Genomic DNA, 72,089 nt, shown 5'->3' with positions numbered 1-72,089 from the left:
CTTTACTTAAGAATTTTCATTTAGGATACTATTTTTTCCAGTTCACTACATTTCTAGCAAGGACAAAAGTACATTATGAATTAACCACCTATTTATTTCAAATATAGTGAAATTAGCAGATCTACGAGACCTACGTGCCTGATCATGTCTGGTTGCTGCTGTTTTCACTATCATTGATTTATTTTTCTTCTGGAAAATGTCTAAATCTCACTGCATTGATATACAAAAGAAGATACTTTGTAATTTTGAATACTTCAGACGGAGCAACTTTCACTCGCAGTTAAGTAATATTTTGTCCAGAACCGTAGTTTTTAGTACTCAAGTACCGGGAGTCACAGTACACACAGTACTTTGTCCACCATGTTCCTCAGTGATCTCAAGAAATCATTTTGGCAGTGGTGGGAAATGTACTTAAATTAAAAGTATCAATACTACAATGTAGTAATACTCTGTTACAAGTAAAAGTCTAGACAATCAATTCAACATTTGTATAAAAGTAGCCTACTTGGTATCAAAATGTACTTAAAAGTACCAAAAGTAGAAAGTACTCATTATGCAGAATGTCCCGTTTCACAAGTTCTTAAATGTATACAAATTATTTGAAAATAGCAGATCTACAAGCTCACAATTCGTCGCACCACGATGCATTGTGAGCTTGATGATAGGCTATTTTCAAATGGCTGAAATGTATATAGGGCTAAAGTGGGTAATGCATGTTTTGTAATAATAATAAAAATCTACAAAGTAATTAGTAACTAAAGCTGTCAAATAATTGTAGTGGAGTATGAGATGTACTGGAGTAGAAGTAAAAGTACTGAAAATTGGAAATACTTTGGTAAAGTAAAAATACCTCAAAATTGTACTCAAGTACAGTACTTGAGTAAATGTACTTTAGTTACTTAGTTTACACCACTGCCTTTTGGTCTCACACACACAGGTGCTTCTCCTATGGTCCATCACTCCATTCTACACCACCAGACGCCGCCTAGTGGCAGCCAGGCATACGACACCCTCAGCCTGGAGAGCTCAGACAGCATGGAGACCAGCGTCTCCACTGGCAACTCCAACGCCTGTTCGCCAGAAAGGTGAGCGTCTGTGGAGGGAAGGAAGACGAGGCTTCTGGCTCTGTTTCCATGGGAACACTCAAGTCTGCCTTGTCTCCCCGAAGAAGGGTCACCAATGCTTTGTTCCCCCGACAACATGTCTGCTGTCTTGACTAGTTGTTAACGCTGCCTGTTGCCATGCCAACGTTTTCAAGTTTTTCAATGTTTCACAAGAAAATATTTAGCTAACATTCAGTCAAAATGTAAGCCAGTTTGCTGGTGTTCACTGCGGAGCTCTAAAGCGCTAGAAGAGTTACCACTCACTGTTTTTATTTTATTTTAGGTACATCTATATCGTCCCTGTGGGGAGGGAACGTCATATCTTTATAATTCGACTTTTTATGTTTTTTCATCAGTCAATGCTGTACTTTGAAACTACAGTGTCACTCAAAAGTAGTGAATACACAAAACTAAGTCAAAGTGAAATGGTTAATTGTATCTGTGGGTTTTCGTAAAATGTATGAAAAGTTGAAAACCCACAGATACAATTAACCATTTCAATTAGCTCAATATTTAATATTGAACCAAGTTTTTAACAAGAGCTTGTGACTACATTCATTTTTCCATCTCCTGAAAAGTAACCGTTTTCCCTTGACAGCTGCATAGTGTTTATTTCCTTGTCTAGCCTTGTAGTGCAGGTGTTGCAGAGCACCCACTTTGAATGCTATCATCAACCCATAATCATCAGTAGGCCATGTAATGGAGCAAGTAGGCTCTACTGGAGTACTGGAGCCTACTGGCTTCGATTAGGAATCGTGGAAGTGAAATTACTTCTACAGAAGCAAAAGCATCGTGAAACTGACCAGTTAAGACTAAGGTTAGCGAGACTGAGGTTATGGTTAGGGTTGGTAATAATGCAGGTGGCCCTCAAGCCCTGCCTGAAGGCCAGAAGTCTAGCTGCCTTGACCGGGCAGACTCAGATTTTAATGTCTCCATGAGAGGTCAGAAGGCGGGTGAATGTTGCAGAGTAGCCTAGCCTGTAGCCCAGAAGTCTAATTGATTGATTGATTGATGTATTTATTAACAGATTGGAGAATTACAGTACATTTCAAGCACAACTCAATATCTCTATCAATATCTCTCATGGTCAGGGGGGATTCCCCTTATTAGATGAGCAATTGGGTTTCCAAAAGAGGAAACCCATGTTACACATGGTTGCACATGCCTCACACTGTCTGTCTGTCTGTCTGTCTGTCTGTCTGTCTGTCTGTCTGTCTGTCTGTCTGTCTGTGTTGTAGTGGCTGTGGGCTGGAAGCCCAGAGGATAGAAGACATGGAGAAGCTGTTAAAGGAGGCTCAGCACGAGAAAGCCCGGCTGATCGAAACTCGGGTGAGTTATCAACAGCATTTCACCCCAAAAGCCCATAAATGGTTTCTATTTGTATTAAACTAAGTAAAGACCTGTGTTTAAGGGTCTGGAAATCACAGAGGATTATTATAACAACAAAAAACTACTCTTTAAGAAGCTGTTTGTATATACACATCAGGGACATATTTTACAAACACCCCTGATCGGGATGTGTGGACTGCTGACGCTGAGGCACTTTGTTTTGCAATATTTGTCTGCCATTAACACCCCTTTTATCCCTCTTTACTCTCCCATTTCTTCTCCTCATATCCCCATCTGTTGTCCCCTCTCCTCTCCTCTCCCGCTGCTCCCAGGAGAGGGAGGTGCAGGCTCGGCGGCAGATGTTGGAGGAGGAGCGGAGGAGGCGCGAGGAGGCCGAGAGGAGACTTGAGGACGAGACGACACACAGACACAGGCTCGTGGAGGAGGAGGTGAAGATGAGAGAGAAGCACTTCTCCCAGGTCAGTGGAGCAGCAGGACAGAGGGATGAAACGAAGGAAGAGGGTAAGGGCCTGGGGGGAGGGGGGAGGGGGGCGTTGGAGGCAGGGATGAGAGACTCAAAGGGGGGGATGAGTATGAGAAGATCAGACGAGTGTGTTAGAGAGGAGAGAAGAGACACACAGAGGAGGTATGGGGTTAAAGCAGGTGGAGATGGAAGGAGGGGAAGGGAAAATGAAGAAAAAGAGCAAGATTATGATTGTCCGTAGCAGGGAAGACAGACATTTAACCTTTCCTGACTTTTATCTCTCTGGCTCTATCCTTAGTGTCTGCAGTGAGATTAAATATTTGGGCCACATCATCTCGAATGACCTCTCTGATGACAAGGATATATTTAGACAGCGTCGGATGTTGTATGCGCAAGGAAACATGCTGTGTAGAAAATTTAGCATGTGCTCAGTACCGGTGAAGATCTCACTTTTTAAATCCTTTTGTACACCCCTGTACACCGACCACCTGTGGTGCCGCTAGGAGGCCAGTTTCAGACGATTGACAGTGGCCTACAATGACTGTATGAGGCTGCTTCTGAGAGCTCCAAGAAGCTCCAGTGCAAGTCAAATGTTTGTCGGTGTTGGGGTTCCCACCTGCTCTGCTGTGCTACGCAATCTTATGTATAAATTCATGTGTAGGGTATCTGAGTCAGTAAATGACATCATTAATGTCATCACTAACACGATACGTAGTTCTGTCAGGTTCTCCTCCAGACTGTGGAACCATTGGCGAACTTGTCTGTATGTTCGAAACTGAATATGGTGGAACTCTTTTTATTGTATATTTCTTTCTATATTATTATTCTTTTTATCTATTGTGTTGCTGTTCTGTACTGTGATATGGATTCCCCTGAGTCTGCAATAAAGAATCAATCAATCAATCAATCAAGAAAGAATGGAAAGGGGGAGTAGAAGTAGAGCAGAAGAAAATGGCTCAATGTAAAATAATAATACAAATCATCTTGCCTGATCACGACTTTTCTTCTGTGGTGTGACTAATCGAAGTAAATAATTATCCAGTTACGCGCAGCAGATCCAATTCACCACAATCACTTGTATATTAAGCTTTTGTCTTTTTCTCCCCCGCCTGCAGGCCCGTCCGATGACGCGCTACCTGCCTAACAGGAAGGAGGAGTTTGACCTGCGTGCTCACGTGGAGTCATCGGGTCACAACATAGACACCTGTCCCTATGTCATCCTCACCGAGAAGATGTGCAAGGGCCATTTGGTCAAGATGGGGGGCAAGATCAAATCGTGGAAGAAACGCTGGTTTGTCTTTGACCGCTTCAAAAGGAACTTCAACTACTACGTGGGTGAGGCCCCCTGCATTTAAGCGGATTAAAAGTGCTGCGATACCTCAACAGCTTGAATTTTAAAAACAAAAGAGCTTTGGTAGGATTGGTAGTATTCTTACTTATTTTTATGTCAAAAGAGAAAACATATTAACCAAACGTGCACCCCCAGTGCATGCAGTCTTGGCTAGCACTTGTTATCAAAGCCGTATCAAAGATACAATACAAAACCTGGCCTTTTTTCTGTTTGCTCCTCCTACATGCCATAGTATGAGTTAATTAACACTCAGACCCTCAGTGCTCTAAACACTAGGCAGGTTTAGTAACATCAAAGCTTGATTATGATTCTCCTTCAATCACAAACATTCTGCTTGGCTTGGTTTACACAGTAGTGTCATTATTTCTTTATGATTAAATTGATCACTATTGTGTACAGAACATAGACATTCCAAAGTACTTGTTTTATACATGTTGACCTTCCATGTGAAAAGGTTGCCAGCAAGTCAGACCTGTTGTTCTAGGTTATTTCTTACATGCAAGAGTTACCTACATGTTTATTTGGTCAAGACTTCTCTCTCATATGACGTAGTAAGATCATGTGTATCCTAATTGAAATTGATTTGAAATTCATCACACTGATAGTACATCAGACTGATAGGAGCAACCGACTTTCGAGAAATTAACTTGTATGTCCAAAACTTTAACACCTACTACTTTTCAGGAAAAGGAAAAAACTGTGTTCCAATGCCCAATGCAGTTATTATGTAGTGACAGACAGCTATGTAATACTTTTTGTTTAAAGGAGGGAAAGAAATACTATACTAGCTATCGACATTCTACAGTACAAGAGCGCATCGCAATGCAACAAGTTGAGAGCTTGTAGATCCTCTATTTTTCCTACTTTTGCACAACACTTCAACACATATACTGAAGTATAGAAAATGCCATTAAATTGTGAAGATATGAAGATACAAGGTTTCTGCCCGACAGCGGCGATATCCTTATCACTGAGTCCCTCGTTCTCTCTGCTTCTCTTTCTACTCAATTGCCTAGCCTTTTCACCCCCTCACTCCTGATGAAGATCATGGTGATGATGATGATGATGAAATAAGATGCAATACCCTCTCAAGATGTGTTTTTCTTGGGGAGGAGGGCTAGCTCCTGGCTTCTTCGGGACTAACGAAACAAACGCAAATTTCAAAAAACATTTATCTCATTACTAAGCAGATTTGGGCGTGCGGAAACGGGAAGCAGACGACAAAATGTGGGACGGATTTCAAAAGAATGCCTTTAATTGTCTCTGGATGTTTGTTTTATTGCCGTTCTGGAAAAGATGAAAACAAGAAACTGTTTATTTGAACAAGAGCAAAATTCAAAAACATCTTTTTTTAGACGTGTTTTCCAGTGCAAGAGATGTTGGACAGGAGGGGACGATGCTCTATATCTCAGGGAGGCCTCTGGCACAACCCCCATTTAATATCACCCAAAGAATGATGTAGCCTAATTATCTGACATTGGGTTCATCCTTAAAGCATCCTCAGAGTTCTCTGGAACACAATCACTTAAATGCCTCAATCTGGTGCAACAGATAGAATTTGGAGTTGGCTCCCATAGAAGTGGTCTTACACACACACACACACACACACACACACACACACACACACACACACACACACACACACACACACACACACACACACACACACACACACACACACACACACACAAGTCGTCAATTAGTCAATTAGCCACAATTATTATTATTATTATTATAGTCAATTTAAGTCCCCGCACTTCTGTATGCAAATTACATCACGCACATTCAGAACGGGTAAGGACTAGTCATTCTGAACTCTGACACACTTTAAGATGTGTATGAAGTTTCCACCTGACAGCGACAATGTCTTATCTTCCTGTTTTTTGTCCTCTTCTTGCAGATAAGCATGAGACCAAGCTGAAAGGACTCATTTACTTTCAGGCTATTGAGGAAGTTTATTACGATCACCTACGCAGCGCCACTAAGGTAGAGAACGCTCATATCTTACTATACAAATTTTACCTTCATATTTATTTTATTACATGAATAAGCAGAATAAATATTGTTTTGTATCCTACAAAATATTTTCTATGGCAGAGTTAAAGAAAAGTGTAGATGTACTGATAAATTACATTTCTACTAAGAAACGTTATTTTTATCTCAATCAAAAGATTAGGATGTAATAGTCCTCAACAAGAGCAGCATGTAATGAACTAAACAATAGTTTAATAGAGGTTATGCACTATTGAGTAATGGGAGTCCAGTTATTATTGTATTATTGCAAATTGCTGTTCATGCCACTTGTATACTACTGACTTTCAAACGTCAGAATCAGCAAATCAACAAAAGTCAGAATCTCAAGGCACACCTGGTATTTATGATAATAAATAATAACTAGAAAGGTGCAATTCTGGGAAATTGCAAGTGTGGTTGCACTGATGCGAGTCGCGAGGAATCCACTGGGAAGTGAATTCCGTCTTACCATTTATATTATATATTGTGATATCATGTGAAGCATGACAACAGTGACAACAGTGTGTGAAGCATGACCAAAAGCTTAACTTTTCTGTGAAAAGTTAACAAAAAGCAGGTTCACTTTGCTGGCAAATAATTCTCGGATAGAGAACAATAGTGTTATATAGCAACCACACTAATAATAATAATAATAATAATAATACATTTAAATGTTCCCGAAATAGGACGTTTTAAAGTGGTAAAAAAGGTAGTGTATAATTTGGCTCTTAATTGGGAAATGAGTGCCCATAAAGTAACGTAAAAGCAAATCATAGCTTGTTTTATAGCTGTATAGATTGGAATAATAATTGACTGCCACAAATTCCCACGGCACACGTGGACAGTCCTCGGCACACTATTTTGGAACTGCGGTTACACTGTATTGTTGCAACACAGAACTGTGAGGAAAGGTGATGTGTAACAGGTGCAGTTTGTTGTTCTTGATGTACCACGTCTCCCCTCCTACCCGTGTGTCCTGTTAATCCTCCAGAGCCCTAACCCATCTCTGACATTCTGTGTGAAAACCCATGACCGCCTTTACTACATGGTGGCCCCATCTCCTGAGGCCATGAGGATCTGGATGGATGTCATAGTGACTGGTGCCGAAGGCTACACGCAGTTCATGAGCTGAGGGGACGCTCAAGAGACACACCTGGGTCGTAAGAGAGACATGTCTGAGCAGCCAGACACCTGAGCTGTGTGCTGCTGTACCACTCCCAGTCACTGCCCGATGGGGGAGATTCACCTTGAGGGGATGTGATGATCATGTGACAGATGGACATCTGAAGGAGAGATGAATAATCTGGAGCTCCCACGAAAAGCCTGATGCCTTGAAGCAAATGAAGGTTTTACCATAAAAGGCCTGTATTTGTAAGTGATAATTGTATTTATATTGTCTTAAATCCAGAATGAGGTAGGGGGGGGGGGATATATGCTGCCTGGAAATGGGTCTATCAAAGGAACTGTGTATAAAAAGGATATGACATAAATCACATTCTGTTTGTATTACCAAAGATAATATTACAATTACTACAGTGCTTGTTTCAACACAGATCTTACTGTTATATTGGTTTTATATATAAAAAATAAAAATAAATAAAAAAACAGCTCACATTGTTTACACTCCTAACATAAACATTGGATTACATAGAATTGATTCTGCTTGTGATTGCATTTTATTTCTTTATTTTGCAATCTGTTCATTGAATTACACAGAATTGATTCTGCTTGTGATTGCATTTTATTTCTTTATTTTGCAAACTGTTCATTGACCATTGTTATGATTAACAAGGAACTTAATTTGGTAAATATTTTAACAATAAATTAATAGCTATGTTTAAATTTATTTGCAGAAACAATATAAGTGTCAGATATATTCTTGATGTAAAGTTCGGTCAGACTATTGTAAGAATATTTGTTTTTATACTGTTCAATGGGCTTTCATACACTAACACACAATGAACATACTTGTATTTTGTAAACACGTTTATGTCAGAGGAAACATTCTGGCAGCATTCTAACCACAGGAACCATAAAATGGAGAGAAGAAAAAAAAGAATATTGTAACATTATCACATATATACTAAATAAAAATGTCTACACATCTGTTTTGTCTGATAAGTGTGTGTGTGTGTGTGTGTGTGTGTGTGTGTGTGTGTGTGTGTGTGTGTGTGTGTGTGTGTGTGTGTGTGTGTGTGTGTGTGTGTGTGTGTGTGTGTGTGTGTGTGTGTGCGTGCGTGCGTGCGTGCGTGCGTGTGTGTGTGTAACTGCGTATATAGTTTTTAAACGTATGAACTGGAGGTGAAAATTTGAATATTTCCACAATTTTTATGTCAAAACCCACGTCCAAACTGTTCCAGTGTGTGTGGGGAGGAAGGGGAGAATGTTTAGGCCTGTCACAAACATGCAAAACGATATTATACTATATATCTGATTGACTTTTATACCACTTAAATGGTATAAAAGATGGGTTTCTCTAGATCGGCTAATTGCCGATCACCAATCGAGTAATTTGGAGTGAAAATCGGCCGATCACTGATCGGTGGCCGATCGATCGAAGCACCTCTAGTACGAACACATACTTAATTAGCCCTCATTAACCATAATGAACTGCAGTTTCTGAATCAAGATCATGCTTGGTGTCCCCTTCAGTAAAGATTTAACAAATTGTATGCTGTGTATCTTTGCATTATGAGAGTATAGTGGCTTAATTAGTAGTGTTGCTGTCAACACTGACTATCTACATGATCTGTTATTAAACTGCCCCATATACAGGATTCATTCTTTGGTTGCTTCAGAAAATACATATTCTGCTTGGCCCTAAAGTATGTAAACAAACAACAGAAACACAGCCTCCAAACATCATGTACTGAAATTACATGCAATTTATCTACACATGATTCAACACAGAGAAATTCTTAACAGTTTTGAGAAGACAGCTAAAAGAAATCTCATAGAAAAAAGAATCAACATAGATTCTCTGCTAAAGTGACACTATAGGGAACATTTTATATGACTATTTTGTCAAAATAATCCTTCTCCCTTGTGAAATAATGCCAGTGCACAAGTGCATGCGTTGACAGACAGTAACTTCTGGCTGGGCTGTAGGCCTATTATATTTGATTACCGGTAACCTAACCCTTCAACACCTGAGGCCGATTCTACAAATGCCTTCTAAATCAGATTTTTTCAAGATTTTTCAAAAATGTAAAAACAAATAGCAAATGTAGGAGATTGTATATCTGCTATTTTCGAATTGCCAACGCAAAAATCTAAAATGACACAGATGCTTTCCCGGTTTTAACAGGTTAATAATCGCGGAAATCATTGCAAGATGAAAGATACTGTCTGTAATCACAGAAGCACACTCTGACAGGTAGCTCCAATTAGCCCAAAGTTAACATTGAGCTGGAGAGTCAATTTTCCATCCTCTGGCTCAAAGTGGTCAACATGCTATTGGCTTTGAACATATCAGAGTTTGCACATAGCCTCACACATTCGTCTTTGGCTGGCACTGAAATAGATTTCCACATCCTGCCTTTCATTACCATGGAACATCTGCCATGGAACAAGTGCCTTGCTGAATAAATAAACTGATATTTAAGAGGGTTGTGAGATCATTACTGTGCTGATGAGCTTGACTGACACACTTCTTCAGTTAAGTAAAACTGAAATATTCATGAACAGTGTATAACAAAATAAACTGTTTCAAATGTAACAGCAGATAACAAGTGATAATAATCAGGAAACAGTCCTCAGTGAAAAGCCAGTACTGACCTCATGAGGGCAACAAAAACATTAATTTCTATACTAGGCAAGTATAAAACTTAAATTGACTCACTGTTGTGAGAAACTTGGTGATGACTGTATGGATATCTAAAATCAGTAGCCTGGCTTGGCCATACTAATATTACAATCTGCCCAGGGCATTTTCTTTGCACCGGCAGCTTCGTGTCTGGCCCCTGCGAGGCTATAAAATCAGTACTTGTTTTACAAATTATAGCTTTGGGAGATGACAAAGACACTAAATAAAGTGTATTTGTAAAATAAAGTAAATATAAGAAATGTAAAAATAGATAGATAAATCATACACAGACAGACACACACACACACACACACACACACACACACACACACACACACACACACACACACACACACACACACACACACACACACACACACACACACAGAGTAAGCCACGTACATCTCTTAACAGAGCGGTAGGATAGAGCGGTATAAATTATGTTGTGAATAGTTACCCTAATGAATCTGCCTTTAAGAAAAAGATCTTATATCTTGAAAGCTCACGGTTGATGGACAAGGAGCCCCAAGGGTTCTAACGGCTCAGACTGGGAGGATCAGACTGACACATCACAAGCCTAGAGAAACTCATTGAGGAACCACTTGGGACACACCTGCACTCAACGATGTAACCTTGCACAGTTTTAAAGCTAATGGATGTAAAAGGAATGGGTACAGTAGGTAAAGAGAGTGAGTTCAAATCTGTGGCCTGTGAATATTATATATGATTTTAGATGGTCTTGGGTCTTATTCTGAATCGTCACTGTCCAGCAGAAACCAACTCCATTTTTCAGGTTTTTCAATATTATTATTATTTTCTTCCATAAATTATTATTAGCTATTGAACACCCTTTATGTCTGAGTGTTCAATTGTTCAAGTGTATTTGGAACCAATGGGAAGTATTCAAAAGTGCATCTGACCAAATCACCTAACTCCATTAGGAGTAGGACCCTCAAACTGTCTGCTAAAGCAGCTAACTGGCAACATGCAAGTAATTGGCAATATATAAAGTCACAACACCAACTTTCATGAGGCAGTATTACTTTGGTTTTCTTCATTTCTTGAAAAAAATGATATTTTTCATTTCCTGACAAATGAATGTTTTGGAGTTAGGTGGTTTCTGCCCAACAGCAGAGATATAATGTATAGTGTGTAGGTTTCCTAATTCTGTGACATCCCAGAGGAGAACAAAAATAAGCTGTAGTCCTCCAAATCAAACACCACTAATTCACAGCAGTGTCCTTAAGGAATAGTAAATAAACTGAATGGCATGACATGCTGGATTACATCTGACATGACTGATGTTGAATACAAATTATGTTAGTCAACTTGATTAACACATTTTAGCCAAATACCCAACCAAAATGAAACAATTTGTAAACTAAAAACATACAAAAGCATGCAAATAAATGTTAGTTCTGAACTTCATGTTTTTAAATCATGTTCAAAGAGGGCCAAAACTTGAGGACAATAAATTCTGAAAGCAATGATGATGAAACGATGATGTAACCCTTACTAATGTGCTATACATGTACTTTGCATGCAGCGTCTTCTTTTCTAACTTCTATGGCGATACACAAATTATTGAGACAATGAAATTGGCTATGAATTAATGGGCAGCCTCGCTTGTACACATGTACTTCATTTAAATGAGATTTTGAAGTAATCTGTTGGTCTTACTTCTAGATTTCACCTGTTGATCTATACTTTATCAGCTATACTAGCCAAATACAGATATGCCCTGATTGAAATCAATTTAAAAGACATATGTGTTTTTAAATCAAGTCATTACAGTATGTACGTTGTGATCATTGACAAATTAAAAGTGTATATTATGGAGACAACATCGAAACTCATAGCAGCATTCACTGTAGGCAACAGTGGATTTGTCTCATGGTGAGAAAACAGGGAGTCCTCCGTGGACCAATTAAACCAGCTGAGAGAGCAGTCAGCGATATCCTGGGAGACCTGCTGCTAACTTCACCAACCACTATTATCTCAATCTGGTCACTGTTACGACTGCATTTATCTAGATTGCATCAGGTTAACCTTCTACAACTCAAGCTTCTCTAATAGCAAATTATGTGTTGGCTACTTTACGTGACAAGAAACAATGTCTTGTTAAATAGCTCTTCAGTAACTGAAAGACTCAATGATGTATTTCCCAAGATAATCTGATGAACACAAGTGACTTTTAAATGTATTGAAAGACCCCCTTTCACATCCAAGCATTGATTAATAATCAGAAATCTCAACAAACTGATACTTTACTGTACATTTTAAATTGTCTGTTTAGTTAGGTTGAAACACTTACTTACACTTACTGATAACCATTTTATTTGAAAACCAACCACCACAGTGGTGGAAGAAATACTCTGATTATTTTACTTAAGTACTGTAAAAGTAGCAATACCACAAAGTAGAAATATTCAAGTAACAGTCCTGTATTCAAAATAGTAAGTAAAAGTACTCAGGGGGGAACCAGAAACAAGGCCACATATACTGCAAAGCAGTTGATATTCAGAGAGAGGGGGGGGGAGAAAACAGACCTACATAGAAACAAGGCCTACAGAGACATTCTTTACCACCATGCCAGTCATGAACCAATATCCCTGTCAGTGTCACAACTCACAACGAACCTCAGCAACATACACACATAACCTACTGTTTTTCAGTCTTCAATTGAAAATTAACATTTGGAATTGATGGCTGTTATGAAGCCCAAAACCTCTAGTTTGAACCAAAAGGAAATAGCAAAGTGATCAAGAACCACGTATACACATATACTGTTCCCTGTTACAACTCACACCTTCAACGGCAGATATAACACACAACATACAAACTGTAGATTTACATCAGCATTCAATTCCAGAGCCAGAAACAGTTACTGAACATGTTTCATTGCCACCCAGTCATTGGGTCCCAAAATGACAACAGCTTGAATCACACATAAGCAGCAGCAGCAGCAGCAGCAAAGAAGCACACAAACGTAGCTGTTCATGGAGCTACGTTGGTTCCTACCTTGAGCCATCTTCTACTTCACTTCATTGGTTGTGTAAGTGATGCCTCCGGCTCTCTCTCTAGTTCATGATGAACCCTCCATGCGGCATCTCCAGTCATCTCCAATCTCCATCCTCCATAGATCTGGCTATCTGGCCAGTACTTTCCTCCCAGTATCAATGGCACCGACCAGCCTCATTCTCCTGGCTGCCATATTCTCACTCAGCCTTGGATGTTTAGTACTGCAAATAGCATTCTGGTGTAGTGCAGTGGCCAGGGATTTAGGGCAGGCTTTAGGGTCCAGCATTCACAGCATGTCACAGGAGAATGGACTCAGGGCTGAGAAGCTGAGCTTGGGGGTCTGGGGTCATCACCCTGGCTAGTGTACCTGTGGGGCAGTTTGAGAGAGACACCATAAGCTTTGAGTATACGGTAAGTAAGTAAGGTAGGTAGAAAGAAAGTGAGCCACATACTGTACAGTGTGTACACTGTATAACTGTTACAACTCACTAGCAACAGCAGACAGTTATTTGCAGGGTTATATCGTCCGATACCGATTCTGATACCAATATATTACATTATTGACAATGAATGGAGAATTTACGTCATATGTGTATGAGCAAAACAGCTGTCAGTATGTCTGTCGGTGGAAACCCTTGGCCAATAAGGGACCACCATTCTTGGTGATGTAACTAAGGTATGTTTCAAGGTTGGTAATTGGTATAAGGTCAATAATTGATTAGAGCGCCCCTCACTTCAGACGGGTGTGATGATTGTTATATTATATTTATATTGAACTTGATTTTGTTTTGCTGGTGAAAGGAGATGGTAAGCCCCCCTCCCCACTAACAGCTGACGCTCTTAAAGAGACAGGCAGACTCTCTGTGAGACATTATTATTGCATCATCAATATCTGTGAAAATATAGATATAGATATGCTACCGATTATATTGTGCATCACTATTACGGTAGTTTTATATCGGATAAATAATACATTTTAGGAAGACAGCTTTGGGGGACTTTGGACATGTCTGGACCAGGGTATCCTTGAAATAAATTGAGAGATAGAAATCTAAATGTGCCTAAATGCCTAAATGCCTAAATTGTAAATTGTAAATGTGCAATTCAGGTTGTAAAACTTTCAATTAAACCATCATTGGTAAACACAGTTAAGTATGAAGTTTCATACAAGGATTTGGTGCTGTGACACCCCAAACAAAACATTGATCACATTTGTTTGTTCATTTCAGCGACCTCCATATCACTCACACACGCACACCAGAGGTTAAAGAGCACACTTGAAGCCTGCTCAGGGAGTGCCTACAAATTCACTGTGTCTACTTTCTAGGGCAGTGGTTTTCAGCCATTTTCATGTCAAGGTCCATTATTTATTCTCTCAGACCCAAAACTTGCCTTACAATATTACTTGCGCAAGCAGAGCGCGCAAGTAATAGTTTCGCCCGGTCCGTATGCACCGTCCCAGCCAACCCGCCACTTTTGATGCGTATGCAAATAAAACAGCAAATTGTGCCTGATTTGCTGGGACCAGATTACATACATGACCATATTTCTTACGTCATCATTGAGAGCTAGTCATACATTATTCTATATATATGTAATTTGTAAAATAAAATAGCAAATTGTGCCTGATTTGCTGGGACCAGAGTACATGGTGTGTATATGTATAACTAGCTCTCAATGATGACGTAAGAAATATGTGGATTAAAGGACCCAATGCCAGAGTGTAATTGGTCTTCGATAGTGACGTAATGACGATATGTTTTAGTGTTGGGAGGATTAAAGGTAATGTTCCTGTGTATACATGTATGTAACCTGGTCCCAGCAAATCAGGCACAATTTGCTGTTTTATTTATTTGCATACGCATCAAAAATGGCGGGTTGGCTGGGACGGTTTTTGGCACAAAGTAACCACAGTATACCGCTAATCAACTTACAAATTACATATATATGTATGACTAGCTCTCAATGATGACGTAAGAAATATGGTCATGTATGTAATCTGGTCCCAGCAAATCAGGCACAATTTGCCGTTTTATTTGCATACGCATCAAAAGTGGCGGGTTGGCTGGGACGGTTTTTGGCGGAAAGTAACCACAGTATACCGCTAATCAACTTACAAATGACATATATAGTATATGTATAACTAGCTCTCAATGATGACGTAAGAAATATGTGGATTAAAGGACCCAATGCCAGAATGTAATTGGTTTTCGATGGTGACGTAATGACGATATGTTTTAGTGTTGGGAGGATTAAAGGTAATGCTCCTGTGTATACATGTATGTAATCTGGTCCCAGCAAATCAGGCACAATTTGCTGTTTTATTTGCATACGCATCAAAAGTGGTGGGTTGGCTGGGACGGTTTTTGGCGCAAAGTAACCACAGTATACCGCTAATCAACTTACAAATTATATATATATATATATATAGTATATGTATAACTAGCTCTCAATGATGACGTAAGAAATATGTGGATTAAAGGACCCAATGCCAGAGTGTAATTAGAACTTGTAGATCGGCTATTTTCAAATGGTCGAAATGTATAGGGTTGAAGTGGTAAATGTATGTTTTCTAATCAAAATTAAAATCTCCAAAGTAACTAGTAACTACATTTTTCAAATAATTGTAGTGGAGTAAAAGTAAAAATGGGCTCTGAGATCTAGTGGAGTAGAAGTTTACAGCGGTCGAAAGTACTTGCGCGCTCTGCTTGCACACTAGTTGGCCATTTATGGCCTACTAGTGTGCAACAAGCAAGTATGCACTCGACAGAGTGCAGTTCTAGTTTTGTTATATTTTCGTTGAATAAGATGTTGTCCACAATTCCATGCTGTATTTGATGTGGTACCATCCATAGGAGAAGTTTATAAAAAATACCAATTCTTCTACATTACCTAATTGTGTAGACTTTTTGTAAATTAAGTAATGCAGATGTTTAACAATAATTGTTTAACAATAAAAGAGCATAAAATGAAACCAAATGGACACAAAGAGCGTAAAATCCTATAATGGTCCATTTGGTTTCATTTTACGCTCTCAAGAGTTAAAGATCTATAAGGGTCCATTTGGTTACCAACTCTCCATCATTTAAGTTTAACTGTGGCGATGGACCCAATTCAGGCAAAATTATAATACCTAGATATGCAACTCAGCAAGTGAAGTGGAGGAATGACTGGCCAGGATGTAGGAGAAATGTGTGTGTGTGTGTGTGTGTGTGTGTGTGTGTGTGTGTGTGTGTGTGTGTGGAGAGATAGAGATAGAGAGAGAGAGAGAGAGAGAGAGAGAGAGAGAGAGAGAGAGAGAGAGAGAGCATTGTAAATCTCATGGCAACAGCTACCAGACAACAAGTCTAAAATAGGGGGCAGTGTCTGCTATTACTATAGCAACAGGAGAGAAGCTCATTCAGACAGCTTCAGGATTTGCTGAAAGGGGAACAACAAAGCTTTATTCTTTACATAATTCTCATTAACAACTATTATATTACCATTACAAAAAAAACATTCCACTGTTGGACTCTGCAAATATGTTAAATGTAATGCCTGGAAGTCTTAAGTAGGAAGAGTGCCATGAAAAAAAAGCATTCTCCATGTAAACAATTGGATATTAGTCCACAATAAAATAAATCTAAAAAAAACTTCCAGTCTATCAAGGATTAAAAACAAGCAGAGAGGGTAATTCCCATGCCATTGTGAAATGTCAATTTCACAGCTCATTATAATTTCTCAGAGCAGCTGTAATGTTAAATTAACACCCTACATAGTGGCATGTAATAGCAATTGCACGATGGAATAGTAGCATGAAAATCTATCATAAAAGCATGAGTTATTAAATTATTCTGTCTTTGTGGGGCCGGCCTATGTTGAAGAAGAGATAAACTGTCAGTGAATTGAAACGTCAAAAGTGAAAAGGGGATAAAAAACGATGGAGCTTGCCCCAAAGTAGCCTCGGAAACCCCAAAAGTGACAAAAACGAATTTCACCCATTGTTTAAATAGCACCTGTTTTCTCCTTTAAAAACAAACCGCCTGCGGTTTCCGAGGCTACCTGTAAACCTTTGATGTGATAATAAATATGATTCTGATTCTTTACCATTAAAACCATTTGAGCCACTCTGGAGATGGATGCCTACAACATTCCACAGATTCAAACTTCCATCTTGTGTGTCCATTCCATACTACTTGGTGGTTTGTTTTGTTTACGTGGAACATGTGCACTGCACAGTGCACACATCCGCATGAAGAAAACATGGGGACGATGCTTTGCCTCGCCTACCATTAACCAATCAAAGTTGCTAGTCCATCCGTTCCAGCCAATGAGAGCGACGCCATCCGTGCAGCCACCCAATCGCTGTCTGCCCGGAACACTGATGCAACTAAGCTGCAACAGCAAAACACCGCGTCCTCTGTACTACTAGAGCACAGATCGGTGTGCTTCCACGTTGATAGAAAGAATCAAATAGTTCCCTCCTTTCAGAGTTAAACTCTGCTATAATAACACAACCACGCGTGACTTTAAATTCATGCCAGGTTGACAATTGTGTGTTTACATTAAAGCATTATGCTCTCGTGAATCAGGAGCAGACAGACAGTGGATATTACATTTTATTTTAGCAACATATACCTCGCAGCCGTAGGACATCATAGGAAATGGAATCATCACCCCACTACTATGGTCTTGTCTATGAAATGTAGGCTGAGCCTTTTGGAGGAGTGGGGCGGAGTAATCTCCATCCAGCATGTTGTGTCCCTGTGACGCAGTCGGTTGCTAGGTGTGAGTGAACTGATGCTCTCTCTCTCTGTCTGAAGAGTCTCTCTCAGTTATCAAGTCGATCACAACAAAGCAACAACACTACTACCTCTGTGAAGTGCCGGATATCCCGTGCATAATATGGCTTTTTAATTTTTTGAAGAAGTTGGACGTGACAAGAAGTCGTGCTTTGCTTAAGCAACGCACCAAGTTCTCTACATTTTCCGCAAGAATGGAGTAAGTAGGACTCACAACTTGTGACTTTACATAGATTCAGCAAAAAGCACGTATGCTAAAACTTTGCTTTGTGGTGTATGGGCTTTGGTGTTGTTATTGCTTTGTTGCAGATGTGCTCAGTTGGACAGGCTTGGTTTGATAGGTGCCTTTTGTGTGATTGTATGGGCATTTAGCCTAATGTTGGTCGTGATAATGGTGCACGTAGTATGCAACAATAAACAACAATAAACCTAATAAGATTGAACATTCAAGGGCAGTCTGTATTTTCAGTGCTTTGTTTGAATCAAATGTCACCTTGTTGCGCAGCCTTGCGCCTCTATCATAATTATTCATTTGAAAGATTTTAAGAAGGTAATCGAGTCTCGACATGATCTGATTCTGATTAGTCAGATTTAGGCGTTACAGAAAACAAGAAAGTCTGGTTCATCTTGTCAACAGCTGATCCCATGACAACGTCACTAGTCCCACGTGGTTTGAAGGGGTGGAGTGCATTTGCTTTGTGGTTATTCAGCACTACATGGGTCATTCATCATTCTCTCTCCCCCACTCTACACATTCTGATGGTTGACTTACTTGTTTGCGTATTTGTTTGATATTGTATTATTTCATTAGCCTATATGTTTAAAAAAAAAAGGAAAGATATTCCACTGTTGGACTCTGCAAAGATGTTAAATGTAATGCCTGGAAGTCTTAAGTTTTACTTAAAGGAAGGGTTTCTTCATATGGGGCATCTGTGGGGATCACTTCAAGGTGATATCCATTTTAGATCACTGGCCAAAAGCATTGCACTAGCCGCTCAAAGTCGAGCCAAGTGAGGCTCAGAAACGTATTGGTCGCACCATGCTGTGATTTACAACCTGCCATCACCACAGTGAACTTCATACTTCATGTACTCATTTCACATGCTCACATTTTCTAACATCCTCACTCTCTGTTTACCTTCTAGGTTTCATTATGCTTACCCAGCCCTGCTCTCTGTGGCTCATTTGTCAGACCTTGCTTGCTCACATCATATGCTTGGACGTGGACTGAATCAAAAGACCAATAGACAAAATGATGGCAACATCAGTTCCTCTTTGGAAGACAATTCGTGTCTGCCAGGCAGACCCCCTCGCTCTCTCTCACCCACAGGCTAACCACAGCCAATCACAGGGGTGCAGGGGGGAGGTGTCAGAGGAGAGTCAGCACTTAATTGGTGAGTTGCAGAGAATACGCTTTTTTATTTTTCCCCATTTCAGGTGGGCACGGCACTGCAGCACATTCGTTCTCCCCGAACTGTGAGTAATAAACTAGCTATGTCTAGTCTAACTGATTAATATCGCTCAACTTTTTTGAAAAAAATATCCTTCGAGCCACCCACTATTTGTCGCTAAGACCGATGCCGCTGTATAACATGAACGACGATACCTGCAATTTTGCATGACTGTGCTTCAGTGAACATTTCTATGACCTTTTTTGGTTTGGTTTGGTTGGGGGTTTCTTGATGTTTTGCTTGCCTATGTTAAATTGTTTATTTAGACATTTCTATCTCTTTTCCTCAATAGGTGATGGTCTCACTGACTGGATGACAGAAGAAGTGGATTTTTCCTCCTACCTCCCAACCCCTCCCTCCCCTCCCTCTCCCGCCAATGCCTCCCTTCCCCCTTCACCCCTACAGAGTGATATCCAGGTGCCCTCTGACTTGGAGGTTATGACCTCTCTACTACAAGAAGAGCTTGCTCAGCTGGAAGACTACTTCCTCTCCGAACCCCTGCCAGAGAAAGGGCTAAAGTTGGGAAAATGTGACAAGGGTCCAATTCCAGCGGGGCCCCAGCCGTTTTGCCAGTTACCGTATGCGGCATACTCTACTTCCAACCAACCGGAATCCAGCCCCCTTCTTGTTACCTTGGCAACCGGGGAACTGGACCTGCTGAGCATTTGTGGTGGGCCCATGGGTCGATCCAAAATTCAGAGACACACGCCATACAATTTTGGTCGCCCAAATGGGTGTGGTCGCAAAAGAGTTCCTGATGGGATGAGGTTGGGTGATGGCTATGAGAGTAATATATGGAGTTCCAAAGGCAATAACTCAGGTACCTCTGCGGTGACCCTAAGTGGTAGTTACAGCTGTGCAGAAGATGAACGGATGGTAGGGAAAGGTTACTGTGTGGGAAGTGCAGTGGAGATTAGATGTGCCGTTGTACCCAAAGACAAGAATTGCTGTTTCAATCAAGAGATGGTAGGTGGTGGAAAGCTTGTTAGTGGTGGATTTGGTTTTGGTGGATCGCTAGATGTTACACATAAGAAAGAGGATCAGTTGATGTATGGTGTGAGGGAAACCAGTGGAAGTGCTGGCATCAGTGAGGCGCTGAGTAATGTCAAAACAAGCATGGAGGTGAGTAAAGCCACCATTCCATGGAAAAGCCAAAGTAGCGATGGCTGTTACCTTCAAACAATACCACAGTCTGAGGCCTATCATAGCTTCTTGGAGAACATCAATGAACAGGTGAAAGCAGAAGGTTTACAGATAGGACATCAAAATGATCTACACTGTAGCTATCTTGATGATCAGGGCACAGAGTGTCTTTTAATGGCTAGGGAGGGTCTTAACTTAGGGTCTCCAAGCCACAGACAGGCATGTGTACTGAAGGAGGACCACTGCTCTGTGAAATACGAATTGGACATCATTCCAGTAGAAGGCGGCGGCGGCGAGCGCAAGCAGAAGAAGCGGGATCAGAACAAAACAGCCGCCCACAGGTATGTTTAGGTCTGTTATGCCTGATTTAATACTGTGTGTTCACTTTGGTTTTCCTTCTTTTTTTTTGTAGGGTTAGGGGTTATGCCTGATTTATACTTAGTTGCGCCACGCAACTAAGTATAAATCAGGCATAACGCATTGCGGCTTGCGTGCAACTTGCGCAACCAAGTATAACTTGGGCTTTAGCGTTAACGCTAGCTGTCTGAAAAGATGATTAATATGAAAAATAATATGATTGCACTAACAAATAACCTAAATTGTCATTTTTCCTACTGTTTCATGTCAATGTAGGTATCGCCAGCGGAAAAGGGCGGAGCTAGATATCCTAGAGGAACAGCTGCATGGTCTTGAGGGGCGGAACCGGGAGCTTCGGGACAAGGCAGAATCGGTAGAACGCGAGATCCAATATGTGAAAGACCTACTGATTGAAGTTTACAAGGCCCGTAGCCAAAGGCTCAAGCAGGACACCAATGCATAACGCCAAACTTGTGCAAGTAGATTTAAAGTGGACATAACAGGGAAACTGTAAAGATTTTTTTGTTTAGTTGGAATATCCACAATTGAATGTTTGTGATTTTTTTTGTTATGGTGTGTGGGGTTATTGCATGTTTTGCTAATGTCTTTCCCCCTCCCCTTTTTTACAATCTAAGTCCAAAACCTATTCAATGCTTCCACTACTTTTGCAATATTGAAATCGAACCCATTGAGTCTGCACTGTGATGTAACATTTAAATGACAATCATTTTGAATGGATTACAAGTTGAATGGGTCTAACTGAGATCAGCTTAATTTCTAGTGAGCTAATATTTATTATGCAGGTTTAAATTATTTGACGGCCTTACATTGGAGTTGATGTCAGCAATAGAACGGAAAACATATTTGTATTTTCAAAATCTATTTGTAAATATTACCCATTTAAAATAATTGATGCAATCAAATTTATGTTTGACTAGAGGTGAAATCGTTGATTGTTTTGAATGCACATTTTAGAAAAGATTATTTTTCTAGAATTATTTTGACTGTCGCTTGAGAAGGAACTAATATGGTCGTGGTTTTGAATAATTCGAAGCATTATACGTATTTTACCTATATTATGGTGAACAAAATCATCTCATACACAGTAAAAATAACTTTTGAAACTCAAACTTGGCAAGAAATTCAACATAATCAAACATTCTATCTATTATCAATACTTTATACTATCAATATGTTATATCTACTATCAATACTTTCTATCTATTATCAATACTTGATATTATACTATCAACACTTCCTCTGGTGTGTTATGGAAGTCTTTCATTTTAAATAGCTTATTCAATTCTAAATGGGAATCAATGATCATACACTTTGAGGAAAATACACTTTGGTTTTGCTGCACAAGAACATTTTACTTTACCAAGTGGACAACCATATAGTAGCCTATGGTTTTATAATATTTCTTATGAAACTATCATTTGTAGTTTATTTTAAATAAAACCAGGCCATCTATTATTTTTCATCAAGTGAATATTAGTATATTTTCTTTCTCTATTGCTTTATTTATTGTGACTAAAGACAAAAAAAAGTGAAATGTAATATGATGCAAACTGCCATGAATGTGAAAACATCTTTCACCATGCTGTAGACTTTTCTCATTTGAGAATTGCAATACAATATGTTTTGCAGCTCAGGTTATGTAATGTATCCCCATACTCCTACGTGTGATTATTGATCATTCACAATGGAAGATTGGGCTTGATTATTCCAGTCTTTACATGGTAAAGATTTGACAGAAGGTTTTAGTTATATGCACAGCTATATGAGTAAGTTTCTATAAAGCAGTCAGTCATACACCTGCATACATGTGCAGTAGCACACCCACAATACATCTGGGTTTCCCTCTCTGTAGAAAATGTAGGATTTTGACTCTTTGATCGCTTGTGTAGGCAATACGTTTTATATGGCTGGCACTAATTTATAACAACTTTGTATGTTGAGAGGAGCTTGGTAGCATTTTCTTTGTAGAAAACTGACTTGAAAATAACTTAAAATTCGATTTGTGAAGTGAATTATTTTGTCTTTATTTTGTTGCAGTTTGTTTTGGTAAACTGGCCACTCCAAGGAAATAACCAAATGCGTGTTTCTGTTTAATTGTTCCCATCTAATATTTAGGGTCATATGGTAATATGAACTTTCATTCATGTTGATTATTATGATCCTTTTGTATGGGTATAGCCTATAACTTAATAGGAATTGCGGTTCCCGTAGTAAACTGAGTTTATATTGGAAATCTTTAATGATTATCTAATTTATACAAAATTTAAAGCAAATTAGCCTATTGATTTTATTTTTCATTTTCGTTGTGTTCATACGTTTTTACAAATAAAGTGATTGTGTCCATCTAAATTCAGATATCTTTGTTTTTTTAAGAGCTTTATCGGTCAGTGTTAGCGATGATAAACGTGATTATTCATCAACAAACCTTTATTATAAGTAGCTATATTAGCCTACTGTGTGTGCGCATATGTTTGGAATTGGAATAGAAAGTAAAGTCTAGCATTTGCGTGCATTTACACAGCCGGCATAGACTCGCATGCATGCAGAAATACACACTATTGAACGAACTTGAATTTTTCCGATAAAACTAACTCTGTAGGCTACCCCAAATAGCTTTATTAGGCCTACATATAATTATATTCATATTTATTAAATCCACGTCCTTTGTTAAATCTGGCCTAAGCAGGATGCGCCCAATGCCGATGCGGAGTTTCACGGTTCTCCGTATAATTTAGGCCCTGTGTCTAAACACTATCGGGGGAAATTAACAAGAGGCCCAAGATAGTTTTCCGTTGGTAGCAAGAAATTGATTGGTTTACTCACCGTTCATTCCGCAAGTATTTATTGTTGCGCAAATAAGGATAATCTCAGTTTAGTTGCAACGATAAAAACGGACATACGATTTTAACAATGAAAAATACTTTCTATGGATTCTTGATTAGGCCAATTATTTGTCTTGCTTTTATGGACACAACAATTTTATTTAGAAAAAGAGAACTGGTCCATAACCTGAACAAAGAAATATAGCAATTTAATGTAACAGAACAGATATATTTAGGCCCAAGAAATGTCATGTTTCTTAATGGAAATGCCTAAATAATTGAACAAAAAATAATTGTGTATGAAGATTGATTTGGGCAAGCCCTATAAAAGTCAGGTTTACACATCAAACAGAAAAAAGGGGCAACACCTCCCAAAAGAATACACTTCGGGTCTCATCTAGTGACATATAGATCATAAATGGTGTCATATCATGATATTTATAGCAGGGCAATGAGCTGTCCATAGTCAGGTGGTAGAGGTGCATGATGTGAGGCCTGGAGGAGTGACTTATGGGCACCAAGGGTCATCAGGACCTTGAAATTAGGGGAAAGAGAAAGAGAGAGATACATTTTTATGTCATATACTGTAAAATCCAGTGTGTAAATGTATGTTGTATGCCTGAATGAACGAATATCTTAATAGAATACATTTATTCAACAGTCAAAATCAAGTCGACATCATGGAAATGCAGAATGCGTGCATGCAGCTACATTAACAGCGTTAATGTAGCTGCATTAATGAATCTTTAATGAAAACCAGAATTTGCATTAAAACATGCATAACCCATCTTTATTTATAGCTTGTTAAACAAAACAAAAAAGTAAATATAAACGGAGCCAAGCATAGTTGGAGACATTGAAATACACGTCCCGTTCACCTGTCGTATTGCATCCTCCCTGCTGTACATGCATAGGGTTGCTATAGCCGCTTGTCTCACTGCATGATGGCCATCTGTGCATGCAGCAGTGAGAAGTAGGCTGGGCACGTCTTCTTTCAAAAGCAGGGACACTCCTCCATGGATATTTAGCAGGTTTCCCAGTGCTGAGCAACAATGGCGCCGTGTGAGGACATCATGGTCAGTGATAAGTGGTGTCAACCTGGCTGTGGTCCTGTTGGCCTCTTCTATCCACCTACTCTCCATGTCGTCTCCATCTGTTCCTTGCTTCAGCATTGAAGACAAAACTCTCCCTGCACCAATGTATGTGGGCACATTTTTACCGTTGTCATTCCTTTTGCTCCACCCTGTAGCGTTAATGCCCTTTCGATTCGCCCTTCCCGGTTTAAAGCCCACCTGCCCGATCAATCCCAACCAGTTCCCAACAGCCCTGCAGGCCATTCGGCGGACAGGGACACAAGGATCTTGAAGAAGATCTATGATGGCTTTGAACATTTCAGGCTGCAGTGTGGGTGGTGTGTCCTTCACTGTGGTGGGAATGAATGGATTTATGTTTCCTAGCAGGCTGCAGGTGGCCGCCCGAATCCGTTCACGAGGATGAGACAGGGCCTGCTGCAGCCCTGTGGATTCCGGGTGCACCTGGAGGCTGGCAGGCCTTGGGGAGCAGCGGGCAACTTGGGACAACAGGTTTAGAAGCTCCACAGCAGAGTCCCACAGCACATCTGCCTCCAGCAAGGCAGAGAGCAGAGAGCTCGCTGTTCTCGATGGTGGGACCTGCCCTCTGGAGGCAATCACCTGGTTCGCCATGGGTCGAGAAAAGAAGCCACAGGCCCCGGCAGCTGCACTGAGACGGGGAACAGAGCGGCCAGGGTCACACAGGAGCAGGCGGCCCATTAGTCGAAGAGGCAGCTCTAGCAGGGCAACAGGAAATGTTTGGATCACCTGCCCATGTGCAAAAGACAACACACCCAGTCAAGTTATCAAAGATCAAACAGCAGACATAAAAACAACAACACTCTCTGTGGCACGAGACAGTGACAATTACTATGGCCCTGATGTGTGGCTGTTGAAATAGTCAAATAATCATCTGTTGCGTCCTAGTGTTCCCTAAACCAGAACAAAATATTAACCTGCAGTAGGCCTGTAACAATGCCACAGCTATCATACGACTGGAGAATCCTGGCCATGGTCTTCGAAGGCAGATCCAGGGCAAATGGAAAACACAGCAAGTGGCAGCCCAACACTGTAAAGCTGCTGGGGCTCAAATCCTCCCAAAGTGAACCAGGAGTCCCTTTAGACAACTTACGAATCCTGCAAGGTACAAGAGGGGTTATTCTTAGCATTGTACAGACATGGTTACCGTTCTGCTTTAGGGCTGGTGGCCCAGATGAATATGTAGGCTAGGTGAGAGAGAGTACCAAAAGAAAGGAGAAAAAACGTCAACACTAACCAATCAGCGTCAAGCAAATGGCTAAGGGTGTACGTGCACTTTGATGCACTCTCTGAAAACAGAGGGACACAGGACTGGGGATCCTTGGTAAAGACAGACAGCATGGCAGACAGGAAGACATATAGTCCTGATGAAAAATGAGAATGGATGAAAGTAATGTCAAATCATGTGAAATCATTAACATACAGTAGTTGCTTTCAATCAAATAGACTCCATATATTATGATTTACCGTTTGCTGAACAGAACTCAGTGTTGAATGAGGTTTCTTCTAGTGAAGAACCAATTCTACACCACATGTTGAACAGAGTTTCTGAATCTATAGATGCAGAGAGTGGGCCATTTTCCTGCTGATGTAAGAGAAGTGGACGAGACTTTAGAGGTTTAAAATCGACTTTATAGTTATGGTTGTTAGCAGTTCTGCCTTACTGTCTGACCTCTGAGAGGGCATGCAGAAACAAAGACAGGAGGCCATCACACTGTCCCCATCCTGGAGGTAATGAAAGTTGGGGCTGAGGGGGGTGAAACAGGCAGACTTGCATTACTTGAACGTTTATACTCATATTTATTGTTACACATACTGCACTGCACAGTATTAACATATTGGTTACCGTATGTGAGTCACAGAGAACGTCCTGCACCAGGGCAATTAGATTATCCATGGCAACATCCACAGACACACCATGTTGGGTAAACATGGACAAAACCGAGGCGGCCAGAGGCTATATGGGGGATAGCAAACACACAGTATGAACACCTCATAATTCACCTACATATGCAGTTATGCACCATTGGAAGAAATTAAGTCATTAGTCGTTAGTTATTAACTTAATATAGTTAAGACACATCCCACTCTCATTGTTCAAGGCTGGTTGGTAAGCCGAATTTGGGACCGCCTATGATTGGCAGAGGCTAGCTGTTACAAGACTCAGATCAGGTCTTATGTCTCCTTTGGGGTAATCTCACTCCACTCCAAATAGCGGTCTGGTGAAACGTAATTTGAAATATTGAATAGAATGAATGGGGCGCGGCTAAACTGTGGTTGTGAACTGTGATTGAGTGGTTACAGGATCTATATGTTTTTTCTGACTAGGTGCAAACTAAAACTATCTATCAGCAAAACTGGAAGAGAAATGTGGCGCAATGGAATAGCTCCTGCCCTTGCTGTCAGCAGCCCCAACCCCTTCTATCAAATTCAACATTCCCCATGCTTTCTCTGTGAGAAGGAAAGCCTGGGATCCAAAGTTACTTGGTTCTTTTTTTTTTTACCCCTTTTTCTTCCCAATTTAGTAATTAAGTCAATCAATTCCTCCCCATTCCTCTGTGTTGTCACTGTTCAACTGTTGTATCCTACTGACTCACCAGGAGGACATGGAGCCTTCATTCTACTCCTCCCGCACAACACTCCCTGACAGGTGTCGCCCCAGCCCGTATGAATACATGTACGGCTTCCCTCCTCTGAACACAGGCCAATTGTGTTCATATATGCTCGACAAAGTCGGATGTACCACAGTGGATTCGAAACCAACTTCTGCGGTGGTGGGGTTTTTTCTTTGAATTATAAATTTCTGATTTCTAATGTACTAGTTACCATAATAAACTGAGCCGGCCAAGGGAAGAGGAAGACAAGTCAATGCATTTTGATATTGAACCACACTCCTGTCCCCACACAGACATCTGCCAGGGTATTTTTTCACCAACACATATTTCAGTATTAACACGTCAATGTCAGGGTACTAAATACCTCTGGGTACTTACTAACAAAGGGTTGGGCTTTGGTCGATTGAGAATTTTGATAAAGGGCTTGTTGAAGTCTTCCAATCTACAGTAACAGAAGAGTTTGTAAGCAATATCAATATGTTTAAATTTATATTTCATAAAAGCAAAGAATTACAAGATTAGATGAAGCATGGAGAGAAAATCCAGACCTTTTCTCTGTTTCTACCCAATCACAATGCCTCTCCCAGTAGGTCAAGAGAACTACCATCATTTCTCCCAGCACTGTAACACTCCAGGGTTGCTGAGCGAGCAAAAGAGGACAAAGCAACAAGGTTATCAGCACTGTGTTGCTTACTATGAATTCAACCAGCAATCCAAAAATTAATGTTTCCATTCCCATGAGTAGTAACCTCAACAAACACTGGGTTTTCAACAGCAATATAGACCAAATCAAAAAGGAGCTGGGGCAGTCCAACTTCACAGCCAATAAGATAAGAGCTCTCAGCATCAGCGGTCAGGATCAAGTTGCGTAAGATCTTCAGGGGTTGATGAATCTGTGATGCTCCCTCCAAAACTCCATCTATCAGCTGATCACAAAGAAAGAAATTATATTGCTGGCATAATAAAAGGTAAAATAAATACAAATGCTGAATTGAACTCAAACATCAGTACCTGGTATTTAACTGTATTGAACTTCATTTTCAATAGAGGAATAATGATTTGGAGGTTTGGCGGTTCAGACTGATGACTTGGGTCTGTATCTTCGACCAACTTTTCCCACTCCAATTCACTGTCAATATCCTGACAAAAGAATAAGTGATTACATGCATTTATGTAGTAGCACATCACTACACACACAACTTAATCATCAATATTTGATTTTTAACATTATTATTATTTTAAGATGACACAGAAAAATATTATTGATTGATAGTTAGGAACCAAATGGACCATTGCGGCTACATTTGGTTGTATTTGTATACACGTTTGAGATGAATTCCGGCCATGGCCTAATGCGTGTCAAACTGAGGGTCCTTGAAATTAAAAAGGTTGAGATAAACGTTTCTACAAAATATTGTTTATTATGACAGAAGACGCTGACCTTTCTGTGCGTGGTAGTTAGGCCGTCCTCCATGCACCTTCTCAACAGCTGAGGTCCGACCTCCACAGAGGGGAACTCCCGATCATAGTCTGTGCTGATCTGACCCCTGCGTGGAATCACAAACACAACCCTGTGCTGTGAGGTGATTGCATTTTGATTTATATTCTGTTTAATAGACTAAGTTGGTGGAGGGTGTGTAGAGCCCAGGATCACATTAGATGATTGACACAGGGGTAAAAAATATTAATATATAAAGTACTTTTCTTGTGATGTCTCATTGGCTTTATTCTTTGACTTCAGGCCCAGGCTGGCTGGTATCTGGACTGTATTCTCATCCAACTGACTTGAAGTACCGGTAGGTGCGATGTTGTTTGTAAGAGGTTTGCTGGCTGCAGAAGATATTCTTGCTGGCACTGAAGTGGCTCTTGCGTCTGTCTAGATGGTATAAACAGAACCGTTTACAGCTTTTTTGTGGATTTCTATGTGGTTGATGTTGCATGTAAGATAAACATAAAAGGTGACTCTTTCAATCTCACATGTAACTGTTTGCTTTTTTTAACGTTGTCCCTCTGTTCTCTGGCCTTGCGAAGTAACCTGCTCTCTCCAGAGAGTGGTGCTGTCTTTTCAGCTACTTGCTGGAGCTTGAGTGCTTGCATGTCTGGGCTGGGTGTGACTGTGAGTGGGCTGAATGCACTGCAGTCCGACAGAACTGCCCCACATCATCGTGGGGTAAGGAACAAGCACACTTTTAAAGTGAAAGGCAGTCATAACAATTGTATGAATATTGTTGTGTATTGTATAAGCCTACTGTCTATTTATGAATCTATGCTCCATACTATGTGAACATGGTCATTAGTTAAAAAATAAACCAAATGAAATTAACTACTGTACACCAAAATTTATACTATAACTCTATGTAGCCTCACCTAGAACTCCATCAACAACAAACGGATGATGCAGTAGTTCTGGCCAGGATAACCTCTTCTGGGGGTCTTTGGTCAGTAGGCCTTTCAGGAAACTCTACAAAAGCAAATAAAGAAAAATAAACAAACAGTTGGAAGTATACAAGAATAACAAAACCTTTTGAATTACCTTATTCTTCTCTCAGTTACATATTTTGTGCAGCAGATACAAAGGAAAACAGGCTGTGGTACTGCTTAACTATACATTAAACCGTATAGACAGTGTGTATCTATACATACCATGCAATTCTGGCTCATAGTGTCTGGCCATTTGACTGCATCTCTCACAATAAGCTGCACAAGGTGGAAGATGGAGTTGGTGTAGAACGGAGGCGCCCCCGTGTGGAGCTCATAGAGAATGCAGCCCAGAGACCACAGGTCAGCAGTATGGTCATATGGCTTCTCCTCCACCAGCTCAGGAGACATGTACAGTGGTGTTCCCTTGATAGATGTCAGGACCAATGTGGAGACACTCATGGCTCTAGCAAAACTAAAGGATAATACAGTATGTTTATAAAAAATGTGATAAAATGTCTGTCATTTATTGCTGATTTTTTTTAAACAATGTGTTGCCCATTTTAACTCACCCAAAATCACACAGTTTCACCACACCACCTTTTCCCAAAAGAATGTTTTGTGGTTTCATGTCACGATGAAGAATTCTATGTGAATGTAAATAATACAGAGCTGAGACCAGCTGGCAGGCAATCTCATGTACCTTGGAAGAGGAGAACAATTCGCGTAATTTAGAACAAAAGAAAACACATCAAATAATGGTTTTGGCTAAAGTCCTTAACAGTATTATTTGTAATGTAAATTATTACTTGATTTTCTGGTAGGTTTCCATCATCCTCAAGAATATGGAACAAGTCCCCTTCTGCATATTCAGTTACAACCACAACCTATTAGCAACAAATAAACATACAGGATAGTGATCAGTGTTGTATTATCTATAAATGCACCACGTCTCTGTCTGTCTGTACGTGTGTACAGCTGTAATGCACGTAACTCGAGAACCGTTCGCCCCACACACGCGTTCCACACCCCCACAGGGAGTGCAGTGCCCTGTGTCGAGTCGGTCAGACCCACGGTTGTCCAGAACCACCACAAAAGGCCTCTGTCCAGGCGATGGTCAGTGGACAGGGCTGCCCATGCTCCATATGGACCTGGGAATGGACCTGGCCTGTTCTGGCATCACAACACTCCATATTTGGGCATGCCTGACACAGAACTCCATATAGGAATAAAGGGACACAGGGAGACAGATACAGAAATCTCCATATATGGGCATAAAAAGGACACAGACAGATGGGTGGAACGGGTACTCTGACACGGGTACAACGGGTATTGCATAGCCGGGTGGGGCATGCCCGGGCTCTGGACAGGGCCCAAATTAGCCAATTGATACACGTGATCACCCCTAGATCTCCATATATGGAGCTGGCCTGTTCTGACATCTGCATAGACTCCATATTTGGGCATACCTGACAAAGAACACAATATATGTGCATAAAAGGGACACAGACATAATAATTGGGTGGGATATGTATGCATTTCCAACTTGCATGGGCACCGCTCTAGTGAATATAAGTCATCAAGTAGAAAGCTATTGTTTACGTTTTTGGGGTGGTTTTATGGCATCTAAATTAAAGTAAAAATAAAAGTAACTGACAACAAATAAACAGAAAAAACAGAGGGAACATTATGATAGATATAAACATACCTCTCTTTCAGTCTCAAAGCTGTCAAACATTTGCACAATATTAGGATGCTTAAGTCCCCTCATTATTTCAATCTCCCTCTTGAGATTGTGGAGCTCCTTATCAGTGCGTCCCACCATTGGAATAAACTTCAGGGCCACCACCTTATAGAGATAGATGGAGATAACTGTAAATAATGTTACTTTTTAACAATACTTACTTTGACAGAAAGTAGGTCATAACATGTCTACGGTGGATTTTTATGACACAAAAGCTCGGCAGATTGAAAGAGGATAATTCAAGCTTGCCTTACAGCTGCAATGTTGGTGAGTTTAACGTCGTTTAATAAAAGCAGATCGCAAACGCATTGGATTGAGTAGGGAGTCAATGGAGGGTATTGCAACTCTAGATTCATCCCAATATAAAAATATCTAGAGTTGCAAATTGCGGCTAACATTTCCCTAGTGCCGAGTCTTCAAGGTATGGATAGTTTGGCTACACAGGACAGCCTGGACAGGAGGACCACAATGGAAACAATCCCCTTTGGGTTGTGCTTTTAACAATCATTATAAAAATCGTACCTCTGTACAGTACTGTTTGCAAACTGTTAATAAAGTATTAAATAATCAATAAAAAACCCACTATAGTAGCCTACACACGAACTGTTGATGATGCCGCCGCGATGACTCACCGACTATAGAGACTAACTAACTATATATAGTAACTACTTACCTGACCAGTAAACCTTTTCCTTCCCTTGTAAACGCGCCCATACGAACCTTCTCCTACCAGTTCCAAAACGTGATAGGAATTCATATTTGACAACCCAATGAACAAACTAACGTTGTTCTAGCCTACTCCCCGGGGTTGTTAGAAAGTTTGTTTTTGATTTGTTTTCAATACTTCTAGACTTATACATTGGATTGTCTGCAACTCTCAATGTAGCCTACTACGTGGTTTTTATGTTATCAAGTCCGTAACAGACACTTTCCAAAGTACTGAAAAAACAACAAAACAACGACCGCGCTGAAGTTGGTTTCAGGTTAGGGAGCAGGATGATCTGCCAATTTACAATAGTATCAAAAATACTTGCAAACGAGATCCTAATTACCCAGACGTCAGGGTTTTTTATTTTTAGATACATTCTATACTCTAACTAATCAAGAAAATATAAATGTCCGTATTTTATTCCCCTTAATGTAAAACTATAGGCTGGCTTTTCTATGGACAGCAAATATGTACGGGTCCTTTAGCCTAGCAACCACGTTTGCGTTCCTAGTAACGGAGGACACTACAAAACATTTCCGTTTCATTAACATTCAATAAATTCTGTCCAACGCGTACTTACATCATTCGATATAGTATGTTGTTATTGTGTTGTTAATGTATTGTATTGTGTTGTTAATGATTATGTTACGGTTTTAGCGCTACTTCGATAAAACAAAACTATTTTGTGCGCATTCTGCGCAACACCTACTGTGTCCGCAAGATGTCAGTCCTGCTTCATTGTGAAATATGGTAGCCTACCATTCGTGATGTATCCACACCACTCTAAGATCCACACACACCAACATTGCCCAGCAAGTTTTTGATTGTTTAACTGTGGACGACACCATAAAGCATTAGGCTACACTTGTTTACAATAGGGTCCACCATTTTCAATTCATCAGAACATTTAGAGACGTACACTTCCATATAACAAAGAACAGGAAATCATCATAAAAGGAGGTAAATTGGGGGGGGAAAAACCATAAACAGTGAGGGGAAGAGGGGTGGGGGATTCAGATTTTACAGGGGCCAGTTTCGAATTGTGCCCTTGTGAGCTAAATTAATTTAGTCCCTTGTTTGTGCCGAATCTGGGTTGCACATGGTTTGTTGAACTCGTGTTGTGGGTGTGGACTTCGTTGACATTAAGGAAGTATTTAGAGACATACATGGTGGTGTAGCGAATCTTGTGGACCAGTGGACCAGACCCATTGCAAGATGCTGTACTCTGTCGTCAACCCTAAGCCATTCCAGATTGTCAAAACGAGCAGGGGTGAGGTGGGTTAGGGGAGTGAGGCCAAGTAGTAGCCTGACCAGTTTGTTTTGGGAAGTCTGGAGCCTTGTTTTAAGGGCCTTTGAGGTGCACGTATCAAGAGGTGCATGCAACATGTAGTTCAGCAACAGGCAGTTCATGATTCTTTGAGGAAAAGTATATAGGCTGTGTGTGTGTGTGTGTGTGTGTGTGTGTGTGTGTGTGTGTGTGTGTGTGTGTGTGTGTGTGTGTGTGTGTGTGTGTGTGTGTGTGTGTGTTGTTTTTGTGTGTGTGTGTGTGTGTGTGTGTGTGTGTGTGTGTGTGTGTGTGTGTGTGTGTGTGTGTGTGTGTGTGTGTGTGTGTTAATTGCTTTCCACTCTAACCACGAAGCAGTGGTGTGAGGTGACAGATTACTTTATTAGAATGTTGTAGGATCTGCAAGTGCATAAATTGTCAAGGCTTGCACTGATATGCACTGCAATGTTTTATTGCCTTCAACTGCATTATATTAGGCTATATATTTATGTAAGCCTTCATACAAGTTATTCTCTTTTTATTCCATATAACATTTTAAAAAATCACACCCGTGTGAAGTCAGGGGCGCTCTTATCATCATACATCATCTCATTGTGTTTACACAATCACTCAAAATTGTCCATTCATTGTCAATGGCATTTAATGCTTGTGTTAGGACAAAGTTTGTGTTTACACACACACACACTAAAAGGTGTGGAGGCATAGGAGGGGCTAGCGCCTCTCAATAAAACTATAGAAGTGGTCTACTGCAGTCTTACTCTTAATGCAGATCTTCGCCAGGCCTGCTCGCATAACTGCTGTGGGCTGTGTCAGTCACAGTCATGGATGGGGTACAGCCATAGAGTTGCCCACCAGGACACAAAGTAGCTGCGGGGGAAATAGTTTATACGACAGATGGGAAGCGTTTAACATTTGTGGCACCTCCAGTGAAAGTGCTTTTGGTGGTGCGCTGTATGCAACATGCTATTTCAATTTGGGGATTTGTTTTGGCAAAACAAGAAATATGGACTATGAAAACCACCAATCATTGTCACATGATGCTCTACCTAATTTGGTGAAAAAACTAAATCATGATTTGTAGCATTTTTGGTGGTCAGTTCATCATTTGTTCCATTTTCTTTTCAAAAAGGAGTAGCTTAGTACCAAAAAGTGTGTTTTGAAAATTGTGGAAAATCTTGTCAGGCGGTATTTGGCAGGGACTATGGGGACTGGGGAGTTGTGTCATAATCCGAGGGACCCAGGGAAAAATGATTGTATGACTTACAGTTCAAAATGTTATTCTGTTATAGCGCCACCATAAGGCTGATTTGGGGTGTAGGTTCTTCCTCAGCCTTGTGACTCGTGTGCACAAAGTTTAACGTTGATCTGTCTAGCGCGAGGAGGAGATTAGCTGGTCAATCAGTCACAGCTGCGACCGGGATTTCCATAGATATTAAAATATATAGATGCAGTTCGTTGGAGCGACCTGTCTCCAACGGGAGGATGAAGGCGTGCTGCGTCGCTGCCACTCAAGTGACTACTGGCCAATCACAGCATGTCTTTTCCGGGACATTGCCAAAGCAAGTGCAGCTGGGAAAGAGGGAGTCGCGCCTCTGAATGGCCTACCGAACTTGGCAAGCTTCTGCTTTGCTTCTGCTTTGCTTTCACTATGCTTCGCAAGAATTCTCTTGCCTCCATGTTGCCTTCCCTCGAGAGACAAAAGCCCCAGAGCCAAAGAAGGCGTCTACCATTGGGATTTCCCATAGAGTTACCAGTAAGACGCCCTAAAGGGCGAGTTCGCGTGCACCCATCCGCCTGGGTGACAACAGACTGCTGGGCAAACGCTGGCACTTTGGCATATGGGGTCAGATCAACATGGAATAAATTCTGTACTGGCCATATGATGGTCAGATCAACATAGAATGTCAGAACAGGAAGGACGGGTGGGGAAGGACCTGTTCTGACATGTCAGAACAGGTCAGCTCCATATATGGAGATCTAAGGGTTTGAGGTTTGATGCCAGATATAGAGTTGCTGGCCAGCTCCATATATGCAGATCTAGGTGATGATCCAGTCTTCTCCATGTATGGCTATCCAGGGTTTGATGAGGTCAGTGTCGTGATATTCATATATGGCCATATATGGAGTGTGTCACGAGGCGTGATGAACTGACAGCCATATATGGTGGCGTGACATGTCACGAGGTGTGATGGACTGAGTGGAGCGACAGCCCCGCCCCCTGCTCTTCATTTCAATAGAATTTGCTCAGTGGCGTTTGAAGCTACGTGCAGTGGCGTGCACAGATAGACACTAGGGGGTGCTAGAGCACTTTTGGCAATGTGCCCTTTTGAAGAAAAAACCCCCCAAAAAATAAAATTTTATTTTATTTATTTATTTTTCTTATTTTGTACAGTGTACACTTTACAGTATGTGGACCATGGTTACATTGATCAATTCTTGATAAAAAAGCTTCTAATATATTATTTAGGCCCCAAAATCTATAAATCTAGATTTTATATTATGGCAACCGGCCGGTTCCACGCGCTGCACAAGGTGCCCTTTTTTCACTTGAGCACCTGCCCCTCTAAATGTCTGTGCACGCCACTGCCTACGTGAACACCTATAGGGGCCGGTTCTGCAGGGGGTTCACAAAATGGTGATGAAAATATTGGATTTTTTTTTTTAATGATGAATAAATAGATATTATTTATTTGTACACAGTAGAATGGCAATAAAAAGGTGCACTGAGCGTAAAGTGAGACAGAGTTGATTGTTCACTATTTATAGCAAAACGTATATAGGGGGTACTTCAAGATGAATCTCAGGGGTTCAGTGCTCGGTTGAACCCCCTGGCACAGGCCTGTTTATACCAGGGGGGTCAGCAATAATTTTAAAAAAAAGCAGCTGATAAATATTTTTCGCCATTTATAGGCTATTTATTATCTAAATACCGTACCTAAATGAATTGGTCTCGTCCCGATGAGAATAAACTATCCAGATGTGCATGCAGAGTGTGCTGTGTGGCATGCACCACACACTATACACAGCACGTGAATCCCCGGTCCGGTGGGAGGAAGTCTCAATTCGTGTAGGCTGTTAGGATTTGCAAAGTTTCAAGTGGCCGCAGGGTAACCTTGAATGAAACAAGACGCACATCCAATGAGCTTTCCCAAACACACCCCTCAAAGACACATTGCATAAAGTCCACACTCAGAAGGCAGAATACGACTCGGAGTCAGCACACAGGTGGAGGATGGGAATGGGTCATCACCAGGAGGAGTTTGCACTGAGTGGAATTAGAGCTGCAGTGTTGTAGTAGAATAATAGGCTACTGTGGGATTACCCTCTCATTTTGATTCTGCAGCTCTCATCGATTTCTTTGCCAGATTGCATTTTCCTTGTGTTGTGGGCATTTTTTTGCATTCTCTCTTGAATGCAAACATCGTCATGTTTATCAGGACAGTCTTTCTCCTGTATTTTATAGCCTCACTCTCGAAACCCATTCATTGTATGGAAAGTGAGCTCTGCTTTCCACTTAGACTGGATAACCAAAATTATGAGAAGGGGGATTTGGACAACGCTGCGGATATTTTCAAAGGAAGTTGTGTTCTGAAAATACATGCGTTCCAGCAGGATTTAGTGCTCGATTTACATGAAGATTCAAATTTTCTTGCTCCATCTGTCTCTGCGCAAGACACAATCTTGGTTAACGATGTTGCAACTGATCTAAGCCGGTGTTTTTATTCAGGCTATGTAAACTCAGACCAATATTCATACGCAGCATTGAGCGTGTGCAAGGGGGTGCAAGGCGCATTTGGTTACCAACAGTGGGAATATTTCATCAGTCCGGTCCAAAATGATACCAGCGTGGTCGGGAGCGGGAGCGCACACATACTCCAGCGCCGGATCAAAAGCAACCTAAATGCCAGCTCAACTTCCAGGTGCGCAGTGGACAGTGGCATAAGTCCTGAGGTTGCGCGGTCCTTGGAGAAATATAAGCACCTGAAAAGTAATAACAATGTAACTGAAACGCTGCTGAAAGGTATGGGAAGATCAAAACGATTCGCTTCGATTCCCAGATATGTGGAGACGCTTGTAGTCGCCGATGAAGCCATGGCTGCGTTCCATGGAGATGACCTAAAACATTACCTCTTGACCTTGATGTCCGTGGCAGCTAGACTCTACAAACATCCCAGTATTCTTAACTCCATAAGTATCGTAGTTGTGAAGTTCGTGGTGCTAAGCGAGGTTGAAAAGGGACCAAAAGTGTCTGGCAACGCAGCAATGACACTGAGGAACTTTTGCACTTGGCAGAAAAAGATGAACAAGTATAATGACAAGCATCCAGAGTATTGGGATACAGCAATTCTGTTCACTAAGCAGGTAAGGGTAGGCTTTGGATCAATGTGAGATAGTAGCATACTGTATAAAGTGGGCCAATTCACCAATGATTAATATAGATGTTAATTGTGTTTTGGCAGATCTATTGTGTTCAGTAAAAAGATAATGATTACATACAGTAGGCCTATTGCCCTACTGTACTCTCAACCTGTAATCTGGACCTATAATCAGTATTGATCAATAGTTGATAGATCACAGAGTTGATGTCCCGAGTCCTATAAGTCGAGCAGCCTTGTTTTCTCAAGGGCTAGTTTCAGAAAACACAATTATTTTGTGCACCTCTAGATATTTGGCCCATGATGCGCAGGTCCAAAACAAAATCACTGCTATTAGCCATTACTCAACTCCATGATACATGATCTTCCATTATCCATTTGTCCTCTTGGATATATTTCCTTCAACTGTTACAGGGGAGTCTTCGGTGTACAGCTGGAGAAACAAACCAGCCGATACAGCTGCACACAGGTTTATTAACTCTTCTGTACCTGGATTAAGAGGTTGTTCCATGGTTCAGGAAGCTGTTATAGTTGGCAAGCATAAAGGAACAGCTGCGGATGCACTTAGAGTTTCAGGGATTTCTCCAGTAAAATGCAAAACTAAAATAACAGGATGACTTTTGGTCAAATGTGACGTTACATACAATATCAAATCACACAGTTAATTGTGTAGCATGGTGTGTTATCTAATCTATAGCCAACCTTTTAGAGTGTCACTGCCCTGAGGGATGCACTAGACTAGAGAAGGAGACTTCCCTCAACCTTCCCATTCTTCCTCCAGCTGTGGGCTTTCCAGCCCGTCCCACCTCCTTGCCTGCTCCCTATTAAACAGACCCCTGAGGGAAGGAGAGGAGGAGGAGGGGGGGGGGGGGTCCTACATGTTAGTGATGTCCTCTCCCTCTGTGTCTGCCTCATCTGTTGTTGGCTGTCTTCAACTGTAGCCACTCCAGTCCAGAGCAGAACTTCTTTGCAGCTGCATTAGCGCTGAAGTCTTGCCTCTCTACATCACATTCTTCAGTTTTCTGCTCTGGTTGGCAGGTTGTTGTTGTATTTCCTGTTCATGTTTCTAAATCACATTATTTTACTCATGACACCTCAGATTACATATCTAGAAGATTACGTGAATATACACATCATATACACATCTGCCCATTTCCCCAAGGGATTAGGAAAGCGCATTTTAGCTGATATATGTGTACAGTATATATTTTTTTGTTTTGTTTTGTGTGTGTTACCAATCTTTAGGTTCACATGCATGGAGCAGACAGTGTGGATGTTATGTGGTCAGTTTGCATGACAATGCTCATAAAAAAGGGATGAGGGATCATTCCTACGGACAGTGAGTCATGACCTGTTGCTGTGCCTGACACCTGGCAGCTGTTATTCACAGGAAGGTTCTTTTTTAATAGAATGATTGGCCTAGCCACTTCCGGGATTGACCAGTATAAGAATACAGGACAGCTTTGCTGTGGAACGTAAACTCTCATGAAGTGTGAGATTTCTAAAATGGCATGGTAAACAAAAGATTCTGTCAGAAGCAACTAGTGCTTTGTGTGTGAAAACAGTTTATGGATGTTTATGAAGAAAATGAATAGGAAGGATTGTGAAAAGTAACTAGTTAAGTCCCATAGACTTTGTTGTATGACAAATAGCGATCTACATGCTGCCAATGCTGTCAACAACAGGGCCACAACAAACACACAAGTAATGGAACATTAGATGATGACACAGATGTGAGCAAAATGTATCTCAGAATGCACAGGTTATTTAATTGTAATGGATTGCAACACATGAGATCAGTTTCTGTAAAACTGGCTGTAAACTGACTGTCTGTTCTGTCCCAGCTGACTAGAATCTGTTAGCACACCATCATTCAGATTGTGAAAGAAACTACCAGTTCCTCTGGAAGATGTGGTGTTAAGTCTTTGGTTCAAATTTCTGTTTCTGTACCTTAAAAAAAAGAAAGAAATGAAAACAGTAGGCCAAGGAAGACTAAACCTTTTAAATCAGCCTCATGATGGTTGGTGTTACACCAAGCTACTTTGCACTTTGGCCTATAACTCTTTACCCTTGGTTCATATAATAACCTATAACTCTTTACCCTTGGTTCATATAATAACCTATAACTATTTACCCTTGGTTCATATAATAACCTATAACTCTTTACCCTTGGTTCATATAATAACCATCCCTGGATTCCTTGGATTCCATGATGCAACTTCCCATATACTGTTTCCAAAACTTGCATAGTGCATACATCAATCAGCATGATCTCTGGAGTCATGTGATACATTTTTGAGGGGCAATAGCCCCTCCTATGTCCAGCTTTGAGTGTTGAAGAAACATTGAAGACACAAGTGTGTAAACACAAACATTGAAGACAAAAGTGAGGATGCAAATTGTGATTGGCCAGAATGAGAAGATGTATGATGATAAGAGCGCCCCTCACTTCACACTTCAATACATTCTGACCAAATATTCCATTCTGATTGGCTATGACTGCCTTCCCTGTTTGCAGTAAGGCTCATGAATGCATCATTCGATCAACCCCAAATTTGAATTTGCATAGATGCTGAACAAAGCTGGCTGCACCCCGGTGGATTCGAGCCCACACCCTCCATGGTGGTGGGCAGGGACTTTACCACTGCACCACCCGAGCCACCCTTACATGACTTTCACTACACTGGGAATTGACAGGACAGGCTAAATACAATCCTTTGTTTACACATAATGCATCTATTAACTATTGGACACAATGATATCATTAAAATAATTAGTGGACCATTATTTAATACATTTTCCTATCTAGGATAATATCTCATAGTGTTGCATGCATATAAAAAACTTTATATAAACACTTTCCAGTCCCATGGTATAAATGTTGGCTATGGATTAGATTGGACTGCAATCATCAAGCCTGTGAGTCAGGTTTGTGCTCACCTGTGATGTGTTGTTGATTGAACAAATTTTGATCAGTGTAGAATAGATCATAGTTTTCTATCTGGATTAATGATATGATGACAGAGTTTTAGTCAGTGGTATTGTTTTTGTATACAGTGTTTTTCTATCTTACTTATTATATCAGTCAGAGTCTGTCTACTGTTTACCAGCCCACAGTGTCATTTGTAGTTTTTATGAAGACCAACTCTGCTTTGTCCTCAGGCAGTTATGGTTTCCTTTAAACTCGGCAGCTTCCATGGTTGTTCTATGAAGTTGTTGCACATTTATTTTCTTAACTAAGCTACACAAGATGTGCATTGTGTGTGAATAGCCCTTTTTCTCCAGAGCATTAGTAAGGGATTCTATCCATAAACCTGGCACATTTATATTACCCCAGAGGGAGGTGGCTGGTAATACTGTAACTATAGTTTCTTATTAATGTACACAATAGACCTGGGCTTAAGAGAACACAACTAAACATTTCCAGATCTCATAAACTATGCTTATTAATGTTATTATGATATTAATGTTGCAGAGGCATTGTTCACTAGTCCACATAATTAGTAGTATTGTTACTGCTCAACAACTAAATGAATTAAGTATTCATTTTGAATGGACCCAAAGCCCTAGTATAAAGCCACTGGCAAACTCACCAATTTACAGGGTCCACCATTAAGTGCATACTTATCTGTGCACAAAATGAATAGAAACCAACAGTGGTGCTTTACTTTGCCGAGAGATATTTAACAGACATCTTTTGTATCAAATGGCAACATCAACACCAAAAGAAAAAGATAGATGACAGATGTGGGAAGTAGGTCATTGCCGAGAACAAACTCATTGACATGGCTGTTCCTTTCTTTCTTTCTTTCTTTTTTCTTTTAGTCAATAAATGGTCCTGCATACGTCATCTGCACACATGAACACATCTGGACTGGATTTTCACTGGCTAGCAACTGTGCTTTATACTGTAAATAATTTGTCATAGTACTTTAGTTCTTCACTTGCATGTATGATCAAGAGGAACAAATCATCTTGGGGTTTGAGTGATTTAGTGTTGAAGTGAGATTGAGAAAAACAGTGCATTCTCTTCAGCGGCTAGATGTTATTGTCCTGCGTCTGAGGCTAGAGGAACAGTTCTGTTCAGGGATTGAGACAGAAGGGCGTTGCAGCATGGTGGTTACTCCAAAAGTTGTCAGTGAGCCCTGTGATTAGGAGGTGCAGTCAACTGGTCCAAATGCATACACACTAAATTTGTGTTTAAAACGTTGCGGTAGAGAAATAGGTCATTTGGAAACATCTCTCTTGGTGTGGAAATGTTATGATTGGAGACAGTTACATTACCTCATATTAGAAGGTGAGTCCAAACATACTTGTCCACTAAAAATAATTACGGACTGGGTGGCAAAATGCCTGGCCCTAGCACCATAAAACTGTTTCACAAACAATTATCACACCGCTCTTAAGTGCAGCAAGCATGGGAAGTCGATACCGTGATTAGTTGAGCTGAGGTTTTGAAGCACACGGACCAGCTTAGCAGTAAATTGTGTATGTTTCGTCCCTTTTCCAGGACCTATGTGGAGCCTCCACCTGTGACACTCTGGGCATGGCTGATGTTGGCACCATGTGTGATCCCAAACGGAGTTGCTCTGTTATTGAAGATGATGGCCTGCCTTCTGCCTTCACTACTGCTCATGAGCTTGGTGAGTGCAGTCGTTCAACACCATCATACACATCTACGTTATTGTGGACTTACTGGTAGAGAGGCTCTGGGAGTTTGAAGACCCTCGGCTCGCCCAGTCAAAGTGTCCCTGAACAAGACACAAAAATAACACACAAATCTGTTGGATAATGACAACAATGAATGAAACAAAACAAGATAAAGATCAAACAAAACTTAAATTGAACTATAAATTATATATGAACTATTCCAACAGCCAATATTTACATCAATGTCCTCAAATTTAAATGTTTAAACGGTAACAGCTCCTCCTGTGTGCTCACCTGAGCCATCTGAGCTGCCATCCGCTGGGCAAATGCACAAAAGTAATTCTCCTACTCTGGGAACCAGTAAATACTCCTTTTCCCCTATGTACTGATAATCATAGTCCCATCTATTCTAATCATGTAGTTTGTGGAAAATGTCCGTTCAGTGTTGAAAGACATGGTGTATGACCTCCCCGTCCTGTCCATCTGCTTTTCCTCGGCAGGCCATGTGTTCAACATGCCACATGACAACGTGAAGGCCTGTGAGGATGTGTTTGGGAAGCTTCAGGACAACCACATGATGTCCCCCACGCTTATTCAGATCAACCGCACCACTCCCTGGTCCCCTTGTAGTGCTGCCATCATCACAGACTTTCTAGACAGTGGGCACGGTGAGTCATTGGTACCCCTCAAATCTGTGCACAGTAAATCCTCAGTGTTAATTAATCTATTACGGGTGCATTTGGTCACATTTGTATACTCTCAACGAATGAATTGACCAAACACGGTAGGAGGAAACCAAGACAGACCAACTTCCATTGATTTCAATAAATCAAACTTTATTGTCACATTTACACACGTGGTCAAAGCGTGGGTGAAATTCTTCTTAGTGTTAGCTCTCAACATTGTATTATTTAATGTTTCCTGTATTTGGTTTCCTGTGGATGCCTGCCCCTTTAGGAGACCAGAAGCAGGCCATGAATCTCTTAATTGCAATAAAGAAGTGACAGATACTAAGCACAGATACCTTTGCCACTTAAAGTCAATGAAGTACATTTTTGACCTGTTCTTCACAAGGCACATCTTTTTCAGACTAGAATGTATCTTTGTACGAGACCTGTCTGTGTGAGCCTCACACTCGTGTGATCTAGCAACACTAGTTATAAGACTTTAGTGACAACTGGGGTGACGGCACCCACTTAATTAGGAGAGCAGGAGTACAGTATATACCAGTTCACCTGGCAGTCTTGGAATCTTCTCTATTAAGGACTTATGGTTTTATTGAATGAGGTCTGCTGCAAAGACCCTAAAGATAGAGATCCTTATATAAGATGGTGATCCTCACATCACTTGATGGTAACAATTAAGAAAAAAAAGAAAAGGAAAAAAGATGTGATGTTGGCAACAAAGTGCTTACATTGCAAGAGCACATGTTGACACTGACATAACCACAGAGATTTGACTGTCCTTGGTCAATTTTTTATGCTTTAAAAATGTTTGCTGTGCAGAGGCAAGCCTCAAGCCTATTGACCTTGGCTTGAATTGACATTTAAAATGTAAAATTCTATACATTTTCTATTTTGCCTCAGCTTTATGTTTCCTAATAATCAATTGAAATAATGTGATCAAGAGCGTTGCATTGTTGTTCATTCTTTCATTTGAACATTCAGTATCAGTATCAGTGCTTGAAATGTGACATCTGACTGTGTAACCTGCTGCACAATATTTTACATTTCCTCAAAGGATATACTGGAGAAGGACAGAGGCATCTGTAGAAATGCATTCTGTGGGTTGCAGAAGGATTGCCAAGCAGTGCAAACCACTGAACTTGGCCTGCAGAACCTTGCTAACTTTTATTTAAATCTGTTCTGCATCTGTCCCAAATTAGAGGGGTTGTTCTAGGGAGAGCCACCACAGTGGTTTGGACAGTGAGGTGCAGTGCCCAACATTTCCCATGCAGGTTTACTCAAAATAGAATGACTGTCTCCTTTTTCAGAGAATCCTGCAGAAAAGAAAAACACACACTGATGCATTATATAAAACACTTAATTTGAATGTCAGGAGACATTGTTCAATGTTCTCTTCTATGTCATGAAAACAAGAGTTAATATCACAAAGTAGCTTTTCCTTATAGAAGAAAGCCGCAAATACTTCAAAAAGGAGTGGCTGTTTTGGGGGAAAGACATGTCACCACACTTTGGTGCAGTATGAGATGTTAGTTTTTGCAACAACTTTTCTGCCAATGGACATAAACCACCAATAAACACAGCCATGGTCTGATGATTTGTCATTAGAGTGGGAGAGCAGACTTTGTTTTCATTTCATTCTGCTTACTGTGTGTTGTTCATTTTCTATTTAATTTTCTATCACAAATTTGACAGCACACTTGTGCTGCCGCTTGCCAAACTAATACACAACAACAAAATAAGTAGGTTACAGTGTAATGAGCTGAAAGAAAGCAACAGCACTTTTTTCACCAGGAAAACCACTTATTTCTGAAGTGTGAATTCCCCTTAAGGGTGAGAAGTTGGGAGTTCCAAGTGTTAAAATACCACCACCTACAACCCCGCTCTTTCTCTGATGCTGGTCTTTCATGTTTCCCAAACACCTGCTCGTCAAACCCTAACCACTATATTAGGCTGTTCCTGGAAAGGACCGTGTCTCTCTTTATTGTAATGTTAACCCTTGCACCTCAAAACCTCAAACACAAGACTGATGACTGTCACCCAACAAGAGAGGAGTTAAACAAGGGTGCTTGGGGGTGCGTTTAGGCTTACTGATGTGTCTCTCTGTTCTGTTTGCTATACTGAACCATCAGCGATATCTAAAGAAGCTCTTTTAATTATTACATGATTTCATTAAACATTACATGGTGTTGCTGCTGTTTAATTCGACAACCCCCCACCACACACACCCACACACACACACACACACACACACACACACACACACACACACACACACACACAAAACACCTTTGTTGCAAAAGTACCGTTGACTATCACTGAAGACAATAAACTTCACTGATAAAAAAAAAAATCCAAGTGTTGGTGTGTGCCTTGGTTACTTTACTTAAAATTTACATAAAATTGGACTACAGTCACACTTAGTCTCTCCAATCCAGGTGAGTGTCTGCTGGACCAGCCCCAGAAGCCCTTGGCCCTGCCTGACGTGCTACCTGGAGTCGCATATGGCCTAGAACGTCAGTGTGAGCTGGCGTTCGGAGACGGTTCAAAGCCTTGCCCCTTCATGCAGCCACCGTGTGGCCGTCTGTGGTGCACAGGAAAAAACAATGGCCAACTGGTGTGTCAGACGCGACACTTCCCCTGGGCAGACGGTACAAAGTGTGGGGATGGCCAAGTCTGCATCAGGGGCGTCTGTTCTGACAAGCAGGGCGTCTATGATGTTAGGGTAAGCCTACTACGAAATGTCCGTCATCATATACACGCACGCACGCACACACACACACACACACACACACACACACACACACACACACACACACACACACACACACACACACACACACACACACACACACACACACACACACACACACACACAGAGTTATCAGTATCAACTTAGACCTATCATAGCATTCCAAAAGCTGTCTGAGTGGTGTAAAATGTGTCACCTGTATGGAAATGGACTGAGGTGTAATGCAGCAAGAGCTATACTGTATTACCCCACTGTTCCCTGTCTCCCTACTTTAGGTGGCTGGGCGTTGGGGGAAGTGGGGTTTGTTTGGATCCTGCTCACGCACATGTGGAGGAGGTGTACAGTTGGCTAAAAGGGAGTGCAACAACCCAGTTCCATCAAACGGGGGTAAATACTGCCAAGGGGTGCGGGTCAAATACCGATCGTGCAACCTAAACCCCTGCCCTGACACAGGTACGAGTTGCTGAAAACAGACAAGTATGTTGGAGGATGTTTCCCCCCTGGGGGTTGTTTCACCTCCTGACCTCTTGCACCCTCCTTCCCCACTGTGTTTGCAGGTAAGAGCTACCGTGAGGAGCAATGTGCGGTCTTCAACGGCTACAACCTCAACACGAATCGTCTCACTCCCTCCGTGGAGTGGGTACCAAAGTACTCTGGCGTGTCCCCCGAGGACAAGTGTAAGCTCATCTGCAGGGCCAACGGAACCGGGTACTTCTACGTCCTGGCACCCAAGGTGAGCAGGTCCACCTACGCTGTCTGTGGACGGGTTTTGTAAATAAGTTGCACCCATGATTTAAGCTTTTTGCTGTTGGATGGAAATGTATCTCCGAAACTGTTTCTTTGCAGGAAATGGAAAAAATAACCTGTATTCCAATGGATCCAATGTAGTTATTATAAGCTATTATTAATACGTTTCATTGGTTAAATATTTATAAAACCCACAGACAACCACAGCTACTTTCACTTAAAAAATGTTTCACAAGTAGCCGATCTACAAGCTCACAATGTGTTGCGAGATGCGACTTGTTGAGAGCTTGTAGATCGGCTATTCTTTACAGTAACTTTAGTGTGACACAGTACTGCAGTATGACAAAGTAGGTCATTATTTTACGTAAAATGTTTAAATATTGAGATATGTCGTTTCTGCCCGACAGCAACAATATGTCAGCGTTGATCAATTGCGGCTATTTGCAGACAGTTAGTTAGTTTTTCCCCCAAGAAAGTTTTATCTATAATTCTATCGCAGACACACAGTAGTCTCCAGTCTTAACGAATGGAGAATAATACTGAAGTACAGTACAGTACAGTACAGTACAGTACAGTACAGTACAGTACAGTACAGTACAGTACAGTACAGTACAGTACAGTACAGTACAGTACAGTACAGTACTTAATACATGACATGTATAATGTAGCAAGACAGGAATGGAGAGGGGGAGGAGAGAGGGCTTATCTCTGTGTAGAGTGAGCCTGAGCAGGCTTTGAATAAACCCACGGTCCACATTTCACACCATTATGTCATCTGAGGAGGAGCCGATATAGGATAAAATTCACTGGACATTATATTATGAGCAGTTTATCATACTGTATGCCATACAGTATGATAAACTGCTCATTTCATCTGGGCCTCTTCTATTATGGCATGTGGTGTGAGGAGGCTCAATGTGCTCAATTACATGTTTAGCTAACTTAGTTAGCTAAACATGTCACGTTTTGTCACGTGTTAGGGCCCCAACATAAAATAGATAAAATAGTATAGGGTTTGAAGCACAGTGCTCTACTGTGCTGTGTGTGTTTGTACACACAGCCACCTACTTTACTTTGCACCTACAGCCACCTACAGTACCTTCCACCTAAAAGTTACCAACCTCTGGGGTTGTAGCTCTGCCATTTTCGGCATGCAACGCCACCATTCGGCAAATGATGAATCAGACTTTACTGCTGATTACCATAACCAACGCATATCAAACTAACGGGCTGTGACCATGTTTTCAAATACCTATACGGGACCCTTAAATGAACACAAATGTTTGTGCACACGCTTGACTTTGGACTCAAGCACATATACAAGCACAATTTACATGCACATTCATATGCATGCGCATGTATGCCTAACACACGCGTTTTCATCAAGATGAGGAACAATTATTTTACTACTGACTTCACATTTCAAACACGATAAGCATGTATGTAAGCGCTGAAATCGATTATTGTTTAATTGTGGGGAAAACATGGGAAATGTTGTGTTTTAAAGATATTTATCAGGACACCTTTAAATAGTTTGAAAAACACAACAAGCCATACCTGGGTAAAGACAAGTAAAAAAAAGTACTTGCGGCTATTTGCAGTCATATAAAGACAACTCAAGTTTACTAAGTATAGGATGTTAATAAAAGTACATTTGTGTACTAAAGGTGGTCGATGGGACATCCTGCTCTCCAGACTCACCAGGGGTGTGTGTCCAAGGGAAGTGCATCAAAGCTGGCTGTGATGGGAAACTGGCCTCCAATAAGAAGTTTAACAAGTGTGGAATCTGTGGTGGTGACACCAAGGGCTGTAAGAAGGTGTCAGGCCTCTTCACCAGACCTATGTAAGTGAATCCCTCACTTTGTTGAGCTGCAATAGAGACCAAACGTCTTAGCAGAATGCTTCTCAGTAGTCTAAATCTAGGGTCATGCAGAGTGGCACTAGCATGACAGCATTCGGGCACACAGTATTGTTATTGTAGGTTGGATCATGGGCACCCAATTGCTGTTGTGACACACTTGATAACTAGCTCTGAATGTCAAATATTCTTATTGCTATTATTAACCTTCACTTCACATCATATAAATTGAAAGGTCGTAATTACTCTTTACAAATAATTCAATCATAGAATGAACATGAAATGAATGGATAATTCAGTTATTAACAGCATCATTGTCGGTGTGACTGCACCGGGATTATGTTTTGTCATGCAGAAACGGCTACAACTTTGTGGTCATGTTGCCAGTGGGCGCCGCCAACATCGACGTCCGTCAGCGGGGCTACAAAGGCATGGTGAGAGATGACAACTACCTAGCGGTGAAGAACAGTTATGGAGAGTACCTGCTAAATGGGAACTATGTGGTGTCTGCAGTGGAGCGCGACATCATAGTGAAGAACAGCCTGATGCGCTACAGTGGCACAGCGGGAGTCTCTGAGACTCTGCAGGCTGTCAAGCCCCTGGGAGAGTTCCTGACAGTGGAGGTGCTGTCGGTGGGCAAGATGACCCCCCCTCGCATCCGCTACTCCTTCTACCTGGCCCGTGACAGCAAGGAGGACAAGACTCTGAAAAAGGAGAGTCGTGCGCGCTCCTCTAACAGCGTCCTGGCTGAGGACGGTGTCAAGGAAACGGGCGAAGACGTCCTGAAGAAGCTCTCCTACAGTAAGGACAGGCTTGAACCTGGGAAGTGGATATCCACAGGGTGGGACCAGTGCTCCGTGACCTGCGGAAATGGCATCCAGAGGAGGATGGTGCAATGTCTGCAGCCAGACGGGAAGCCGGGGTTAGACTGTGATTCTGCGAAAAGACCATCAGCCACAAGGGTTTGCGGAGACCCATGTCCTGAGTGGAATATTGGCGAGTGGACGCCCTGCTCCAGAACCTGTGGGAAGGGCTTCAAGAGGCGGCCATTGCGCTGCGCCACGCAAACTGGGCTGCTGCTCCCCAGGGACCATTGCACTGGCACTCGCAAACCACAGGAGCTGGACTTCTGTAACCTAAGGCCTTGCTAGTGACTAAAACCTCTGACCATATACTGTAGTAACCCCTTTTGATCGGACCAACAGGAAACCACCACCCACCAATAAGATTCACACACTGAAATCTGTCTGTTTGATGCAAGTGTTTCCATTTGCAACATGGGGCCGGTGAAAGAGGCTGGAGAAGAACAACATGGGGCCGGTGAAAGAGGCTGGAGAAGCACTTGCTTGGAAGAGTCGAGATGATAATACAGGGAGTAAAGGTTGCCGGTGACTCAATGCAATTACTCTCACTATCACATTATGACAAGTTTTGAATGCAGATTTCTAGTTGGGTTGTGCAAACAGATCAGAGCAGCGTTATAGTAAAGAACTTGAGAGCAGGTTGACCATTTGTTAATTGTGTAGTTTGAAAAGTGATATGTTGGGGAAATGAAAACAGAATTGACCGTATTGAACGACTGTGTTATATACACAACAAAATCTACAACTCTACAGAATATGCCCTAGTATTGCACAATACTTAATATGGTGAGAAAATGTAGATCTTTTTAAATGTGGAGAATTTAATTTGAACCACCCTTTAACCCTCCCGTCCCTGTTTTGGGCCAACAAGCTATTTTGATGGTCTTAAGTGCTTCAATCGGGACAGTTGTTTTTAAAGGAAACAGTGAAAATATAACGATGCCTGTTGTGCTGAAAGTCGACAATGATCATGTCACTGCTGCATTTCCATGGTGCCTCTTGAAATCTTTAAATACGAAAATAAACACAGCATAATACACATAACAGTGTGTTCCTTGCTGTAGAGGCTGCCTATTTTTAAATTCATACCTTCTGCACTGCTGCTACCCCCAAAAGAAAATCTACTTTGTATCAATCCAAATTGGGTCAGGGACTAAGGGAGAGAGCTACCACAGCATCATGTTCTAAACATTTCACTCAAAGAATTTTAACATGAGCGGAGGAAAAAAACCCTAGATTTATAATTTTTAACAATAACAAAATGGTACAATGGACCCTTGTGTTTCTTCTCTTGTACTCTCCAAATGAGGGAGAAATCACCTGTGCTGTGTAGACGGTGACTTTCTGCAGACTTTGCTCTGAAACAGTCATGGAAACAGTTAAAAATAGAAATCTGAAATCACACTGGTGGCGTTTGAACAAGCTGGACACAAAACAGGGCAGGAAACACTGACCACTCCAATGTCTTGCTGTGTGTCAGCTGGCATGGTAGCTAGCTCACAGTGATGTCATCAGGCTACACCCTACCGTATGTTGGACTGCTCAGCTAAGATATGACTTGGTCTGTAATGTGACTCTTTGTGACTCCTCTGCCACATTCAACCTCTGTCTTTTGGCTCTTTTTGACCACGAAAGGTAACCCAGAACCTTCCATCACCTGAAACTTTTCAGAACCTGTGAAGTACTGTGTTAGATTTTGTTTACGTTGCCATTATAACCAGAACTGCCCATGAACGGGGAGGTACGCCATAAAAAAGAAAACTCAAAACGCACCGCATCGCAATGCAGCTCCTTTTTTATTGTAGGCTAATTCCGCAATTTTTGAAAATGTTTGAGTTCTGGGTTTCCAGAACTCAGGGCTAGTACCATCTCCTGAGCAGGGCCCAAATTAGGTTCCGAGAACCTTATCTGAAAGCGAGCCATAGCTTATGGAAACCAGAACCTGTGAAATACTTCACAGTTTGCTTAGTTATTATAGTCGAAAAGAGCCATTTGTTTCTCTTCTATTGGTGCTTGCATCATTTGACCAGAACTCTCGTCTCCTCGGTTCATAATGTTCAGCCAGGGCTGTAGCTCCATTAAGTAGGCACAGTTGCCATAGATCATTTATTACCGATGAAACGATAAAGTGGGAGGGAGGGAGGGGAGGGGGGGGGGGGTTTGGGGGAGATTGGCATGGTTGTACAGAATGTGTGTTTCACTGGACCACCTCATTCATGGCCCAACAGCCTGAGCCAAATCGTTCTTTCTGCACACTTGATGAAATCCCTGTAATCCATTATATTCTTGTATTGGTTCTTAATAGGGCCACGTTGTGCAACTAAAAGATGGTTCCTGTATTACTTGGAATATTTTTCATCAGCTTTTGCACTTTGTACAGCAAAAGAATCCAATGACCTGCACGGGCTTCCTTGTATACCATGTATACATCCAATCAGCTGTGTGCAAATAAGCAATGTAAATACTTTTTTTCATATTTTTGTCTACGCTGGCATTTGCAGTTGTCTTTGACTTCAGTATATTTATTCCAAATAAAATAATAAATGAACAACATTGATACAATATGTCTGTATTTTTCATTTTTGTAGCCATGATATGGTAGTCAAATTAAGTCTATGCTTAGTCAGCAACTCAGCCTTCCTTGGCTAAATAAAATGTTAGAAAAATAAATAAAATTATTAAAAAATATTGGCGCAAAGGTGATTAGTCAGCATGTGTTAGCTTTGCAGCATTCCAGACTTCAATCTTTGTTTCTCCATGCTTTCAATCAAACAGTTAAAGTTATCTAAACAATTTAGAAGTAGGTCACTCAAAACCTGCAAATATGTTAGTGTTTCTTTTTCTTCTGCAAATGTTGGGTTACAAGTTCTTCTATGCAAGTGTGTGCAATGTTGAGGCACGAATATGACACAAGTCAGCACATATGACAGACTGAGGTCTGTGGACACAGATAAGAAGTAGCCTACTTGGAGGTATTTTCTACTACCGCATTTCTATATCAAACAAGGTCAAGTTTATTTACATTGGGCTATTCATGTTACAGCAGTTAAAAGCTCTTAAAACACAGTAAACATACGACAAAGGACAATAACAGACAAATACAGTCACAAGATCCAGATAACAGATTAAAGAAAGTGCAAACTACAGTACCAAAGTAAAAGTACTCAATCTTTTCAAATGTGTCTATTAGCTGATCGCTACATATTGTGAGCTTGTCGATTGGCTATTTTTTTAATACACTTCAGAAGAAGTAGAAGAAATAAAGTAGTGTATAATGGACATCTCAATTAAAGTAAAAGTACCTCAATATTGTACTTAAGTGCAGTACTAGTAAATGTACGCCGCCACTGTAAACAGCTATACTGACATGTCAGTGACAAGGACTTGTCTGACCTACATAAGAGTCGAATGAGGCAAACCTGGAAGGCAGGCAGTGAGAGTGTTTATTTGCTCCCCAAGTTGGCCTGTTCTCAGGCTCACAGTGGTATCTAGTTGCAGGCCTGATAGATTTCAGAATGCCAGACTCCTTATCAAGACGAACGTTTGGCTCCTTGAGTCCTTTCACATTATGTTTTTGATCCAAAGAAATAAATCTGATACTTCTGTGAGGCCCAGTTACATGCAAACTTTAAACTTAATTAAAATAAATGTTCTCAGTCCCAAAACAGTGTTCAGCCTTCCTAATATACAAAGCATGTCTCATTACTGTACACCATAGTAACTGCCAGCTGGCTCCACCACAACAGAAAAAGTTTTGCCTTTAAAGGAGAAAACCTTCTTTACTAACGATCCCTGATACCATCCTGGTTCGTTCAACACTTCACAGTTTCACACACATCTTTTTGTAATCATCCAAAAGGCTGCAAGAAAGTGTAATTCTGGATCCCTGAGGTTTGTGCCCAAATCGTGATTCGATGAGTCGAATGATATTTGTGCGCCATAAAAAGACGATCTACAAGTTCACGACGTGTTGCGGATGCGATGCATTGTGAGCTCGTAAATCGACTATTTTCGCCGTGCAACCCCGTCATAGGACGGAGCATAAATTAGGCGTAAGAATGAGAAAGGGCCAAACCGTTGGATGAGAGGCGACATTTTGACCTCATTAGAGCATCCATGTTTCCCATTTAAAGGAACTGATCCACAAATCCAGATTTTCCTTCCATTTTACACCCCCGCCTCCTCGCCAAAAAACCCTTACACTTAATTGGTGAAACCACCGAAAAATAGTCAAGAGCCTTCTGGGGATAATTAGGGTCAGGATCCAAAGACTAGATTCTATGTGGGTTCTTCCGCCTGATCAACGGCAGATTCCTGTTTTTGTGGTACTTGCTGAGTCAGATCGTCTGTGGGCCACGAAAAACCATTTGAAAGACGTTCAAAACGCTGAAAGAAGTGCTTTGTGTGAAGTTGATGGGATGCTGAGTGGGTACAATGTCACTGCAGGACCCAATAGGCATCCTCATTAATGCACAACATCTCTGAGGAGGTCTGCTGACTGCAGCGGGAACTCAGTCTGCAAACAATACCGATGACAGATTCCCGGCTGACTTCCTCCCAACTGATTCATCAAAGTCGGATTGTGTGGTCTAATGTGTTCACAATGTATACATGTGACCTACTTTATTATCATTATGTTTTCTTTACCTCTAGTCTTCAATCCTATAGTCTAGACTTAGCAAAATGGACCTGAGTTGGCTCTATTGAAGCACTTTTTTCTGTCTACTCTACGTCAAATCTCTTTGCCAAAAATAGCAGATCTACAAGCTCCCAACGCCTCTCATACCTTTAACAAATCTAACATTTAGTTTTCTGAACATATGTTATGCTGTGGTGGACATAAAGTGTGTGTGTGTGTGTGTGTGTGTGTGTGTGTGTGTGTGTGTGTGTGTGTGTGTGTGTGTGTGTGTGTGTGTGTGCGGGTCCAGAGCTAATCTGGCAAACCACTGGACCCATCAGTGCCAAACTTCATATATGCACACTGCCAGTAGGCCAAAGACAAATGTGTATTATACTTACATTTTATAATGGAGGTCAAGGCACTGAAACCTTAACCTAATTTGGAGATAGGACTCTCCTGATCATGGCCCAAAAACACTATTTCACGAAATTAAATATAATTATATAAAACATATGAGATAAGATATACCTATGCAAATGTTTTGTCTCATGGGACCCTCAGTCATCTTGTAACATTTAAATATAAATGTTCAGAATGAGGTAATGCATAGGGAACTCTATGGGTAGTATATCAACACACATATTAATGTACAGTACATTAGAGCTCAGTAATCTGGCATCACTCCAAGCCACCTGTGATATGGAGATGTGTCCTTGACCTACCTTGGTGGGCTTAATAGGAGAGGAAGCATAAAATGGGCCAGGGAGGGCCCACCTGGGGTGGATTTGATGTGGTTTGAACATGTCTTGACAGTTGACATAAAAATAATATATTTATTTTTCCTTTTTTTAACCACTTAACCATTTAGTATAGATTTAGTATACATTTTTAAATGACAAATGTTTTTTTTCTTTTTCTTCTCACCTTTAATAACATGCTCAAAATAGGGATGCCAGGTTGAAAGGGGTTAAAGTCCATGTTTAGGAAAATAAAAGGAATATGGAACAATGGATGAATGCACAGCAGGAAGGCCAACAGCAAGAAATTGCATTCAGGGTTTTAAAATGTAGGATAATCCCAGAAGAACAGTAATGAGTGTACCAAGTAGACTTCACAATTTAGCCATCGTTTATAGTTTAGAGATAAAATATAGGAAAACCTAAAAGTAGTACATAGTCTCAGTGTTGAAAACACAAATATGTTTGCCAGAATGCTGGCAAACTGTTGCTTCAGTGCAGCTGTAGGAGAAATAATTTAATGTTTCATTTAAAGTCCCCCTCCACAGGCACGTCAACTATAGAGCATCAGATTTCAATCTGGGGTTTCATATACCATTTACTCTAATCAAGGTCAGAATGAAGAGAAAGATAAACTAGAACCATGTGTGTCTTTATGAGTGGGAATATGCTAAGTACGGAGTGGGGGTGGTTTGGAGATCTTACATTATTCTCTTTGCTAGTCTATAATTTGGATCACAAAGGAGAGGGGAAAAAGCCAAAATATGGCATTAATCATGTAGTTGTGATCAACGTTTCAGAGTGTTTATATTCAGCAGGAGCAGAGCAGACCACTCATACTGTGCAGAGTGTATTTTAAATACATGTATTTTAAATGCATATTTAAATGCTTGTTTGTACATTTGGCTCGAATGGAAAGAGAATGAGATGTAACTTGTATCAAGATGTGTCATTTTACTCCGAAAATTGACACATTTGAAACATTTACAGTACACAGGTTGTGGAATAAATAAATAAATAAAAAACTCAATGTGAGATGACACGTGATGATTCTCCACATGATATCTACCCTCATAACAAATTAGGGCGGGTCTTGAGACAGACTTCATATCACCTTGCCTCAACTATAGTGAATGAAGCCTCATGGAAATGTCCTTATGCATTAGAGATACTTTTGTGATCACCAAATTACTGCAAAACCCATACATGGTCAGACAAGTCTAATATTTCATTATTTGGGATGCTATGTCAGTATTCTCCTTAGTATCCTGGTCAGTATCCTGATCAATATCCTGGTCAGTATCCTGGTGTCAGTATCCTGGTCAGTATCCTGCTGTCAGTATCCTGGTGTCAGTATCCTGCTGTCAGTATCCTGCTGTCAGTATCCTGGTGTCAGTATCCTGGTCAGTATCCTGGTGTCAGTATCCTGGTCAGTATCCTGGTGTCAGTATCCTGGTGTCAGTATCCTGGTGTCAGTATCCTGCTGTCAGTATCCTGCTGTCAGTATCCTGGTGTCAGTATCCTGGTCAGTATCCTGCTGTCAGTATCCTGGTGTCAGTATCCTGCTGTCAGTATCCTGCTGTCAGTATCCTGGTGTCAGTATCCTGGTCAGTATCCTGGTGTCAGTATCCTGGTCAGTATCCTGGTGTCAGTATCCTGCTGTCAGTATCCTGGTGTCAGTATCCTGCTGTCAGTATCCTGCTGTCAGTATCCTGGTGTCAGTATCCTGGTCAGTATCCTGCTGTCAGTATCCTGGTGTCAGTATCCTGGTCAGTATCCTGGTGTCAGTATCCTGGTCAGTATCCTGGTGTCAGTATCCTGGTCAGTATCCTGGTGTCAGTATCCTGGTCAGTATCTTGGTGTCAGTATCCTGCTGTCAGTATCCTGGTCAGTATCCTGCTGTCAGTATCCTGGTGTCAGTATCCTGCTGTCAGTATCCTGCTGTCAGTATCCTGGTGTCAGTATCCTGGTGTCAGTATCCTGGTCAGTATCCTGCTGTCAGTATCCTGGTGTCAGTATCCTGCTGTCAGTATCCTGCTGTCAGTATCCTGGTGTCAGTATCCTGGTCAGTATCCTGGTCAGTATCTTGGTGTCAGTATCCTGGTCAGTATCCTGGTGTCAGTATCCTGGTCAGTATCCTGCTGTCAGTATCCTGCTGTCAGTATCCTGCTGTCAGTATCCTGGTGTCAGTATCCTGGTCAGTATCCTGGTCAGTATCTTGGTGTCAGTATCCTGGTCAGTATCTTGGTGTCAGTATCTGCTGTCAGTATCCTGGTGTTAGTATCCTGGTCAGTATCCTGGTGTCAGTATCCTGGTCAGTATCTTGGTGTCAGTATCTGCTGTCAGTATCCTGGTGTTAGTATCCTGGTCAGTATCTTGGTGTCAGTATCCTGGTCAGTATCTTGGTGTCAGTATCTGCTGTCAGTATCCTGGTGTCAGTATCCTGGTCAGTATCCTGGTGTTAGTATCCTGGTCAGTATCTTGGTGTTAGTATCCTGGTCAGTATCTTGGTGTCAGTATCCTGGTGTCAGTATCCTGGTCAGTATCTTGGTGTCAGTATCCTGGTGTCAGTATCCTGGTCAGTATACTGGTGTCAGTATCCTGGCCAGTATACTGGTGTCAGTATACTGGTGTCAGTATCCTGGTCAGTATCTTGGTGTCAGTATCCTGGTGTCAGTATCCTGGCCAGTATACTGGTGTCAGTATCCTGGTCAGTATCCTGGTGTCAGTATACTGGTGTCAGTATCCTGGCCAGTATACTGGTGTCAGTATCCTGGTCAGTATCCTGGTGTCAGTATACTGGTGTCAGTATCCTGGCCAGTATACTGGTGTCAGTGTCCTGGCCAGTATACTGGTGTCAGTATTCTGGTCAGTATACTGGTGTCAGTGTCCTGGTCAGTATACTGGTGTCAGTATTCTGGTCAGTATACTGGTGTCAGTATTCTGGTCAGTATACTGGCATTGAACAATGCAGAACTCCGCTTTAACAGTTCTGCACTATTCTCAGTATCATTGCTCTCAAATCGGTTTGCATGAAATGAAGACAAAACGCTCCCTCTCTGTCTTTCTCTCACCCTCTCTGCAACTGTGAACCTTGGGGTTAGATGAACACCTTGTTTTGAATAAGGAATGCTAACAATGCAACAAGCCATTTTAAGAAACCCGAGGGCCAAATGTTGAAATGTTTTCCCACATTTTCCGAAAAAGAAAAAAAAAAGTGGAAATGTCAACGTATCCCTTTAACCTTGGCCCAGATAAAAATATATATAGTGCTGTTGCCTGTGTGTGTGTGTGTGTGTGTGTGTGTGTGTGTGTGTGTGTGTGTGTGAGTGAGTGAGAGAAAGCGAGAGAGAGAGAGAGAGAGAGAGAGAGCATGCGTATATGTGCAAGTGTGTGTGTGCGCGTGTGTGCATGCATGTGTATTTGGAATGCTGCCACCTCAGTCTGGCCCTGCAAATCCCCAAACACTGAGTTAAATACTGCAAAACAGTCCTAAAGTGAGCAGTGAGAGGATGAAGTCATACTTACGCTATACCTTTTACAAAGTCTACAAAATCGTACGAGTATAAGGCTCTGTTATTCTACGATTTCATGCTGTGTTAGATATAATAATATGCATAAGTAAATGTGTTAAGTGCAATATGCTTACTGACAATGTGACTTAAAGCCTATTAAGTACCTAATCCTTAAATGAGTAGTTGAGAGTTCTAATTATAGGAGTTAATAAGTCTTGATTTATAAACATGAGCATGCAATCAAGGTTAGGATCCCACTAATCAAAACCTGCTGTGGCCACAACACCCTGAATCAAGCCTGGAAAATAAAATTCCAGTGCTTCTATGCAAAAAGACATGCACAGGTCGTATAGAAAAACAGTGTGTGTGTGTGTGTGTGTGTGTGTGTGTGTGTGTGTGTGTGTGCGTGTGTGTGCGTGCCTGCCTGCCTGCCTGTCTGCGTGCGTGCGTGCGTGCGTGCGTGTGTTTGAGGTTGAACTTGAAGCCGGCATTTCTTATTGGTATGGGAAACTTTACAGAATACACAATGAATGGTTTACATTATGTTAGTCATAGAAGTCCCAAATTGGGTTAGAAAAATATAACATCAACTTCAGATTGCCTGAACAACTAAGAGATATGTATACCCTGTCCAGAATGACAGAAACAAAACCAAACAAAGCACACTTTACTGAAATCAAGGAAATTGGATGATGAATGTTAAAAGCAAGGCAACTTGAACGAACAACACATATTATGTTTCTCTATTAGTTTCTACGGTTGCTAACCATGATGAAATCTATACTTTGAGTTATGAGCAAACATTCACAACAGAGAGGGAGAGTGCACTAGTAGGTATTGTCATTAATCTTGTGAGGGCATGTTCCTTCAGGTCTGTCGTGTCTTTCTAATGCCGAATTTATGACAGCTAGGGTCCCAAAAATAGCTATAGATCTACAAGCTCACCAAATCTTATTTGCAACATGTTGTGAGCTTCCATCATACAAACATATTTTTGTGAATATTTTCTTGTCAAGCTAAGTGAAAGTTGAATTATCCATGAACTCCACAAGTATTTTGGACAGCACTGCAGCAAATGTTTGGGAGTTTTGCTTTCAATGTAGTTTCTTTTCATACAGTACATTAGCATTATACCGGTTCACTGCAAAATACATTTAACTCTTAGAGTAATAGTGATTTTTTCCTATAACCATTTCCATGTGCTCCTCTCTGTAGCTTGTATATGATTTTCAATCTCTTGATAATTTCAGGCTAGCTAGACTTGGCTCGACAGTACAAGTGAACTTAAGCCAACCAAACCTAAATCGTCATTCTCCTGCAATGGAGATCAAAGAGCTTTCATGAATGTTTCTCTGATATACTTATCTAAAGTTTGGATTAGGAAAAGGAGAACCAATAGCTTCCCCTATAGATGGCGGTAGACCAAACATCAGCCACTGAATTCTCATTTCATGTTCTGGTGAAAATATCCTAAATTCACAATTTGTCAATCGTTAAAGGATATAAAAGTGGAGGCATTGCAATACTTTGTAAAACAAATCGGTTCCCTGTTATTATTGAAATGTTCCAAGTAAACCACTAAAAACATGCATAACTTACTCCTAGTTTCCATGGAAGCATCAATAGGGTTATGACTAAAGGCACAGCACAAAATGGCTTATGGTAATGATAGCTGGAATTCCCCCTTCTTCATTTTATTTTCCTCATTACATATGACTTGTTAGATAAAGTTGTGCAACACTCATATGCCATTGCCCTCAGTGCTGTGCGGTTGTGAAAGCAAACATAGTTTATATAAATTCTTGTATTGTTGTTTTTAGGGATGCACAGGGAGTCATGGACTGAAGACTCCATATCTGCCCTATTTTAGCATTATGTCTGCTGAGAAAGCTATTCCCAGAGCAAACCTCTTTCACATTAATTTAAACACTGCTGGCACAGCACTTTTGTCAAGGGATACAAAAAGTTTGCATAAACAAAATTAAAACGCTTAACAAATGCTGACCCTGCAGAGTTCAATGAACCCAATAACCCTTTCTTTGTAAACTGGATTTTTGAGTGGCTGGCTTCGCCCTTATAGGGTGTGAAGAGTAGAGTCGCTGCTTCTTCCCCTGGAAAGGAGCCAGCTTAGGTGGTTCGGGCATCTGGTTAGGATGCCTCTCGAGCATCCTCGGGGCACGTCCCACTGGGAGGAGATCCCCGGGCAGACCAAGGATGAGATGGAGGGATTACATCGACTCACTGGCCTTGGAACGCCTCGGGATCCCCAGGAGGAAGTTACTAATGTTGGTCTGGAGAGGGAAATCTGGAGCTCTCTGGTGGAGCTGTTGCCCCCGCGACCCGACTACGGATAAGCGGTTGAAGATGGATGGAGGCTCCCAAAGACCTATCACCACTCAATACAGAGAATAATTTATTTTATATGAGTCAAGTATTTGGGTTGGCAAGTTAAATATCTCTCTCTCTCTCTCTCTCTAATGTTGTGCATTCGTGAGACCAAAACCATTTAGAGTCTTCTCTAATTGATTTTGGGGTCAGATTTTGGTCATGTTTTTTTTCTGCAATTCATGTGCACACATGAACTGTTACCAGTGAATGAAATGTAGAGTGTATTCATTTCACCTTCTATATGTCGCAAATTAATTTGTAGCTTTTGATGTGACCCTATAAGGCCTAATGCCTTTATTAAAACGTGACTATTCCTAATACATATGATAGGTGACATTTATTAATAGCCAACGTATAAATGAATAAAGTCGTCAAAATGATTGTGGTGCTACAACATTAACTATACTTTAGCTGGAACCCTCCCCAAGGACCCTCCACAAACCCCACTTTGAGAACCATGTACAGTCAGTGTGCAGTATGCAGCTTACAGTGTGCAATGTATAGTGTTCAATGTAGCCTACAGATTGCACTTTACAGTTTGCAGTTTAGAGTTTACTTTTATTTGTGCAGTGTAAAGTGGACCTTCCCGGTTCCCTGACAGCTGCTCTACCTTCTAAGCTACTGCCACCCAGTACTACCCAAATGATGCGAATAGCAACTACAGTATCTTCACCTCAAATCTACATGTAGTAGGATATAACTAACAGATGACTAGATGAGACTACAGTTTCAGACTGGAATGTGCATAATAAGCACATAATATGCAATGCATGCTAATCTGCATTGATCAGATGTAGGTCACAAATAGTAGAGACAAAGACAAAATCTGGAATCCCTTAACAGCGATGTGACAGTGATCTTGTTGTTATCATATGACTTTATTGCCAAAACAACACTCAGCTATGTTCATTTGTCAGTCAGCCCCACATGTTGGTGATATTCTGCTGTGCAGTGAGACAGCTAACTGAAAGTGGGCCCAAGCATCACATTACAGCTCTGTTGCTCTAAGAGCTGTCATGGAATAAGGTTTGAAATGCCAAATGCATCTGCAAACCAAAGAAAGCTAAATTATCCAATTATTTAAGCACAGCGATGAAAATCAACACTTCAATCAACACATTAGTCAAAATTCAATCAAAATTTCAGATTGATTATTAAATGTCTCTTACACATGAGGCTTGTTAAAAGCAACTATTTCATAACGTTTTAAGTACATCATGATCATGAGTGCAGACAGAATTGTTGATTTCCCGAACCCACCTCACCCCTGCCCACTTTGACAGGCTGGGATGGCTTAGGGTCGACGACAGAGTACAGCATCTTGCAATGGGTCTGGTCCACAAGATTCGATACACCACCAAGATACCCATGTACCTGTCTAAATACTTCCTTAATGTAAACGAAGTCCACACCCACAACACCAGAGGGAGTGCAACAAACCATGTGCAACCCAGATTCGGCACAAACAAGGGACTAAATTCATTTCGCTCTTATGCCACCAAAATGTGGAATGCCCTACCAACAGTCATTAAGACATGTGAATCCCTTACTCCTTCAAAACCGCTCTCAAAGGGAACCTAAGATGGCTGCAATTCGAAACTGGCCCCGTAAAATCTGAATCATTATATATATATAATATATATATATATATATATATATATATATATATATATATATTAGTGCGGACAAGTAGTGCGGACAAACCACAGAATGTTATGCTGCACCATAGAGTTATATATCTATAGAGAAGACACCCGAGTTCTCCTCCCATCCACTTGCATTAAGTTGCTCAAAAGCGCATGAGGCGGATTCACTCCTCCTTCCTGGTAGGAACAGAGTGCATTCTGGGACGGATTGCAATGGTGAGTGGCCCCAAACACATGAACGCGCTGCCGTTGAACGCGCACGAGCGTCGTCCGTCGTGAACGTGTACAATGTTAGTCAACGGACAGCGCGTTCATGTGTTTGGGGCCAGGCTGCAATACCTTCATTCGGCCACTATGTCCATTTCTCCTCAAGATTTCCTCTGGGTGCCTTCTCTATTCATATATATACTCTAAGTGCTGCACTGAGTTTACCATGAAATGTACAGTACACTCTCTCTTACATAAACTGTAAGATATCCAGGGCAGCGTAGAAATATTTGACATATGAATTAACTGTACCATTTTCCTGATACAGTTGCTTCATGTACAGGTGGTTTGAATTGAACTAATCCAGCGGTGTAGGTCCAACAGCTGCTTCATGACCTCACATTACAGAACATGCTTTTTTGAGTGTTTCACCCATTTTGTATGTTTTTTCTATTGTTTGAAACCACATCTGAAGGAGCTGTTGCCCATTCTGGCTATGGATGAATGATCAATTGATGACAGCTGCATATAATCATTGTCTCATCAGTATCCATCTACTTGATTGAATCCTTTGATTGAAGCCTACTTTCACTAAACAGAAACCGGATAACCTTTTGGTCTGAATCAGCCCAATTGGTGACATTATTACACTCCGCTCTCTCATTGAAATTCCATAAATCAAAAGCTAAAAACTGTCAAGTCCAAACCCGATGTGTGGCTGATGGCTGATGTGCTGGTGGTCACATTAGAGTTGCAACATTAAAAAGCAACACATGGTAAAATACAGCAGCAAATCAACCCCAAACGTGTTGTTTTGCCATAATCAACAATCAGACTGCATTCCTCTGGCTGCATAGTGCACTATTCATCATTAGAAATGACATGCAAGAGAGCACAGCTGTAGTGTGCTTATCTCTTGTGGGGAGGAGTAGCTGCAGATAGAGCTCCATGAGGGATTGTCCTATTGCATGGTTACACGTATCCCTCCATCCTAGGCAAAATGGTCTTTGAAAGCGGCTATTGTTTTTGGCTGTCATCATACATTATGTTATTGGACAATGGACATGTGTTCTGTTTCACCCATGAAAAATGTCTTGAACCATGAGTCTTTTAACATTTTGATTTGTTATCTGATAGACGTGAAATAAACATAGTCCAACATTGACTGTTTAGTCCAGTGTGGTGATAATGAAAACATAACACGGATAAACTTCTCACCATTATTAACTTATCTTTGCTGTCAGAAGTGAAGAATCCATTAGCTATGGGGAATTTCATGTCCTACTTGTATATTATGCATCAAGATTTAATTTTTGTTTTATTGAAGATTTGACATGCTGTCTGTTTTTGTGACACTGCCCCAGCCGCCCAAGAAAATGATTTTGGTCACATTACGGTTTGGAACTTAGCCTGTGCTGGCAAATCTCTGTGTGTGCTTGCTGCACTAGTGCCTCTCTCGCTGATGAAAGTCCCAGGGGAGGTAGTTCCATAGTGTAACTTTACAAAGCCTCACTTCTACAGCCAATGTTTCTTCAACCTTCGGACATTTACTTTTCGAAGTATAAATTATGATTGATGTTCACGTTTAAGCTGTGAACCTGGGGAATAGGGAAGGTTTTGCAGAGAATAGGTCTGTTCAGAAGTCTTTGAATTCCAATAAACAGCATTCCAACTACATGGTCTGGCTTGCCACAAAGGCCAACACTTTATTGTACATGCGGAGGTTCTGGGGATTGTACCAAGAATGTCTGCTATCATGTATAGTACATAGTTAGCAATTAGCATCTCATAACTGTCGGTTTATATGTTGGTGATGTCACTTGATCTTTTCTATACAGACGTTAGGGTTCGGCATAGTGTTTGAGGTTATGGTTAGGCATTGTTTAAGACAAGTGAAGATCAATGCTAGGGTTTAGACACAATGGAGGCGAAACACATGGGAGGAAGTGCGTCTCCAGGTGAGGCATCAATCACACTTGTCCCTCCTGAACTATCCAGGTTCACTCAGAATAATTGCTTTGCATTCCCTTCTTGCTCTTCTTTTGCCTTACACAGTTGCTAATTTAAGTACAGTGAAACAGTTTCATTTTCTTGTAAAGCAGTCCATACTGCTAAGCTGTCTATGACTGCTTAGAAATATTTGGAATATGCTCATCGAAGCAAAATGAACCACAATGTCTTCATTCAGTTGCAAATGAACCCATATATTGGCTCCATTGAACATCTTCTCTCCTTCTGTTCTTTATTTGGTTTATGGTAATTTGCCCTGATTTGCCCTTTCTGACTTTCCCTTATGAGCAGCTCCATTATAGAGGGGAGAAACAGCATAGAGCTTCAATCGTCCTTTACACCACACACAGACAGACACAAACAGGATACCATGGAGCGTGATATATGAGTTTCCAGTGTTACAGTAAATTTCAAGTTTCCATGGTGAGAATGTGGGCGGTCAACATTTAACTGCCTTCATAATGGCTCTCTGGCTTTCAACAAGACCTTGGGAACCTGATTTGAGGACGAGGAGACAGATTGCTGAGGGACACCTGGGTACTCTTGATCAATGTCCCTCTCTTTCCTCCTCCCACTGACTGCAGTCATGCTGGAATGTAACTAGACTGATGGTGGATGACTAAGATTAATGGACAGTACAGATACATACTAGCATAGGAGTATAAGGAGTAATATGCTCCTTGCTAAGCTTATTTTCAAATCTTCAGAACTCCATGATAACACTCAGCTTTACTTAAAGGGACACTACAGTATCTTCATAATTGTTCCTCACTAATGCTCATTAATATAAGATGGCACCATTTCTGTCTATGCACGCGCGCACGCACGCACGCACGCACGCACGCACGCACGCACGCACGCACGCACACACACACACACACACACACACACACACACACACACACACACACACACACACACACACACACACACACACTTAATTTACGTGATTGGTTAGCCGATTTCCTCATCTACATATGACTTAAACTTTCCCTTCATTGTCAATGGCATTCAATGTTTGTGTTGCCACAAATTTACGTCATATTTGAGGCACATATGACCTAATTGTCAATGGCAAATATGATACGTGTGTGGACAATATTTACGTCATATTTGAGGCACATTATTACCTAATTTCTCCTTTCATTGAACTGAATTGAACTGATTTTATGTGATTGATTAGCCAATTTGCTCGTCTACATATGCCCTACATTTTCACTTCATTGTCAATGGCATTTAATGTTTGTGCTAGCGCCCCTCGAAAATAAAATAAAATGCATTTGGCAGAGCTTTTTCTTAGCACGTCCTCCTTATTCTCTGGATTATGGAATCATCTTCCTATCCATATGTGAGAGGCTAGCTCGGTTGACTCATTTGACAAAAGTAAACTCAAAACGCACACCTCAGCCTTCAATTTAATTTTCATCTGTATACAGGGGTGTCAATATTTCACTGAATAATAATTCATGAATAGAGGAAACAAAATATCTCAAGTGGGCCGACGGGGAGAGCAGTGTGGCTCTGCCCAGGGGTAAATTGCAGATACAAGCCGCAGTTGTTTTTGTGCATGTGTGCCGTCTGTATCTTTCTGTGACAATAATTTCCGCTTTTTATTGAAGGCATGTCTAATTTGAGGACTTTTTCCTATATTAGTTTTCATGAGTATTAGGCCTAATTAATTCTGGTCAACATCATGTTATTATATTGCATATGTGTGAGGCTGTGTCTGGCAAATATAGTGAGGGAGAATTCTGCATTATTACACACTACTAAATCCTTCCATCCATGTGCACATGAGAATGCCTGCCAATATCATCGTGATTCCTTGCAAAACTTGCTTACTGTATGCAACATTCAATTGGCCAATTATTTTACTTATATTTCCACATAAATGTCAAAATTGTGGCATCAATATACAGTATGAGTAGGTTATGTGGTGGCCTGGTGGGTGGTGCATTTACTCAAGTTTACAGATCATTCATTAATCACATGCGCTTCACCTGTAATAACAGCTCCATCTCTCACAAAAAAAAAACTCAAGGCCTCTGAGAAATATTGATTAATAGCTGCATGATGTATTCTGCTGAGTTTTAGGTTTGAGTTACTTTAAAAAATAGCTCTGCAAGTGCACACACGCCTAGAAGAAGACAAAGAACCTCCTCACTGCCCTTCACTCGAGCTGTGACCCACAGTCAGGGTCTGGCTGGCTGCCAGGAGTCAGGGAGGCGGAGTCAAGTTCATCCACAGCGGATGATATGTTTGTCTTCATTATTACTGTCACTGCAGCTCAGGGCCCTTTCAGCACACCAAGGAGCTTGGCTTCTCTTCATGCAGGTGTGTGATGTTGGGTCATGGCCAGTGTGCCAAACGGGGGGGATGATATTCCTGGGTTAGTTTGTGTCAACACGGGCCAGAACTGTAAATCGATATGCTTAGTGATGGCCTCGAAACACGAGGCGTGTTGCATGGGGGTCTCAGAGCGACTGCTCGGGTCCTGTGCGCATGACTCATTTTGACCAGCCTATATGCCATAAAATGCATGGTAGCCGTGATGTCTACTCTGGCATCTGGCATGTTACCGTAATGTATACTGACTTGGAAATAGGGAATGCAAGGCTGACGTCAATGCGATCTATGCAAGTATTTAAACTGTTGTTTTATTTAGTGCGGGTTTGATTATAGGTCTAATAATGGCTTAATGTTTTTAAATGTTATCAGTTAACTCCAACAAGATCAGTGGAAGGAGTTTTGGAGTTACTGTATATGGTTTGTTTTTATCATACTGTACATAATTTTTCCCATTGGCTGGCACCTCACAAGGACCGGTGTGCTGTGCACCTTTTGCCTACCTGTATATTGTTTTCTCTACAGTACAACCATATCTCATAGTTTTCTTAGGTTTGGCTTATTTTTGGTGTTGCAATAGTGATCCAAAGAGTGTAGCTTAGTATCAAGGGCTCACTATATTGTCTACAGTGGTGAATGAATTGAAGGAGGACATTTGTAAAGTAAACAATTTTGAAATGTGGTTGAGGATAAGGATATGTTCCCACCAAGTGATTTGAGTCAAATCCAGTGTTTACAGAGCATGGCCTCCCATAAGAGTGCTTGCTTCATTGAGTGTTTTGGGGCTCTGTGAAGCACCAAGGCACTCTGCTCTTTATGGTTTATATCGTGTTACAGGAGATGGACACCTTCCAGACACAACAGCAACGTACCCCTATCACTTGGCAGCCTGAACTGGGCGAGGTGTTACAGGTCAAGAGCTGTTTCTTTCTTAGAGCTTTCTTCACTGAACCGAAATCAGGTTTTTCCACCATACTTCTAACATACAGTTAGACAATATAAAAAGTCACAACACCAACTTTGATGAGGCAGTATTACTTTGTTTTCAAGGTTGTCTTAATTTCCTGAAAATGTATATTTGGATTATTTTCCATTTCCTGAAAAATGAACATTGTGGAGTTAAGTGGTTTCTTCCCAGAGATATCCTCCGTGATCATTACCAGTGTCTTTTAAGTGCTTCCTTCCACCCATTCTCCAATTCATACTTATTTCTGTATTTTTTTTAATGAACCAATTTCTTTCATTTAACTGATGCCCTGGCTTCTGTCCACTGTCTGCCTGTTTCTATTTAGATTTAATTAAAATCCTGAGATAATCCTGTTGCTGGAGTAGATCACCAGAACACTATAGGACGTGGTCCAGCCTCACACATTAACTGTATCTGTACTCTGTTAGTGCTGGCTCTCCCTTTCCCATGATGACCAGATCATTCCTCCACCAAGGCTCATACGGTGGAGCAGGGAGGGAGGACCCTCCCTGCTCCACGGTATGACCTTCCCACACGCAGTCACTCCTTATCTTTGGGATTGAGCCTCTGCTGTAACCCTCTGCAAGTCTGCAGCGCAATGGTGAGGTTACGGTAACCTGCTGTAGAACACAATGCACAACCGGTTTCGTTTGGCAAGAATAGCCAACCTACATCCTCATTGCTCACAATGCTTTGGCTGGTAGGTCTGTTATCCTCGGCCGTTCAGTTTTTCCTTCTTGTCGTGTTGTGACTCCTGCTGCCAGTTTTATCATTTTTTTATGCGAAATTACATTCTCAACAACCAGAAATCTGGTCCATATTGAGTAATGCCAGATTTATTCTTAAACTGAAAAGATGACGCAAATCAGTTATTTTTGTTGAGTGATACTGTGATAGGCTATGGACATATGGACATTTTTTAATTGGCCCTACAATATAATTAATTTATTGCAGGGTGACCGTTTGAACACTCCAGTAAGAGCTACAGTTTAATGCAGTAAAACGTCCTGAACAGTCTAATTGCCCAGAAAGCATCGGGTTCACCGAGGTCTCTTCCCACATTCACTGTACAGCACAATACTATAGGTGGACAAAATGTGCCTTTAATTCAATCCAAGTTGAAACAGCAGAGTAGAACTTTCTTTGATATTAGAATGTGTGAAACTAGCACTGCTTTTAAATATTACTTTTTTCTTTCATTTCAGGACTCGTCACAGCCAATGTTTAAAGATTCTTGATACTTCTGTATTTGCAAACCCTGGAAAATATATGCTATACTTTTCCAATGACCAAGCTACAATACAGCAATCACAGTGTCATAGATACATGAACAACATCAACAGGGCAACCATGTGAACCCCAGCATCCCTATTCTGGGATGACTGGGGGGGAACATTCGCCATGCCGATCTACAAGCTCACAACAAGTCGCAATACAACACAAGCTTGTCGATCGGCTACTTTTGGCGAAGAGATTTGGTGTAGAGGAAAAATGAGTATGGCAACTTTGATTGATTGATTTAAATATTTATTAACAGTTTGTAGAATTACAGTACATTTCAAGCACAAACTCGATACAAAGACTGTTAACTGTGAGTGGACGACCCAATTAAGCATTACACTTGTTTACAACAGGGTCCACATTGTTCAATTCATCAAAACATGTCCATGTCCATGACCAAAACTCATGTCCAGTTTTTAAGTATAGAGATATCACATAACCATCCACTACCTCTGGTCATTGTTAATGCATGAACCCAGTCTGAGGACATTTGAGATCGGTCTGACTGCACCACTACGCATCCGTAACAAGCACTGCACCGTGCACATTCATTGACTGGATTTTATTGTGTTTGCCTGTAGATGCATATCTGTCTGTTTGTGTGTTCAGAACAACAGCTGGGGTCCAGGAGGACCTAGCGATCCCAGCGGTGCCACCCCCCCCCCCCCATCCCCATATTCCACCTCCAACGAACACACACACACACACACACGCACGTGCGCGTGCATGCACACCGACTCTCTCTCTTGCACACTCTCTCGCTCTCTCTGAGCTTTGTCAGACTGGCCCCAGTTCCCTCCTCCCTTCATCCATCCATGGTGACTCATTCACAGAATATTCTATTTTCCCCTGTCGTTTTTTCCAACGCTACGCCATCCATTTTATTTTGCATCGTGCGTTTAAACAGCTAAGCGCTCCAGTGGTGCAAACGCATATTTCTTTAGAGAGGAAAGTCACATGACAGCAGGCATGACATTTATGAGAAATACCAGGTGAAAGCTTGGAAAGCTTAAATATTGAATTCCTTCAGTAGTTTGTATGACAGACGGACAGCAATTGTCTGTCATTATATGATCTGGCCATTTAACCATTAAGAACTGCAGCCTTTAGGTTTCTCGTAGAATATTGATAAGCCAAACATTTTATATGAAATGTTTACTTTTGTCTGTGCCTAGAAACATTACAGTGTAGTTTATTACTGCATAGGCTGGCTCTGCTTAAACATTAGAATCCTCACCATAAGCTGTGCATTTCTTACACACTACCCTTACATTCTATTGTGTAAAGACAAAGTGACTGACCAGGGTACTTGAGGGGATTCCAGGGGGTCCCCAGCTAAATGATTGTTAACTCATTGTGTACAAATGAAACCAAATGGACCCGTACCACTGGGGGTTTGAGAGTCACTGCTGCGTTAAGGTAGCGGTCAGGGTGGGCCAGTTATAGTGATTGGCCAGTTTGTGGTGACTTCAGACAGCTGCAGGTCTGGTCCACTGAAGATGATGCATAAACATTATGTGTCGGTTCATATTGGTGCCAATAAGAAGACACAACACAAAGAACAAGTAAAGGTGAAATCGACAGTGAAATACTTAGTGTTCATTTAAACTTCTGCACTTATGCCCTATTAAAATATGTTTGAAAAGAGCCGATCTACATGCACAACCTCAGAATGCGCTGCATGGTGACACGTCTGAAACAATATATTTTGAAAATCTTGCCTCTGCTATGTCATGGCCAAAAGACGGATACCAGGGTGAAATTTAGAAATTAACTGATCAGGATTTAACAACATGCAAGAACAGTTGCAGTATCCCTTTGCTGTCCGGTGGAAATCTTGTATTAAGCTACTATATTTTTCAGGAAGTGAAAAAAAAGAAAAGAAAAAAGTGTTCCAATGGATCAAATATAGTTATTATTTTGTCTCAATAATAAATTGTATTGGTTCAATATTCACACAAACACACAAAGACATAACCACTTTCACCTTGAAGGTCACAATGTGTCACGTTGCGAAGCATTGAGAGCTTGTCGATTCTTTTTGCTACTTTTGTGTGAAACTGCGTGGCAAAGTAGGAAAAAGAAGAAAAAAAACATTAAAAACTGAAAATGGCGATAAGAGGTTTCCGCAGCAACGCTGCTCTGGTTCTCAGACTACAGTGTAGCACGCAACCACGCCAACCACCTGCAAAACCCATTCACTTCAGCAGATTGCTTCCACATGCAGAGATGCACACTCCCACAAATGGTGTCCAATAAAATGGAAGTCTTGGCATGAAATTGTGTGAAAAAAGTGATGAGATTCTGTGAGACAAAGTGTTTGACAGTGGCAGAATGAAATCAACTGCTCACAATTTCTTCTTCTTCTTCTTTGGGCCTTCTCTATAAGATGTCATAAAATAAAATAAAAAGGTCAGCGTGTTAATGCATGAACCCAGAGTATTTATCTACCAAACTCTTTGGTAGATCTTCTCCCTTCTGGCTCCAAAACTGTGGAATGCACTTCCCGTTGCAGTCAGAACTGCAGCATCACTCCCAATCTTCCGCCACTCCATCATGGCCCATATCACTTACCCTACCCCCTTAGATAGCATCTTTGTAGACTTAGATAGCATTTGATACATACTTTGATACTACTTATAGCATGCTATGTAGACAGTACTATAATTGCATAGTATGTAGTCATAGCACGTCATAGTACATATCACATATGTATAGCATAGTATATTGTATAGTTTATATGTATAGTTTCATTATATAGATATTCCACTGTTACGTTCTTAGCTTATGCACGTTTCATGATAAATGCTTTTTATATATGTGATGTATTCACATGCTTTTTGGTTCTTGCTTAATGTAAGTCGCTCTGGATTAAGAGGGA

General features: G+C 41.1%; 4 protein-coding genes across 15 annotated transcripts in view; 3 read left to right on the top strand and 1 right to left on the bottom strand.

Moving 5' to 3' along the window:
- phldb1a (pleckstrin homology-like domain, family B, member 1a) overlaps positions 1 to 8,387 on the top strand; it is a 36,391-nt gene extending 28,004 nt beyond the window's left edge. For all 11 annotated transcript variants that reach the window (XM_083771240.1, XM_083771241.1, XM_083771242.1 and 8 more), the window contains 6 exons: positions 938 to 1,085; positions 2,342 to 2,432; positions 2,765 to 2,911; positions 4,032 to 4,251; positions 6,168 to 6,253; positions 7,272 to 8,387. In XM_083771240.1, the coding sequence (XP_083627366.1) occupies positions 938 to 1,085; positions 2,342 to 2,432; positions 2,765 to 2,911; positions 4,032 to 4,251; positions 6,168 to 6,253; positions 7,272 to 7,412 (833 nt within the window). In that variant the 3' untranslated portion in view covers positions 7,413 to 8,387. The remainder of the gene's footprint in view (positions 1 to 937; positions 1,086 to 2,341; positions 2,433 to 2,764; positions 2,912 to 4,031; positions 4,252 to 6,167; positions 6,254 to 7,271) is intronic.
- A 9,474-nt stretch (positions 8,388 to 17,861) lies between these two features.
- Positions 17,862 to 23,372, top strand: atf5a (activating transcription factor 5a). Its single transcript, XM_083774953.1, has 4 exons — positions 17,862 to 18,086; positions 19,033 to 19,281; positions 19,631 to 20,822; positions 21,115 to 23,372. The coding sequence occupies exons 2-4, from the start codon at positions 19,140 to 19,142 to the stop codon at positions 21,299 to 21,301; spliced, it is 1,521 nt and encodes a 506-aa protein (XP_083631079.1). The 5' UTR covers positions 17,862 to 18,086; positions 19,033 to 19,139; the 3' UTR covers positions 21,302 to 23,372.
- Positions 23,373 to 23,562: 190 nt separating this feature from the next.
- Positions 23,563 to 32,440, bottom strand: stk36 (serine/threonine kinase 36 (fused homolog, Drosophila)). The gene is made up of 19 exons (XM_083759170.1): positions 32,241 to 32,440; positions 31,532 to 31,672; positions 30,633 to 30,710; positions 30,396 to 30,526; positions 30,049 to 30,298; positions 29,773 to 29,866; positions 29,383 to 29,555; positions 28,847 to 29,023; positions 28,417 to 28,545; positions 28,155 to 28,331; positions 27,954 to 28,045; positions 27,784 to 27,847; positions 26,637 to 26,747; positions 26,463 to 26,537; positions 26,258 to 26,375; positions 26,028 to 26,154; positions 25,708 to 25,888; positions 24,560 to 25,519; positions 23,563 to 24,215 (listed from the first exon to the last, which is right to left on the bottom strand). Exons 1-19 carry the CDS (start codon positions 32,322 to 32,324, stop codon positions 24,120 to 24,122), a joined length of 3,258 nt encoding a protein of 1,085 aa, XP_083615296.1. The 5' UTR covers positions 32,325 to 32,440; the 3' UTR covers positions 23,563 to 24,119.
- Positions 32,441 to 36,771: 4,331 nt separating this feature from the next.
- Positions 36,772 to 51,617, top strand: adamts15a (ADAM metallopeptidase with thrombospondin type 1 motif, 15a). 2 transcript variants are annotated; one of them, XR_014569452.1, is made up of 9 exons: positions 36,772 to 37,923; positions 42,448 to 42,580; positions 43,088 to 43,255; positions 45,709 to 45,995; positions 46,298 to 46,475; positions 46,580 to 46,755; positions 48,437 to 48,612; positions 48,983 to 49,922; positions 49,957 to 51,617. XR_014569452.1 is itself a non-coding variant. In XM_083768288.1 (8 exons), exons 1-8 carry the CDS (start codon positions 36,988 to 36,990, stop codon positions 49,776 to 49,778), a joined length of 2,850 nt encoding a protein of 949 aa, XP_083624414.1. In that variant the 5' UTR covers positions 36,772 to 36,987; the 3' UTR covers positions 49,779 to 51,617. The 2 variants fall into 2 exon arrangements, 1 of the variants encoding a protein (XP_083624414.1); XM_083768288.1 differs by having other exon boundaries at positions 48,983 to 51,617.
- Positions 51,618 to 72,089: the final 20,472 nt, after the last annotated feature.

This window comes from Protomyctophum parallelum, assembly GCF_964188405.1.
Source record: "Protomyctophum parallelum genome assembly, chromosome: 1".
NCBI lineage: Eukaryota > Metazoa > Chordata > Actinopteri > Myctophiformes > Myctophidae > Protomyctophum > Protomyctophum parallelum.
Note: the sequence above shows the minus strand (reverse complement) of the source record. Positions and strands in the feature narration are given on the sequence as shown.

Coding starts and splice junctions, on each gene's coding strand:
- atf5a (XM_083774953.1), top strand. CDS start 19,140: ATGATGGCAACATCAGTTCCTCTTTGGAAGACAATTCGTGTCTGCCAG. Junction 19,282..19,630: donor GGAGAGTCAGCACTTAATTG/GTGAGTTGCAGA, acceptor TTTCCTCAATAG/GTGATGGTCTCACTGACTGG. Junction 20,823..21,114: donor AACAAAACAGCCGCCCACAG/GTATGTTTAGGT, acceptor ATGTCAATGTAG/GTATCGCCAGCGGAAAAGGG.
- stk36 (XM_083759170.1), bottom strand. CDS start 32,324: ATGAATTCCTATCACGTTTTGGAACTGGTAGGAGAAGGTTCGTATGGG. Junction 30,711..31,531: donor GCTTTGAGACTGAAAGAGAG/GTATGTTTATAT, acceptor TGTTGCTAATAG/GTTGTGGTTGTAACTGAATA. Junction 26,376..26,462: donor TTCTGCATGCCCTCTCAGAG/GTCAGACAGTAA, acceptor CTCTTACATCAG/CAGGAAAATGGCCCACTCTC.
- adamts15a (XM_083768288.1), top strand. CDS start 36,988: ATGTTTATCAGGACAGTCTTTCTCCTGTATTTTATAGCCTCACTCTCG. Junction 37,924..42,447: donor CAATTCTGTTCACTAAGCAG/GTAAGGGTAGGC, acceptor TCCCTTTTCCAG/GACCTATGTGGAGCCTCCAC. Junction 45,996..46,297: donor AGGGCGTCTATGATGTTAGG/GTAAGCCTACTA, acceptor TCCCTACTTTAG/GTGGCTGGGCGTTGGGGGAA.